This window comes from Pavona decussata, unplaced genomic scaffold, assembly GCF_977016875.1.
Source record: "Pavona decussata unplaced genomic scaffold, jaPavDecu1.1 SCAFFOLD_133, whole genome shotgun sequence".
NCBI classification, from domain to species: Eukaryota; Metazoa; Cnidaria; class Anthozoa; order Scleractinia; family Agariciidae; genus Pavona; species Pavona decussata.
The window spans coordinates 2,017,681-2,088,096 of record NW_028145546.1 but is presented as its reverse complement, the minus strand read 5'-3'; the positions used below and the strand labels follow the sequence as shown (position 1 = coordinate 2,088,096).

Sequence of the window (70,416 nt, the reverse complement as noted above, 5' to 3'; positions counted from 1 at the left end):
ACTTTTTTATGTCCCTAGGGTTCTTGGCGTGTCGTAAAACTCCCTTAGGAATTATTTTCAAGTGAAAAGAACGCCCTGGCAAAGAATTGAAAGAATTTTCTTTTTTGCCCTTATCCTGATTCCATCTTTTCTGGGCTATTTTTTTCTCCCTTGTCGCTTGGGAGACCTAAAACGTGTCTCAGGGGATGTTTTTGGATCTACTGATTTGATTGGAACCTTTTAAAAGAATATTTGTTTTTCGTCCAAAAATCGCCTTTTTGCAAAGGAGTAAGCCCACGGTTTTGAGTCAAAGATGACCAAATTTTCAAGTCAGCATTTTTCACTCCTTTATTTCCTTAGGGATGTCGGCGTGTCGTAAAACTCTTTTAAGAATCATTTTGAAGTGAAATTAACGCCCTGGCAAAGAACTGAAAGAATTTTCTTTTTTGTTTGCCCTTATCGTGATTCCATCTTTGCTGGGCTATTTTTTTGTCCCTTGTCCCTTGGGAGACCTAAAACGTGTCTAAGAGGACGTTTTGGGATCGACTAATTTGATTATAGCTTTAAAAAAAATATTTGTGTTTCGTCCAAAAATCGACTTTTTGCCAAGAATTACCCTTTGGTTTCTTTGATCGAAAATGACCAAATTTTCAAGTCGCCACTTTTCGCTCCTTCATGTTCCTAGGGATCACTGGATGTCGTAAAACTCCTTTGAGAATCATTTAAAATCGAAATAACGACTTGGCAAATTATTGAAACAATTTTCTATTTTGCCCTTATTCTGATTCCATCTTTTCTGGGCTATTTTTTTGTCGACGTGAAAACTGCAAAGGACCGCGAACGATAATGCTGTCAATGCAAAGTCAACTCTTTCACGTAGTATCAGCCTTGCAGTTTGTGTTACAGTTTATTTTTTTGTCCCTTTTCTTTTGGGAGACCTAAAACGTGTCTCAGGGGACGTTTTCGGATGTACTGATTCCATTGGAAACTTTTAAAAGAATATTCGTTTTTAGTCCAAAAATCGACTCTTTGCCAAAAGGTAAGCCCACAGTTTTAGGTCAGAAATGATCAAATTTTCAATTTGGCATTTTTCACTCCTTTATGTCCCTAGGGATCTCGGCGTTTCGTAAAAGACCCTTACGAATGATTTTAAAGTCAAAAAAACGCCCTGGAAAAGAATTGAAAGAATTTTCAATTTTGCCCTTATCGTGATTCCATCTTTTCTGGGCTATTTCTTTGTCCCTTGTCCCTTGGGAAACCTAAAACGTGTCTCAGGATACGTTTTCGGATCTACTGATTCGATTTGAAGCCTTTAAAAGAATATTTGTTTTTCGTCCAATAATTCACTTTTTGCCAAGGGGTAAGCCTACGGTTTTGGGTCAAGAATAACCAGATTTTCAAGTCGGCATTTTTCACTACTTTATGCCCTAGAGATCTCGGCGTGTCGCAAAACTCCCTTAGGAATCATTTTGAAGTGCAAATAATGCCCTGGCAAAGAATTGAAAGAATTTTCGTTTTTGCCGTTATCCTGATTCCATCTATTCTGGGCTAGTGCTTTGTCCCTTGTTCCTTGGGAGACCTAAAACGTTTCTGAGGACACGTTTCTGGATCTACTGATTCGATTGGAATCTTTTAAAAGAATATTTGTTTTTCGTTCAAAAATCGACTTTTTGCCAAGGGGTAAGCCCACGGTTTTGAGTCAAAAATGACCAATTTTTTAAGTCGTTATTTTTCACTCCTTTATGTCCCTAGAGATGTCGGCGTGTCGTAAAAGTTCCTTAGGAATTATTTTGAAGTCAAAATAACGCCTTGGCAAAGAATTGAAAGAATTTTCTTTTTTCCCCTTATCGTGATTCCATCTTTTCTGGGCTATTTTTTTGTCCCTTGTCCCTTGGGAGACCTAAAACGTGTCTTAAAGAACGTTTTCGGATCTACTGATTCGATTGGAAGCTTTTAAAAGAATATTTGTTCTTTGTCCAAAAATCAACTTTTTGCCAAGGGGTAAGCCCACGGTTTTGGGTCAAAAATGACGAAATTTTCAAGTCGGCATTTTTCACTCCCTTTTGTCCCTAGGGATCTCGGCGTGTCTTAAAACTCCCTTAGGAGTCATTTTGAAGTGCAAATAATGCCCTGGCAAACCATAGAAAGAATTTTCTTTTTTGCCCTTATCCTGATTCCATCTTTTCTGGGCTATTTATTTGACCCTTGTCGTTTGGGACACTTAAAGCGTTTCCTAGGGGCCGTTTTCGGATCTACTGATTCCATTGGAAGCTTTTAAAAAAATAGTTCCTTTTCGTCCAAAAATCGACTTTTTGCCAAGGGGTAAGCCCACAGTTTTGGGTCAAAAATGACCAAATTTTCAAGTCTGTATTTTCAGTTTTTTATGTCTCTAGAGATTTCGGCGTGTCGTAAAACTCCCTTAAGAATCATTTTGAAGTGAAATTAACGCCCTGGCAAAGAATAGAAACAATTATTTTTTTTGCCCTTATCCTGATTTCTGGGCTATTTATTTGTCCCGTGTCCCTTGGGAGACATAAAACGTGTCTCAGGGGAGGTTTTCGGATCTACTGATTCCATTGCAAGCTTTTCAAGAATATTTGTTTTTCGTCCAAAAATCAACATTTTGCCAACGGGTAAGCCCACGGTTTTGAGTCAAAAATAACCAAATTTTTACGTCGGTATTTTTCACTCCTTTATGTCCTTAGGGATCTCGGCGTGTCGTAAAACTCCCTTAGGAATCATTTTCAAGTGCTAATTTTGAATATTTGTTTTTCGTCCAAAAATCGACTTTTGCCAAGGGGTAAGCACACGGTTTTGAGTCAAAAATGACCAAATTTTTAAGTCGGCATTTTTCAGTAGTTTATGTCCCTAGGGATCTCGGCGTGTCAAAAAACTCCCTTAAGAATCATTTTGAAGTGAAATTAACGCCCTGGCAAAGAATAGAAAAAATTTTCTTTTTTGCCCTTATCCTGATTCCATCTTTTCTTGGCTATTTATTTGTCCCGTGTCCCTTGGGAGACATAAAACGTGTCTCAGGGGAGGTTTTCGGATCTACTGATTTAATTGGAAGCTTTTAAAAGAATATTTGTTTTGCCCACGGTTTTGGGTCAAAAATGACCAATTTTCAAGGCGGTATGTTTCACTCCTTTATGTTCCTAGTGATCTTGGCGTGTCGTAAAACTCTCTTAAAAATCATTTTGAAGTGCAAATAACGCTCTGGCAAAGAATTGAAAGCATTTTCTATTTTGCTTTATCCTGATTCCATCTTTTCTGGGTTATTTCTTTTTCGCTGGTCTCTTGGGAGACCTAAAACGTGTCTCAGGGCACGTTTTGGATCTACCTGATTTCATTGGAAGCTTTTAAAAGAATATTTGTTTTTTGTCCAAAAATATACTTTTTGAAGAGAGGTTTGCCCACGGTATTGGGTAGAAAATGACCAAATTTTCAAGTCGGGATTTTTCACTTCTTTATGTGTCTAAGGATTTCGGCGTGTCGTAAAACTCCCTTAAGAATCATTTTGAAGTGCAAATAACGTCCTGGCAAAGAATTGAAAGAATTTCCTTTTTTGTGGTTAGCCTGATTTCATCTTTTGTGGGCTATTTGTTTTTCCCTGGTCCCTTGGGAGACCTAAAACGTGTCTCAGGGGACGTTTTTGGATCTACTGATTCGATTGGAGGCTTTCAAGAAAATATTTTTTTTGTTTTAAAAATCGACTTTTTGCCAAGGGGTAAGCCCACGGTTTTGGGTCAAAAATGACCAAATTTTTAAGTCGCCATTTTTCTCTTCTTTGTGTCTTTAGGGATCGCGGCGTGTCGTGAAACTCCCTTAGGAGTCATTTTGAAGTGCAAATAACGCCCTGGCTAAAAATTGAAAGAATTTTCATTTTTGCCCTTATCCTGATTCTATCTTTTCTTAGCTATTTCTTTGTCCCCAGTCCCTTGGGAGACCTAAAACGTGTCTCAGGGGACGTTTTTGGATCTACTGATTCAATTGGAGGCTTTCAAGAAAATATTTTTTTTGTTTTAAAAATCGACTTTTTGCCAAGGGGTAAGCCCACGGTTTTGGGTCAAAAATGACCAAATTTTTAAGTCGCCATTTTTCTCTTCTTTGTGTCTTTAGGGATCGCGGCGTGTCGTGAAACTCCCTTAGGAGTCATTTTGAAGTGCAAATAACGCCCTGGCTAAAAATTGAAAGAATTTTCATTTTTGCCCTTATCCTGATTCTATCTTTTCTTAGCTATTTCTTTGTCCCCAGTCCCTTGGGAGACCTAAAACGTGTCTCAGGGGACGTTTTTGGATCTACTGATTCGATTGGAAGCTCTTAAAAGAATATTGGTTCTTCATCCAAAAATTGACTTTTTGCCGAAGGGTAAGCCCACGGTTTTGGGTCAAAAATGACCAAATTTTCAAGTCGGCATTTTTCACTCTTTATGTCCCTAGGGATCTCGGCGTGTCGTTAAGCTCCCTTAGGAATAATTTTAAAGTGCAAATAACGCCCTGGCAAAGAAGTGAAAGAATTTTCTTTTTTGCCCTTACTCTGACTCTATCTTTCTTTGTCCCCAGTCCCTTGGGAGACCTAAAACGTATCTCACGGGACGTTTTTGGATCTACTGATTCGATTGGAAGCTTTTAAAAGAATATTTGTTTTTCGTGCAAAAATCGACTTTTTACCCAGGGGTAAGCCCACGGTTTTGGGTCAAAAATGACCAAATTTTCAAGTCGGCATTTTTTACTTCTTTATGTCCCTAGCGATCTCGGCGTGTCTTAAAACTCCTTTAAGAATCATGTTGAAGTGCAAATAACGCCCTGGCAAAGGATTGAAAGAATTTTCTTTCTTGCCCTTATCCCTATTCTATCTTTTCTGGGCTATTTCTTCGTCACTGGTCCCTTGGGAGACCTAAAATATGTCTTAGGGGAAGTTTTTCGGTTTACTGATTTGATTGGAAGCTTTTTTAAAAGAATATTTGTGTTTTGTCCAAAAATTGACTTTTTCCCATGGGGTAAACCTACGGTTTTGGGTCAAAAAATGACCAAATTATCAAGTCGGCATTTTTTACTCTTTTATGTCCCTCGGGATCTGGGCGTGTCTTAAGACCTTTTTCAGAATCATTTTTTAAAGGGGCCAATAACGCCCTGCAAAGAATTGAAAGACTTTTCTATGTTGCCCTTATCGTGATTCCATCTTTTCGGGATTATTTCTTTGTCCCTGGTCCCTTGAGAGACCAAAAAAGTGTCTCAGGGTACGTTTTCGGATCTACTGATTTGATTGGAAGCTTTGAAAAGAATATTTGCTTTTTCGTCCAAAAATCGACTTCTTGCCATAGGGTAAGACTAAGCCCACGGTTTTGGGTCAAAAATGACAAAATTTTCAAGTCGGCATTTTTCACTCTTTTATGTCCCTAGGGATCTCAGCGTTTCGTAAAACTCCCTTCAGAATCCTTTTGAGGTACATATAACGCCCTGTCAAAGAATTAAAGGAATTTTCTTTTTTGTCCTTATCCTGATTTTATCTTTTCTGGGCTATTTCTTTGTCCCCAGTCCACTGGGAGACCTAAAACGTGTCTCACGGGATGTTTTCGGATCTACTGATTCGATTGAAAAGCTTTTAAAAGAATATTTGTGTTTCTTCGAAAAATCGACTATTTGCCCACGGTTTCTGGTCAAAAATCACCAAATTTTCAAGTCTTAATTTTTCACTCTTTTATGTCCCTAGGGACCTCGGCGTGTTGTAAAACTTTGTTAGGAATTATTTTGAAGTGCAAATAACGCCCTGGCAAAGAATTGAAAGAATTTTCTCTGTTGCCCTTATCTTCATTCCATCTTATCTTGGCTATTTCTTTCTACCTGGCCCCTTGGGAGACCTAAATCGTGTCTTAGGGGACGTTTTTGGATCTACTGATTCGATTGGAAGCTTTGAAAAGAACATTTGTTTCCGTCCAAAAATCGACTTTTTGCCAAGGGGTAAGCCCACGGTTTTGGGTCAAAAATGACCAATTTTGCAAGTTTGCATTTTTCACTCCTTTATGTCCCTAGGGATCTCGGCATGTCGTAAAATTCCCTTGGGAATCAGAGTCTCCCCAGTTAGTGCTTATTTAATCACAAGACTTAAAACATGCCCATCACATTTCTTTCATTGCACAGATGCCACTCATCGACATTCAAAGCCTACTACACGCAGGATGTTTTCAAGCCGGATAACGTTCTGAATGTTCTAACTCTCGTGAGTCTCCTGCAGCTCAGTGGTAGAGAATCCGGCCCGAGTAAACGGAAAGTCATAGGTTCGGTGATAAGATGCACCATCCACGCTATTCCGGATAAATTTAAAATGTATCTTTTTTTCACTGCCATAGTCTAAAAGTTAGTTTAAAAAAGTAGGTTTTAGTCCTCTTGAGTTAGCTTGGGGTTTGGAATCCAGGATGATTTCAAGTCACATTGGAGTCTTACCATCGATCATGTTGTGGATCTGTGAACTCGTGGTTTGTAAGAGAGTTCAATGAGGTTTAGTTCACCAAATCATTAATACTGCAGAAATCCAGAAGAAATGAACCACATTCAATCAACGCAATTTCAATGTAGCATTCTAGCGTGGGGGACATTTAAAGGTAGTTTATCATCATCATCATCGTCATTATCATCATTTATTTATATGCCTTAATAAAAATAGAAAAAATGATCAAATTTACAATAATGGCGAGGAGACCTCAAGAAACCACCAGGCTTTTAAGAGCGGCCACCTTGGTTATCATTAATAAATAGAAAATATGGTGCTGGGTAAGTGCGGGTTCGTCAATTCATGATTTTATAGATACAAACTGCAACATTTTCTTCGTAAAGGTCAAAAAAAAAAAAAAATAGATGAGGATTGATATTGGGAGAGAGTTCCAGATTTTCGGACCTTGGTAAATTTTCACGGGTTTTTTTATGGCTTGTTTTATTTCTTTGCTAATTTTGGTTTTTAGTTTCAAAGATATGTTTTCAAAACATTTTGTTTTTCTTTTAAAGTTTTGTTACCAAAGCTTTAGTATGCATCATCGTCGAATTGTGAATCATTAGTTTGCAATCAAATAAGCGTCTTTCAAGGCAACGTGTTACAATCTTGTTTCTGTATTGCACATAAAGATGGACATTGGCTGCGTCCCAGAAAAAAAATGTGTGCATTATATGATCACCTGTTTCTCCTGAATAGCATAACTTTTTTATCACCTCGAGATTCAGACTTGCAACCTCAAGATTCATATTTGTAATTTATACGAATGTTTGGTTCTATAAACAGATTTGATAACGTAATTTGCTGACGCACTGGAATCTCTTTACTATGGAGGTTGATGTGTGTCAAAATTAGTCTAGTAACATTTATTGAGGGGTTTCCTGTATTTTGACTGTTGTCTTGTATTTTAATAGCCGACTGCTTTGTCATTTTGAGTGTGTTGCCATTCTGAGGCCGTTCTCATTTTGCGTATGTGCGCTCATTTTGAATGCGTTCTCATTTTGAGTGTGCTCTCAGTCAGAGTGTACTCTCATTTTCAGCCAGCCAGTTCCCATTTTGAGTCCGTCCCCATTTCGAGAGTGCTCTCATTTCTAGAGTGCTCTCATTTTGAGTATGTTCTCATTTCGACAATATCCCAAGACCCCACGCGCACTTTTCTCGATCTCATTTCCCACTCGAAGCAGCACGGTTACCAAGCAGCACTCGAAGCTCGAAGCTGCAATGGCGGCCCCAAATATGAACTCGGAGGATGCTAGCGCCAAAGACGTTTTACAACAATGCGCAAGAAATCTTATAAATGTTGGGCAGCAAATGCAATCATGTGATAGAGTTACACAAACCTCGCAAATGAGTCCGACGGAGAACAGGCAAACTAATGTCTTACAGGAGCACAGAGCCCTCTTTGGCTTTGTGCCGCCATCTGGTGGCCAGACAAGGTCTTCGACGAATTCGCGGGCGAAGTACCCAAAGAAACGTGTTATTTCCACGCCATATGGCCGTATTGCTATCCCTATCAGGGACACGTTTACCAAACCATTTGTTTGCCTTACCTGAGAGAAATGCTAACTCTCATTCTCAAAGAATTCAATGGAAAGAACTACCTCCAAATCCATGTTACAGCCATGGGCACAAAAAATGGCCGTTGCTTTTGCAAACATTTTTATGGCCGATATTGAAACACAAATTGTTAGCCAAAGCGTCGTAAAACCCACAGTTTGGAAACGTTACATTGACGATATTTTTTCCTCTGTTTGACACTGGTAAACACGATATAGAACGGTTCATCGAACAAGCAAACCCATATCATCCAACAATCAAATTTACGGCTAAAATCTCAAATGCTGAGACTACATTTCTGGATACAGTTGTATACAAAGGTAATCGATTCCATAATCATTCCATACTGGATATTATATTTCAAGCCGACTGAAACCTTTCAATTCACGAATTTTTCCTCTAGCCACCCACCAGGAGTCAAAAAAAGGATTTCTCAAAGGCGAAGCCCTAAGACTCCTACGAACAAACTCCTCAAAAACAACATTTGAGGATAATATTAAAAAAATTTAAATCACGACTCCCTGCTAGAGGCTACCCAAATAATCTGATTGAAAAAATTTATCAGATGTCAAATTGAAAAATGGAAATGGAAATGGCTGGGAGAGGGGGGGGGGGGGAAGCAGGCGTTCATGGTCGTGCCAGCTTTCATTAAAGATCTGGCCGGTACTCGACGACCGTTGGTTGCGAACCCGGAAAAATAAAAAAAAAAAGATATGCGCATGTTAAGATCGCTTGCTTCTCGTTAATTACAAAACTCTAATTTCCGCCGCAAGTTAATTGCAACGCGCCCTCCTCTTTCATCAAAGCATAAAAAGCTCTCCTCGTTTAGTTACAAATCTGAAAATGCAGAACCTATCAGTCACCACTGAATCGAACAACACGACTTCGTCATCTTCTGTGGATCTCCCTTCCAAAGCAGAAGGACTCGCGTTCTGCACTGTTTTCGCGTTGGAAGCTGTCTTAATCGTCGCAGGAAACTTGGTCACAATTGTCCTCTTTGCTCGAAACAAGAACCTGCGAAAGAAAACTCCGTTTCTAGTCATCAATATGGCGTTTGCTGATCTAATGCTGGGAACTGTGGGCATTCCTTTGTATATTTACGACATCGGGGCTCATGGTCATTTTCTGTGGACAGCAAAGATGTCGACATCTTTCTATAATTCACTGAAAGTCGCTGACACCGTATTTGCTCAGGCGTCAATAATTTCTGCAACCTTCATATCGGTTGAGAGGTGTTACGCCATTTATTGGCCGCTAAAGCACCGAACACTGTCAATGCGAGCCTACCGCATTGTTATTTTCATGGTGTGGACACTAGCTGCTGTTGTTACCACAGTCTTCTTCCTCACATGCGTCTTAATTTTATGCGATCATGCGTTTTATGTTTGGATTATATACGCCACAACTCTTCTCTTCATCGTATGTGGGTGCAACATCGGTATTTGGAGAAAGTTTCGAAGTGGAAGGATGGCTTCACAACAACAAAATAGAGCGGTACAAAACCAACGCTTGACAAAAACTTTGCTTTTTGTATCGATTATAACTTTGATATCTTGGCTTCCTTTAATTATTGGGAACTTATTAGCCGTTAATGGTGTATCGGTGCTTGTTAACCCATATTTTTTCATTTTCGATATTCTAAATTATTCCAACTCTTTCGTCAACCCAGTCGTATATGCGTTACGAATTCCTGAGTATAAACAAGCGCTTGGTTTGTGCTGTTTTAGAAGGCAGGCAGCGATCAACCAAGAAGATAATGAAAGAAGATATAACAGGGCTGCCGCTTTGACGCCGGCGACACAGCTAAGAACATTTCCAACACATCCGTGTCATCTAAACATGGCGGACGAAAACGATATTCTGGATACAAAGCTGTGAGCAGTTTGTCTTCCTTTCTTACGTCGGTGGATTTTGAAACGTGGAAACAGAATTGTTCCCAATCTTCCTTTTTTTTACTACTCTAAGTTAATTGCATTTTTATATTTTAAAGTCTCATATTCTTCTCTTTTTCTTTTCTGTTGTTCTAGAGATTTCACTGACATTTCCATATTAAAACTACCAGACTGCGTATTCATGTTAACATGTCGCCTGAGGTTATATGACGCTCCAATAATCTGACAGGCGTTGCAATAGGAATATCATAAGCCAGTGCAAAGAACAAATATCAAAACAGGATGAGGAAGTTCATCCTCTCTTGCCAATATAGAATAGCGGTCCCTTGTTAAAATGATTTGTAAAAAGATTATGAAATTTCGGTAGCCTATCGGCTCGGATAAAAATGATGTGTAAAAATCGAAACATAAAAAAGTTTAAATATAGCGAATAGTACGCATTCAGAACTAGAAATACATGCTAAAAGAATGTTGACAAGACTGCTAAAAGAGATCACTTTTTTATGCTTTTTGGAAAGCAGCAATATAAGCTGTTTAATTTTTTTCTTCGCTTCAACTTCAGATGTGAAACACAGGTGTCGCTTATTAGGTCTATGAGAACTGATTTTGCAAGTTTAGTGCGGAAAGACAGCTAAAAGTATTTCAAATGTATAGTGGCAGATAGAAACAGGTAGTGATAAATGATTTTTGATAAATTTTAACGACGGTGCCTCCTGTTGCTACTGCGCATACTTTCTGCGCATCTCGGGATGATACGGGACATCCTCGTTCCCAGAGCCTACGATCTTTTGGTCAGCGGTTGGATCGTAGGCCCTGGTAACAGCCGTTACCGGATGTCGTGAATTTCACGACATCCGGTAGCGCACGCTCAGTGTGATAAATTACCATTGCGCTTGCTCAGTATTATTATTGCTCAGTACTCCTCAGTATTAGGAAGTAAAGACAAATGCGCAGAAGCGTAGCATTTTTCACCTTATAGCGCATCAGCTTTTCGACAGCCTATGAAAAAAAAGATATTTTTGGATGGACCCAGAGCCACTCGTTCATTAATTAAAAAAAAAAAACGTTGGGGCTCTGGGGACGAGAATGGGTACGGGATGGAAGAAATTCAAATTTCTTAAGGACGGTGCCTACTATTTCAAAGGTGACTTAAAAAAAAGTCTCGTACACAAATAAATGTCCGCCTTCCTTAAGAAGGTACCCTCATAGAAAGAACTGTGCAGAAACTCGGAAAAGGCATACTCGGAGTATGCCTGTGTCATTGACATATAAGATAGGGAAGCAAGGACGGCGAAGTTTTAAAAACACTCGCTTCTCACCAATGTGGCTCAGCTTCGATTCCTGGACTCGGCGTCATATTTACGTGGATTTAGTTTGTTGCCGGTTCTCGTCCTCGCTCCAAAAGGTTTTTTTTCCTCCAAGTACTCCGGTTTTCCTCTCTCGTCAAAAACCAACATGTCCAAATTTCGCCATTCAATCTGGAGAGTCTCCCCAGTTAGTGCTTATTTAATCACAAGGCTTAAAACATGCCCATCACATTTCTTTCATTGCACAGATGCCACTCATCGCAGTTAAAACCTACTACATGCAGGATGTTTTCAAGCCGGATAACGTTCTCAATGTTCTAACTCTCGTGAGTCTCCTGCAGCTCAGTGGTAGAGAATCCTGCCCGAGTAAACGGAAAGTCATAGGTTCGGTGATAAGAGGCACCATCCACGCTAATCTGGATAAATTTAAAATGTAGCTTTTTTTCACCGCCATGGTATAAAAGTTATTTCAAGAACTAGGTTTTTAGTCCTCTTGAGTTAGCTTGGGCTGTGGAATCTCAGGATGATTTCAAGTCACATTGAAGTCTTACCATCGATCGTGTTTTGGATCAGTGAACAAGTGGTTTGTAAGACAGTTCAATGAGGTTTAGTTCACCAAATCGTCAATACTGCAGAAATCCAAAAGAAATTAACCACATTCAACCGAAGCAATTTCAATGTAGCATTCCAGATTGGTTCCAGCGAGGGAGACATTTAAATTTTGCGAAAATAAGCATTAAACTTGGAGAACGATTCCGGAACAAAATACAATATCGGCTGGAGAGATTTTCGACTCGGTTGGGCATAAAGGGAAATGCACTGGTATGGCAGTTTCAATCATATCTTGAGAACCATGCCCAGTTCGTCAAAATTAATGATTTTTCATTCGCGGTGCGCCTGTTGGACTGTAGGGTTCCACAAGGGCGTGTAATGGGTCCCCTGTTACACTCTTTGTACACTGCGTCCCTCGGTGATATATTGCGCCAGCATGGATTGTCATTATACCTTTATGCAGACGACACACAAACATACTCTACCTTCACTTGACAAGAGGAAGAGGGGTTTGTAAAGAGATGTGTCTGATATCGACAAATAGATGACGATTAATAAGCTAAAACTCAACAAGGATAAAATCGAGTCTCTTTCAGTTTGCTTCATTCAAGATTTCGCCCTTTTAGTCTGCTGTCGTCACTTACTTCGGGAAATGAGACTATTTATAGCCATCTGAGCATGCTCGTAATATAAGTGTTATATTTGACTTTACGACGATGACTGTCTTTTCATGTACATGCTTAAGAAATATTGCTATACGTTAAGGAGGTACTTATTGCTAAAATCTTCGTTCTTGCTCTGGTTATCTCAACAACAGACAACTGTGATTCTTTATTGTATGGTTTGCCGAAATAATGATTTGTAAACCGCTTAGCACATAACTGTAGAAATTCTGTTATTATTAATACTGTTCCAAAATCGTGAATTCAGGATTTTGACTGTCCAAAATCTTGAAATTCAGGATTTTGGCGTTACAAATCTTGAATTCAAAATTTTCCAGTCTATAAATATAACTCTAGCAATAGCCGTACCCAGCGTCAGGTCAAACCTACCGCCGTTGCTTTCCATAAAAATAGGCCTTTAAAAAAATTAGCTCTGAAAGACAGACTCGTGCCAGCTAAAAGGCTAAAACACGCGCTAGGGAGCCGCACAGGTTTCTCATTCAAGATCCTGAATTCAAGATTTTTGGCGTTCCAAAATCTTAAATTGAAGATTTGGCTTTACTCAAACTCCACGGCATAACTCTATAAATATATAAACTATAGCAATAACTGTTCCCAGCGATAAAGGGTGGCTTACACCACGTCAATCTACCGACGTCTATGAAAATAGGGAAGATGACTGGGCGGAAAAAAAAAAAAGAAACTCAAAACTGTCTCAAACAGCAGCCTCGTGTTCGAAGGAAATTTTTAACTGAGTAAACTTGTTCTTCAGCAACACAACCAGGCAACAGATCACTGTTATCACGTCCTTTGACTTAGTCTTTTATTTATATCGTCATGGAACCGTGAAAAATTCTCGACTGTTCTTTGTTTACATACCCCGCAAGCTTGTCATGTTAGGCAAACCTTTCCGCGAAAATTGAAATGAACACCCTTAGGGCAAGACTAAAAAAAGTTAACCATTGACGGCAGGACCTTTTCCCCGGTTATATAATGTCTTTTCATTGCTCTTGAAGCTGTCACTAATCTTACAGCTTCCTACAAGTGGTTCCACGTGATGTATTTTGTCTTCCCCTTGACGTCAACGCTATACTGAGTCTCTCACGTGGAATGGAGCCTTTCACTTCATTTGCAATGCATGACTTGCATCGGACAAAACGACACAATAAATCAGAATGGTAAAAAGTCTGCCAAAGCGACGCGCTGGCCATCAAAATTTAACGCGAGTTGCATAGGATCGATCATCTAAAATTGACTTGTTTGTCGTTCGGACGCCCTACACAAAACGATTAAGCATCATAAACGCAGCAGGTGAGTACATGAATTGAAATAATAGGCGAGTAACTGAAAGAATTTCATCCTAAGTCACGCATTATGGTTATAAATCGTTTTCTTTTGCATGATATTGTTTCTAAAAACTCGATGTATTCAAGGGAATCATAGAATTCCTTACGAGTAGTGTGAACCGCTTGTCAAGGAGTTCTGGGTACCGGTTTTCTGTTTCTCGTGAAAACTGATCGTGCGATTCAATGGAAATGTGTTTACAAATGTGATGCGTAAGTATATGTGTGTTTATATTAATAACACTTGCTTCTCTCAGACTAGCGATCCTAGATACTAACACCATGAAGGATTCACACACATCGGATAGTTTAATTTAACATCAGTTACTGTGAGGACCTCTTCAACATAAACTTATTCAGCGACTTTTGTTTTTGAATCCTTGGCGTTCAGAATCACTTTTTATGCAATATGATTAAGCAATGACCCTCATAATATATTGAAAAGCCATCAATACTGTTTGACAAGTTTTCACGTTTGATCTATTAATTTACACTTCATGAAAATGATTTTTACTTTAATTTTCAGCGTGTTAAGACAAAATCCCGCAATTTTTGTCCGGCATATAAAACATTTTTCAGTATCGATCGTCTTACGCCTACGTCTAGGAAGTTATAAACCTGTTTTGAAATGTTCTTTATGAATAACGTTACTACTGTTTTCAACCAAACATACATACATATTACATACATACATATTGAATAGACACTCAGTTTACAAAAGAGAAATTGAACCTCTGTTTTTAAACGTATACTGGCAACATATCGTAAATATGACATTCTAAGATAAAAAAAAAAAAGGGAAAAACAATGAATGATATGTTGTAATAGTGATTTGTGATCCAGAGGAAACAAAGCAATAATTTATCTTATCTTCAAAAGCTTGGTGTAGAATAAATTACATATTGGCTTTTTAAATTTGAATCCGGTCGTATTTGTAACAGTTACAATATTAACTGCATGTGTTCCCACACTGCGTACGTTTCTATCTTGCAGTATTGTCACTTAACTAAGGCAACCACTTCGGGTTTTTTTATTTGAAAATGGATATTTTTTTGCCCTCTAAGGCCATCCGTGCACAGATATACTGACGAAAATTATTTAAAACGCTCCGAAAATGGCCGAGATTTTAAAATACCCTGTCCAAGTGGAAGTTTCTTGAAAAAGGAGATTTATTTACGTATGCATTTTAGAAATGAATGAAAACAGGGGTTTTGAAAACGATGACGAAACCGTAAGTCACTTCAAAGCATGTCCAATTATTTAGATGTGGGCAGCAAAACACGTGGGCCGGGATAAACCACTTGCGCTTTTAACGGCGGATCGAAAACGGGTCAGTGTGAACGGAACCTGTGGAGAAATACACGGCTGTCTATTCAAAATCAAATTAATTCCCCATATTTAATTATGGAGGAAAATCAAGCCACTATACAGCAAAATTTCAATAGTTTAAGTCAGATTAAGGGAAATTAACGCAACACTGTGGCATTGATGAAAGTTTGCCGAATTTATTGAGGCAGAGCGGAGCACTTTTGTTATGGAGTTATCGATTTATTGGGGTTCGAATTCTGGAGATTTTAATCGTTGTTGATATTCAGGGCCTGCATAAAATAACAGCATCCAAACTAACATATTCTGAAACACACTGAGTACACCAACATTTGTATTCCATTATGCCTTTCAAATGACTGAATTGACGCCAAAAAGAATGAGAATGAAAGAAATGGTGTGATTTATGTGGTCACTGATATCCATCAGGACAATCCAAGAAATTTTCTGTTTCAGTCACAGTATATCATTTTACGGTCTTACGAAAGTAAATTTGAATAAGCCAGCTATTTTGATGACCTTTTCGGATTCAATTAGCTGAGTGAATTTGTAAAACTAGAAGATTTACAATAAATGGGACTCCCATTCCCCATTTTATTGCATATCTTCTCTCTACGTCGCTGGCTTCTTGCAGACACATCTCTATTACGGATACCTCGGTGTCGCTTCGTTATTACGAGCAGAACTAAAGAACTGGGGGAGGGGATGGCGGCGAGAGATACAAGATCAGCACGGCCGAAAAACATCCGCTATCCGCTCGCGCACACCGTTATTACAGCCCACGGAACCTTTGTTTGTTCCAAAAGCAAGCATTATAAATTTCTATTGATTTTACTCCCATAAAGCGAACAACCAAGCAGTTTACAGCTCAGATCGTCATTTACCTCTGTGGCCCATACTTGTAGTAAATCAGTTGCGTTCCGATTTCATTCAGCTTATACGATTTATTTTAGCGCGCGCTTTTTCGTTCAATATTCGCGAAAATTTAATTAAAGAAGGAAGTTTTAAGATATTCCTCGCCTGTTTCGCTGGTAATTAACCTTTATATCCTAATGTTTGAAATTCCTATCGTGCCTATTATTAACAATTACGTTTTTCTCTAATCGAGAATCGAATTTCGCCCGCAAAAGCTATACTGGCAAATTTTGCACCTTTCTCACAAGTAATTTATTCTAAGGCTGTTTAAAATACCGAAAGACAAAACATAAAATTTACATTACAGACTGCACAGACGTACGCTTGTGTTTATCTTTATAGGTTTTTTTATTACTAAAACCTCAAAATTGCTCGAAATCTCATGTTTAAAGATGCTAAATTACCTTTGTATGGGTAGCCGTTATATATTAGAGTAATGAGCCCAATAGCATGAAGAATGGCCATTAGATACACAATAGGCCAGATGACTCAAACTTTTCACGGCCTCAAAGTTCTTCATTCTATTCACACATAGAACTCTAAATCATTCTGATAGCTCCGCCTTTTGTTAACGCAAAACGAAGAGTTTTGTTTCCTCTGATGGCTCAAGTAATCAGGTTTCTACTCTATTTATGCATACATCTCAGTCACGATGTTTAAGACGCAGAAAAAAATCAAGCTGTCACTGACATATTTGGAAATAAGCTAACATGAAAGGTTGAATGCTATCCAAATCGGAAAGACCGGACGCGGAAAAACGGAATGAAAACTGACAAAGAAAGAAAGTTCTGCTTTGTTTACACTGGGGTTATAATTAAATTTTTCTCATCTTGCAATTTCTCCTAGCAACAATCTCTTTGGCGGTTTTCTTCTGCCCGCTCTATTTTTCTGCTTCATAAGGCCGCCAGAAAACTTCACGGTTGCGCCACACCACAAATTCTGGAAAAAGTCGTTGTTGACCGTTCACAGAACAAGCAAAGTTTAATTTGTTCACCAAACACTATGTGTAGGAGATCCTCATTTGTTTTGAGTACAAACCAATTCGTCATTTTTTTTTTTTTTTACAAATTTCTCATTATTACCATCTTGGATGTAATTTATCATCTTGGTCAATTGCGTGCTTAAAAGCATAAAGTTTCTTGCCTCTATTGCTTTTTGAACTGCGGCGACTGTGATAAAATTCGGTTCATGGGATCCATTCTGGGAGAAACGTTCGCGGATAACAGAAACTCGGTTGGTGATCAAGACCATTCAGTTTGACGCAAAAGATTGAAGCTTGAAGGTAAAAAAAATTCTCATTTTTCACATCCTTTGGCAATATTTAATATTCAATGGTGGTGTGTCCTCAACCTTACACCTGGCAATGTCAACATAGCCGCCATTATACACAAACATCCTCAGGCAAAAAACTCTGGAAACACAACAAAGGTAATTCAAAATTTCTTCTTTAAACATAGACAAAACTATCAGCGTTATTAACATAGAGACACTAAGTCTGATCGGAATCAACGTAAAAGAACCACGGTGCATGTTGAAATTACAGCGATAAGATGATACGAGAATTCTAGTGGCATTCACTTCACAAATAATAACCATACGCCGGTAAATAAGATTTTTGAACCCTAAACATTTCTCTTTTTTTGGAGGGGGGGGGGGGGGGTAGATGCGCAGGAAGGCCTTTCCCTTACATTGACAGGTGACCACCCAAGGGGGAATACGGTTATTTATTTATTTTCCTTTGTGGCTTGAGATCTCAAGGTGGGAGTCCGTTAAGGGCCACCTCAAATCCCATTATCTCTGGAAAATTTGGGTTGTACGCAGCGAATTCTTAATTAGGAAAATGGTCACGTCTTTTAAACAATGTTGAGACCATAACAAAGCTTACTATATATTGTAAAAGAACGTTAAAACTACTTCTTTTAAGTTGTTACTGCTGCCAAGGCAAACATAAACCCACGACTATGCAGGTGCACATTCAAGCGACATTTTTTTTTTAGCTGGCGTAGCTTTTGTCAGACTTCCTGCCTTGTACGATGTCATTTTCATGCTTTATTTCGAGTCATTGTCATCCTACCCAAGTCCTACCAACAAATGGCTTTATTGTACGGATGTGCCGGTTTTTGTGATCTGATATAGACTATTCTATCCATGTACCGAGAAAGTAAGTCCTTTGTCAGCGAACTTAAGGGAAAAGAGCGGGAAATCATGAAACCGGAGGACGATTTTTACCGACAGTCGCCTTCAACCGCGTGTACAGTGTCTACTGATCTACTGATTGGAGGTTTCGCAGTCAAATGATGGTAACCATGGCAATACTCTCATCGATTTAACATTAACATCCCTCAGGCAAAAACACTCTAGAATACAACACAGGAAATTCAAGTTTCTTCTTTAAACTTGGACAAAACTAACAGCGCTATTTAACATAGATACTGAATCTGATCGGCGTCAACGCAAAAGAACCTCCGTCGGTGCGTGTTGGAATTACAGCGATAAGATGATACGGGAATCCTAGCGGCATTAACTTCACAAATAATAACCATAAGCCGGTAAATATGATTTTTGAATCCTAAACATTTCTTTGAGGTGGAGGGTGAGGAGATACAGAGAAAGGCCTTTCTCCTAGAATGATAGGTGACCACACAAGGGGGAATACGGTTATTTATTTATTTTGCTTAGTGGCTTGAGATGTCAAGGTGGGAGCCTGTTAAGGGCCACCTCAAATGCCATTATCGTTGGAAAATTTGGGTTGTACGCAGCGAATTGTAAATAGTCGACTCGTACGCCTTATTGTACATTTTATAAGGATTTTAAAGATTTGATGGTTTTATTGTTAGTCATTTTTTTGACAGAGTATTAGTAATATATTTATTTTATATGTTTTTTGTCTCAATGAGGAAAGACAATAAAGTATGAATTCTTAATTAGGAAAAATGTCACGTCCTTTAAAAAGCCTAATTTCATTGTTTTTGAGACTACAACAAAGCTTATTATACATTACCAAAGAACGTTACAATCACTACTTTTAAGTGGTCAGTGCTGCCAAAGCAAACATGAAGTCATCACACAAATTGGCAGGTGCACAATGAAGCGACACAGTTCTTTCAGATGTCGTGGCTTCTTGTCAGATCCCACACATCATACGATGTCATTTTCATGATTCATTTCAAGTCATTGTCATCCTACTCAAGTTCTACCAACAATTGGCCATTTTATTTTGCACTAATTTTGTTCGGGTTATATCTGATTATTGCTTTGTTTTCACTTTACCGTTTCAACAGATTTTTCAGCGGGACGATGTCAATTACGAGCCCACGTTTCAAACAATTTCCCGCCAAGACAGCGGTGTCTTCCTACTGGAGCCCAACAGGCCCGGCGCCATATTCTTTCACATACGACAACTTGCTCAAGTGCCTGTACCTACGTAACGAATCACGGGCCATGCGCACACCAGAAAACATTAGCGACAGTGCTTTGCGAAAAGGTAACAATAAATTGTTTGTAGTTATAAGAGGATATAAATGCGAGGTTAATCAGTGAAAACAATATATTAGTACGTATAAAAGCGTTTTAGGTCCTTTTCGGACAACCTCGAGTACATTTTCGTTGTAATGATATATTACGCGGCAGGGGATACCGTACCCTGAGATTTTGTCTTTCTAATTGAAAATTGATTCAGACGCCCCTCCACTGCCAAAGAGCTGCGTATTACTTGGTACGGCGCACACGAGTCACGTTGTCTGAACCACGCCTTAGGCCCGGTTCAGACGCCGAACTTATCATGAGCCGAACCTAATACCTTGAATTAAGTACATGAAAAGTTCGGCGTCTGAATCAGTTGAGAACGGCTGCTTCAATTCGGAACGGCTCAGCCGGGAATTTCGGCTTTGGAACGGCTTTGATTCAGACGTCGAACTTTTCATGAGCCGAACCTAACGCATAAATTCTTAAAACCCGCCATGTTTACACTTTACCTGAAAACCGCTGGCATTTCGATTTGTTTTGCTTCAAGGAAACAGTTTAAATCAAAGGCGCGAGAAAGCGGATCACGGATCTATGAATTAAATACCTGTTCAAATGTAACCGTTATGCTAAGTTCCAAAGCAGATAATCAAAGCTGTCACTCGGATTTTCAATGTAAGAAATCAAACACCGGTGTCTTCACGGTGTTTTCTATGAATGTTTGACAACTATCAGCTTTCCTTCCGGAGTCTTTAATACATTTGAGACCAGTTGAACGGAAACGCATTTAAACTCTGTCAAGTGATCACATGGTAAGATGCATCGTACTGACCGGCTTAAAAGAATTCTAACTTAAATTTTGCCTCAGGAGGTCCATTACTCTCAACTTCAAAAACTGCTGAAAAGAATGGCAACAGACTCAGCAACGCCATGAAATCCTGCCCGGATGAGCTTGAGCTCTGCCCTTCATTTACTTCCAGCTTCAAATGCGGCGTGCGCACAAAACAGGTTATTCCGGAAGGAACTTGGATGGGTCCTTATCAAGGAACAATTTTAGCGCTCAGTGACGTCACAGATGAAATGGACACGTCATATATGTGGGAGGTAAGGCAATGAACATGTCGACAAGCCACATATGCTAGAAAACAATAAAGGTGAATTATGTGACGAAAACTAAGAAGACACTAAGGCATGAATGGCATATGTTAATGGAGTGTTTAGGAGGGAGCTCATAAAATTCCCCTGCTGACTTATTTCTCAAAGGCAGAGTCAAACACGAAAATGTTTCCAAATTCCACGGTCATTAAATTGGAACTTAAAAAAACTAAAATAATTGATGTCGACAAGGAACTAACGGTACTTGTTGATAACAAAACGTTTATATTTAACTCTTTTGAGTCCCAAACAAAAGGAAAATGTCGCACCCAGGGTCGCACTGTACCATGGAGAGGTACTGGGGTACAGATCGTTATCTGAACTGAACGGTAGCACTCTAGGTTTTTATTCATAGATCCAAGCATTAAAACCAGATTGAAAACCACAAAACGTGACGCTAATACAGAAAGTTTAAAACCGACAAATAAGAAACAACACAAAGAAAACTCTAGCTAGAACAGCGAGTGAAAAAAAAGTTGGAAAAGGAAAGGAAAGGAAAGGAAAGAAGGAAAACTGCGCAATAAACGCAAAAGAGACAAAGGTAGGGTCTCAGGGAAGGGGTGGGGGGAATGCTGAAATGTTTGGCGTTCATATTTTGTCATCTTGAAGCTGTCGTATCTATTTACCTTCACCGAACATTACAAGGATATTTCGAACACATTTTTTCCCACTGAGATGTATTCCGTTTCTGCCTTGTTTTCCCGTTTTTGCGTGAGATCTCTGCTTCCTTTTTTCTCTAACTTTAGGGTCGCGCGTCCGTTTTCCCGCTCTTTCTCACCCAGTTTTAATGGCGCCTGAGAACAAGAAAGACGAAATCTAAAAAAAATTCTGTTCCTTCCAACTGTACTGTTTAACTGATGTCTTCCGTTTAATTTACCCCTCAGATTTACGAAAACGGTAATTTGCTGCATTATATTGATGGAAGTGACGAGAATACCGCCAGCTGGATGCGTTTTATTCGCTGCGCCCGTCACATGGGAGAACAGAATCTTTACGCTTTTCAATACAATAAAGAGATCTACTATAGAGCGTTCGCCACCATTCCGGCTGGAGAAGAACTACTGGTATGGTACGAGGACACTTATCCACAGTACATGGGAATACCGCTAAATATCACCGACATCGGAAGGCAGCTGGATCAGAATGGAAGTAAGCAGCACGAGGCACAAGCCTTGTCAGCCTGCCCCTATCTAGCGTTTACTATTATACCGTCTAAACCTTTCAAACATTTTATCATATAACTGGGTGGTCTAAATTTTGTGTCTGAGAATAGCATTCCAAACTGCATGCAATCAGTGGACAGAACATTCCTGTGATGCTGATTGTAATGCTGTGAAAGGTGGTTCCAGCGTCTGATGAAAAATAAAAGAAATCCTAAATTTAAGTTGATAAATTGAGCAGTCTTTTTAGTGGTACTGTTTATTTTGCTGTACTCCAAGTAAAAGGTGATTCTAACTTTTGAGTCTGTGGACGAAATCCTCAAGTATGACCATTAAAGCGAAAGCTACTGAGCAGTACTTTCCTGTGTGCAGTTTATTATGCTGCACAAGGTGATTCTAACTTTTGAATCTGTGGATGAAATCCTCAAATGTGACCATTTAAATGAAAGCTACTGAGCAATACTTTCCTGTGGTGCAGTTTATTATGTTGTACAAGGTGGTTCTAACTTTTGAGTCTGTGGACGAAATCCTTAAGTGTGACTATTAAAGCGAAAGCTACTGAGCAGTACTTTCCTGTGGTACTAGTTGTTTCATTTCTGAACGTCATGGCCAGGATCCAAACTTAATAAGTGTCAGCTCACAGGAGATGCCAAGTTACAGGGGATTCGTAGCTGTTCTGACCATTCAGATGAAGTTTATACTGAACAGTAATTTCTTATTTATGTAGTAGCATTCGTCTTAACCTGATTATTGTTTTCCTCTCATATTCCGCAGACTGTCCAGTCCATGCTGAGTCACTTACTCGGGTTAACACGTCCAAGCAAAGCGCTGACTGGCCAAACAATGAAGAATTACGATTTTCCAACAATCCAACAGCCACAAAAGGCTTTAGTTCAGCGGTTTTCGCACCATCTGCCAGGCACGCGCCCTATCGCACTCCAAATCGCTTCAATTCCAATGAGTATCAAGTTGCGCATGTGCGGAGGGAAAAGAAAACTTCTCAGTATGGACTATTGGCCCCAGCCCCCACGCGGAGGGCAATTGTGATTCAGAAATGCGATGACGCACCAGATCCATTTTGTATTTTAACAAGGGAAAGATAAACAGGGACTTGTGTTACTTTTGCGTGACAGCTCAAAAAGTAATTTGAAAGAGTCACGCCATTCTGGATGGGGATTCTTGTCGAGCTTGGTTTACTACAGAAAACTGCGCTGAAAATTTCCAGTGATTAAATCTCTGAGGTGCTACAAAAGCTGCATGATAAAAACACAAATTCTACTACATTGCTCGAAGTGAAACAAAAAAAAACTTTTACACTGCAGATATGGGGAGACTAAAGGAACTACGTTAACTTGCATTCATACATTACATTCTAGTGAAAACACTTTGACTGTTTATTGTACTTATATTCTCTAGTTATTCTATCTTTGTAAAAAATGAATAGCTCGATCAGCAAACTTGTGTTCCTTTAGCTTGCAGACTTCAAAAACGCCTGTCGCCGAAGTTTTGAGGATAATCAGGTCATCTTCGAACTCTTTTTCGTACTCGGCTGTTTTTTTTTTTTTTTTTTTTTTTTTGTTGGTGTGTGTTTTCACCGAGATGACCTTAGCCTAAAATCCACGTGCAGGCGACTGTATGAGAAATCTAGTGCACCTCAACCTCCATATATACTCCATGGTTTTTTCGGATTTTAATCATATGATTTGGAGATTAACGGGAAAAGTTTACTGCCCAAAACTATTTTCCTCAGAAATCTACTTCGACCACCGCACTGACATCAATTCCACATTTTTGCGATTAAAAAATTTGCTTGCAGAATTTATATGCGGTTGAGGTAGTTTTTTCGAAATTTGAACCCCCCAAAAACAACAAATAATGACCAGTAAAGGTATCCTTAACACGGTATTATCTGTTCAAATTTGATTAGACATTTTATGTTCTCTTGTGTACGACGTTATTTGTAAGTTGTTTTAAGTTCGCTTCCAGAAAATACGACCAGTCACTCCGCTCTTGCACCAGTTCAACTGTTTGCCTGTCGAACAGCTTTTATACCTTAAGACTTAGCCGTGGTATGCAAGTGCGCAAATAATCTTGCCCCTTGTTATCTTTGCGATTAACTTCGCAAACGGTCCACCATCCATAGCCGTTGTACTCGCAAGCGTGACACTTTACAAATACCATTGTATACATCGGCTGCTGGTCAGCGAATACTTGCTTACAGAGCGGTTAACACCAGTAACAATTTAGACAACAATTTAAAACGACGTTCCTCTTTTAAAGCTTTCAAAAAGTCGATGAGGGAACATTTACTCGCCCAGCTGCAATATTCTAATTTTAACCGTATAGTTTTCTGTAATTTATATTGGATAGTTTGTACATTTTATCTCGAGACTTTACTTAGTTCACTAATGATGTAAATAGTTACTGAAAAGCCTTTAGAGGAGTTACGAATTTTTTAATTGAAACTTTCAGTTTATTTTCTTGGGTGTACGACAAAATTTGTAAACATTTTACTTGAGAAATCTTCTTGCTCAAAAATGGGTGTGCACATTTTTAAACCACAAAATTTGACTAAGAAAAAAACGTGGTGGTGCGTGAAAGGCTATGTTGTTCTCACCAAGGCAAACTTGTCGAACAAACATGTCAGTAGTTTCAGACATTAGAAAAGATAACATGTCGTGGATAACTCACCGAGAAATACTTGTTAGTCACGCAGGTGACTCAAGAGCAAGGAAAATACATGCTCCTTTGTAACAACGGAGTAAAATCAAGCAATAAATCTTACAAAGAATAAAGGAAAATATTTGCATTATATTTTTATTCACGTAAAAGACGTTTCGCAAGTAAATTGATGCACTATAATTCTTGTAGTGATATGATATGACTCTCTTCGAGGAGGACACCTCCCTTAGCCGGACATGACAGATAAAACTGGTATCCAGCCTTGGAGAGAGTTTTATATACTGTATTGAAACAAAGATAAATGACTATCTTTCTGAGATGTTTTTGATTGAGTTTAAAAGTTGTAATAAAAAGGTAATTATCAATTCAGTGAACTGGAAATTTGCTCTTTCTGTAAAAAACATGATTTAGTCGTTGCCCTTCGGAGTGGAAACAATCTTGTATTTTAGGCTCTTTGGCCAGCAGTTGATCGCCTGGAGAGACTCTGGGGTATTGGAATTTTTTTACCGCAGGATTTCTGCAGTAAAACAATTCAGAGCCGTTGCGAGGCAGGTAATCAAAAAAACAAATTTTTCAATTACCCCAGAGTCTCTTCTGGCCACCACCCACTGGCCAAAGAGCCTGAGGACTCTGTGTGCGAGATTGGAGCAGAAATCAAGGAAATATGTCTTGCGAGATCATTGCTCATGATAATTTAACATTTTACACTGCCATTTTATTCCTTGGAAAACTTATGCAATCTTCCAAGCCGAAATTCAGACTCTGAAGCTAATGCTTTCCAAACTATTTGTGCCACAGCAATGGTCCTACAAACATTCCCCTGGAACTCGCTGATGTCTCGCTAAATGGCTGGCTTGTGAAAAAGTTCTGGTACATCTCTCACAGGTGAACGGTTTCTCACCCGTATGTGTACGTATGTGATTGTTTAAAGTTGTCGCCCCCGAAAACGTGCGGGAACAAAATCCGCACTTGAACAGCTTGTCATTTGTATGTAACTCCACGTGACTTCTTAAGTCAGACGGAGTAGCGAAAGAGAGCGTACACTGACCGCACTGATATGGCCTCCGAGGAGTCTGGGAACACTCGTGCATTTGAAGCGACACCCGCTGAGTAAATGTCTTTAAGCACTGCCGGCACCTCCACATGCCAAACTCCTCCAGGGACATCTCCGATGCTTGAGTTCTCATTGGTTCATAGTAGAACTGGTTCATGTTTCGTTGAAGAGGTGGTGCTTGGGGTAAGTGAGCATGAAGGGCAGGTATGGGACGCTCTGATGTATTTCCAGACTGGAGTACTTTTCCTTCGCTTGTGCGAGGAGAAATTTGTTGATCATCTGGAAAAGTTATGGTGTGTTTTTCTTCAGCTTTAAAAACCGTAAGTAATTTCAATTAACTTAGCTTGTTTTTAGGCTTCCTCAGAGGTTCAAAAACGACCATTTCGCATACTAAATAAACATCAGATTCATTGAATACGAAATATCGGTCTAGAAGTATTAAATGGTATTACGTTCTAACAACGAAACGTTTCATCTTCATTTTCCTTCTGAAAGAATCTTAGCTAACTAAAGTAAGTGAGGTAACTTAGAGAGCCAAATCAGCTTAACCTTCTCTTAAAGGTACAGTATCTTTGTTCATCAACCTTTTTCACTATTAAATGATTAATTATGATGATATGGGGATAATGATGACGATGACAATGTTGTTGGTGGTAATGATGGTGGCAATGGCGATGACGATGATGAATATGAGGATCTGGGGGATGACTGTTGCAATCTGTACCTCATCATGTGTTGCTGAGTATCATTTAGTCTGGCGGAAGTCCATCTATCTAAAATCTCTTATGTTTAAAATGTTCCCTTTTAATAAGTGATGATACAGAGTACTCACTATTTATTAACTGTGATGACGTCACTTCCGGTGTGCTAGTTGTTCTCTGTGGAAGTTCTCTGTTGTTTGTATAGAACGATTCTTTCCTTTCCGGCAAGCCTGCCTGATTGCTTGAAGCATACTCTGGGCCTTTGCTCAGTAAGTTTTTTGTGCCTATCTTTTGTTCAGTTTTTGACACTGAGTCTTTGCTTCTGATTTGTGAAGGGTGAAAATTGCTATCATTCACTAAAGATCTTTGAGTAAAGTCCCTGAGTGACTGTGCGTCATATCCACTGGTTGGTATCATATTTATCTCAGTTCGTTTCATCTCTCCTCGCAAAGCCCCTGCAAATCTAGGTCCACCCCTAATACCAGGTAGACCAAACTGTTCTCGGCCAAACGAGCTACCCACACTGCATGTCGGGCGTACAAAGCGAGGCTGCAGAGGGCGCGTTGAAGGGACTCCGAAGGTTCCCATAGGAGCATTTTCCCGTAATTCCACGAGGCCGTATTTTTTAGGATCTTGTCCTGAGGAACTGACTTGTGTGCTAGTTGAACTGAGTTTTGGAGGTGCTCGAGAATATGAAGATGTTACTAAAAGGAGAAATTAGAGCAAAAACGAAACATCACATTATTGAACAAGATATTTTTAAAGGTTTTATGAAAAGCAGACTGGTGACAAAGAAAGCAATAATAGACCAAATTCTCAAAACACACCTCAACATAAATCTTTATCTGTTTATTCAGTAACGAAGGAGAGAGAAATTGTATGTTTAAAGCTAAACTTCTTACCAGATTCTCTAAAGAATTCATAATCCTGCATTCCCAAAGGAATTCCATAAAACTGAGGGTATTTGTCATCGTACCAAACCAACAGCTCTCTCCCCGGTGGAATTTCCTTGAATGCTCGATAAAAGATGTTTCCACAGTACTGGAAAGCATACAGGTTTTGCTCCTTGACGTGGCGTGCGCAGCGAATAAACCGCATCCAGCTGGAATTTTCTTCGTCGCTTCCATCGAGGAAATGACTCAATTTACCGTCTTTGAAGATCTATAAATCAAGAAATGTGTATGTAGGTTATGTCTGCTTAGATCTAGAGAAGATTAAAGGTTTTAAACGCATACTTCATGCATCCGGCCAGTGTTTATTTTCGCAGTAGTGGTGGTCTCGCCCTCAGCCTAGTTGTTTAAAAGCCGCTTAACACTAACTCGGGGGGCGCTTGTCATTTACACAAGCCACTCAGTTGTAAATTTTAGACGACGCGTTCCATTTGGTTTTACAACCGGAATTTCCGGATTTTCTGTGTAAATGGTAAGTCCTCTTGATCTGTTGTCTGGGATTAATAGTTTAATAAGGTTTCTGTTTTGTTTTCTCTTTCCTTTTAAAAAATGCTCAGACTCCCATGTTGGTTCCTCTGTTATTTATAGTAAATAGCGTAACAATTCCAATGTTATTTCATTGATAGCTTTGATTGAAAGAGTAGGACGTAAAAAAATTTTATTCGGCTAAATCGATTAAAGCTAAATCTGTCTCGCCGAGTTAAAACTAAAAGCACTCATTAGTCTACTCTCATTCATTTTGTTAACTAACCTTGTTTCACAAACAAATCTTTCTAACAAGACTTCCCATTTTGTAAATTACAGACTATAGAATCAGCTCTTTAAACAATAACAATATAACATGAATGATGATGATGATTATTGCTTCTATCATCATCATCATCATCATCATCATCATCATCATCATCATCAATAATCATCATCACCAACATCTTCAAGAAATGTAAAAGGTAGTAGCTATCTTTTACTATTTTTCATTCGTGATGCGTGGTAAATTTTCTTTTTGGATCTTGAGTGATCTTCAATTTGGAAAATGTATTATGGGGCTTCAGTTAATTTTCGATGAATCCTACCTCCCAAATGTATGCGGAATCAATATCTGGTGAGAGTCTCTGTGGTGTAATTCGTCTTCCTTCATATGGTCCAATCCATGTCCCCAGGGGAATGTGTTCCTTTGCACAAACACCGTAACTTGCCCCAGGAATACTCGACATACAGAGCTGCACTTCATCTGGGAATGATCTTATGGCGTTTGTGAGCTGGGGTTGTTCGTAGTCAGCAGCAGTCTTCTGTTTCTTTGAAGATGGAGGTTCTGAGATATCATTGAACAACTTATCAATGGTTGCGTAAAAAAAGAATCATAGCTTGCTTTCAAAATCCGAATAAAAAATCTCCTCAAAAGACTAAATAATGATTTTTGGGACACTTGAAGGTTATAACATATGTCAACATCGATTCTGGACGATGTCGGAAAATCCATTCTCACCATAAATCATTCTAATACCCAACATCCAGCATTTAATTTACCACTTCGATCACAGTCCCTTGCTGAATGACACATCAATGACGTCATCAACAAGAGGTCCTCAAATAGCCGGCACGTGCAAAAGGCAACGTCTCCCGCACAAATGTATGAATTCTTTTAAAATTGACCATGGTGTTAAATAACTGCAACGTATCAATTGCCGAGCAGAGTTGGCAAGAGTTGAAACTGTCCGCTGGTTGATTTGACATGGGTAGGTCAAGGAAGGTCGCTTTGCACCCACAGTCCGGCCCTTCGTGACAGTGTATTTACAAGTAGAAGACAATATGTTCCTTCAGCATGTTTGCTGAAGGGTGACCGATTGACTGTACCTAGATAAATATTTGCGTTAAGGTAAAGATGTAGTAGATATCAAGTACATTTAAGCCCTCGAATTAGTCGGCCATTAACCATAGTTGAAATACTTTGAAAATTTATAAAAAATATTCAATGGACAAGCAAGACGTGTTGAAAATAGTATTGAAAATAGGACAACTATTGGGATTATTAGTCAGTACACTTTCTGTGCAAGCGCAAATTTTCTGCCGTGAAAAGAAAACATTATATTGATTCAAAATAGAGCAATGCAAATTCAGTGTGCTCCTTCGTTTTCAAGACGTCACATCTTGGTTCGTAAACACTGCAGCGAAAGCGGAACTTCAGGGAACAATAAGGTTAAGTGAATAAATCATGAAAAGGCGACAAAACAATAACAATGATATTAACGCTACACCCATTCTTATTCTTGCCTATTCATGATTACGAGATACAATCTGCAAAAAACATCCAGAGAAACTTAGCAACTGTCGGTAACAAACTTGTCTTATATTGCATGTCATCCAGTATTGATCCAGTGGAAATGATGTTTGAGAGGTGGTGAACGGATCTATAACCTGTTGAATAGGCCTTAATCACTCTATGAGAGATAAAGGGGTCTTTGGAAAGCAAACTTTCCGCTTTTAGGAGATTTATGTTTTTGCAATTGATTTTGCTTCTTTAAGAACCCGACATTTCTTACACTTCTTTTTTTACTGTCTAATTTTGGTGCTTTTAGGTTTCCGTTACTCCACAAAAAAACTCCATGAATTCACGATCCCGCTGCTCGTGGTTCACAAATTTCTTACCTTGCTCATTTTCATCCTTTCTCTTTAGCTTGTTCACGTCTATAACCCTGACTTCCTTGTTGCCATACAGGAAAAAATTTATCGTTTTCTCGTCAAACAAGACGTATTTGTTTGCCGTGCTCTTTCCTCTGGTCTGCTCTTGTCTTGGGCTATCGTTGTTTTCCATATGCAATATGGCGGTTATGCCCTAAGGGTGAAATGGAGAGGCGTTTTATTAGGAAATCATGAAACTAAGCTTCCATCTGTTCCAACATTCAAGCCAAGTCTCCATTGCTGTAACAATGAAATAAAACGGTCTGGAAAGGATCCAAGTTTTTAAAGACGACGACATCAGTATAAGGAACCAATGAAGGTCAGAGCAAATTTGGCCAGCAGATGTAGGCAAAATTTTTATTTGATCAAACTAACAGTTTAAAGAAAGTCTCTTTTCGTTGCAACAAAAAGAACCCATTATTTTTTATTCCCGCTTCCAAGGTCTCAGGTCTCTGACGTGTATGAAGCGATGCAGTGTTCATGGAGTTAGTGTTGCTTTAAGGTAAACTTATAATCGACTACGGCGCACCTCTTTGACTTGCAAAACTACTGCTGCTCACCATCAACTTCTACTTATATTACTAAATTTTAGCTCCAAAATTTGTCCTCCTTTATATTGAGCTCAATTTAGCCAAGCAGGTTTAGGTCAGCGACAGCAGACTAAACCGCCACAACTAAACTGGCAAAATATCACAGACGAAAATAAACGGACCGCTGCGCTGAATAACAACTTACAAATTTTCTACTTTCTTGGAACCGCCGGTTCAGCAAGGGATTATTCTCAGCTATGACGTAACCTTTGCAATATGTAGTTTTTCCCATCCGAACTACACTCGTTTAGGCCAACGCAGCCAATAAATTAATAAGCGGTTTGTTCAAGTATCACTGCCGGCGTGTCTAAATAAACTGCTGAATATTTATCAGTTACGATTCCGTTTGTAAAAAATCTTTCGAAAAAGCGAACATTTAAGCAAAATTCCCTACACTCAAAGCTTTTTCTGTGATTTTCCGCCTCTTTTTGTTCCTGTCAAACAGATTTCACGACCAATCCCCGCGCAGTTACAAATAAAATAACTCGGAATTTTTTCCTCCTTCGTGCAGTCATGTCAAACTCGCTGTCGGGTTATTTCCCGTTTGCTGCCGGCCTTACAAACAAACGATCTATACAGCTGTTGTGCAATAACCGTCTACATAGCAGAAACGAAAAATTAATCATACGTTGGAGAGAGAAGCAGTTCAGGTTGGAGATGGATTAGAAACTTGTTGAAATTAATTAATTTATCAAGATATCGAGATGTGCTTTTTTTTTTATTATTTCGGATCAGCTTGTTATAAATCTGGAACGATTTTGATATATGCCTCCAGTTTTCTTTCGAATTCTTTGTGCCGTCCATATTTTCAATTTCGACAAGCAAAACATAAGCTCGCGTCTGTTAATAAAAATGAGGCAGTGTGATCATATTCCTAACAATTTTACTAGAATTGGGAGGCGATAAGAACACGTCAAGTCAAAAAGGTCACCCGCAGAAAAAAGTTCCAGTTGTGGTAGCAATATTTCATCGTAAAACAAAAGGATCCCAGCGAAGCCCAAATCCCAAGGTGTACGTGTTGTTTTGTCGCTGCTATATTTCACAATGATTATTCAATTTAATATCAGTCTGCTCGCAGATTACTTATAATTTATCTCTATCTAAATATGCCAACTTACCAATAAGGGCTATCTTTTAAACGCAATCGGATATTTCCTTGTTGGTCCTTGGAGTCAGCCGGCGCGAAAGCAGTCGTTTTCTCTGCTAGTTTCAGTTTGGATGCTCACAAAATAGTCTCTTGTTCCACTCTTACAGGGCATAAAAAGGAAAGCTCACTTGCTTGTATAGTCATGCGGCCTTGCTTTGTTAAAAAATTCCGCATTCCAGAGGACCACTCGTGACCTGTCTCCAGTGTCTGTGAAGTACAACTATTGTGGGCATCATGTTTACAGTCTCCTTCATTGGCAAACCAACGCGCTTTCCACGAAAAATCTAGAAGAAAGCTTTGTGCTTGTTTCAAGGATTCGATGCCTCTTTTTTCGACAAAAACAAACGTTCAAAAATTAGCCGCGCAAGATGACAATGCAAGATGACTCATGCCCGAAGGTGATTTCAAGGATATGTAAAGCAGATCTAATTTACTAATTACGTCAGGACGGCGTGTATTAGCACTGCTCTGAAATATATTTGATGAAATCGCCGGTTGTAAAATACTAGGCATGTATTTATTTGTTTACTTGGAAACATGGTTACCTCAGGAAGTTTTGAAGCATTATTCAGGGAGGCCATTCGCGTACAGATCTAATTATAGATTGAACAAGTAACAAGTACATTTCAGAGTCAAGTTTTTCTACTTCAGCCGACTCGCTCCATACGGGATAGAACTGTAAAAATTATACTTTCAGCGAATCAGCTTTCGTTGACATAAGCTAAAAGATTAAACTCGAGAGCATTTTCGTTTGGACAACTGTGATTTTATAAGCCTACAAGGAAAATACAAATATATGTACTTGTTTTTATGAAAGCGTTACCGCAATTCAGAACAATACTATGCTTTAGGGAAACGGAAAACTTCAAAAAACCTACGTGACAATATTAGGAGCGGAAACACTCGTTGGCAAAGCTGTAGCCGTGAGGCCAGTATTTGTTTTCATTAACAATATCTATGCGGAACTTTGGACTCTCGGCAAAGCAATTTAATCTGCACCATAGAAATGATTGTTTTATCTTATATTATTCTCCTCCAAGCCATTATCTCATTAATAATGCCTCTAGTCACCCGCAAAACGGAAAATTTTTTCTCGAAATCTTAAAATAGCTTCTGGGCATTTGTGTTAAGTCACGTAAATAATTTTTGTTTTTCTCGGGCTCATATGGGAACGAATTCATTCCAAAACTTTAAAAACATTCGTAGCAAAAGCAGGAAATGTGAAGTATAAACCTCCTGCTTTTAGACCGCTGGCAAGGTGATCTTACCTTGTAAGTGAAACTGATTTATATGACGCTGGAGGTACTGGTGGAATCTGTGACTTTTTCATTTTATTTAGTTAACCTTTAGGACTTTTTCTGACAATTAATACTGCAGACACACAGAATGTCGAATATTGAAGATCATGTACCGGTATTGGTATCTTGAATTGTAAGTTTTAGCAGTAAATGTATTTGAAACTTCACAGCAGTGGGTCAGAAAAGAGAGAGACCTTTTGTCGGCTAGCTGAATACACCATAACCTCAAACTTGTGCCACCATATTTTTATCACCAGTGAACAAGTTAAGTTCTCAACAGTTTGAGCCAACTTTTTCAATGTTCAGCTTGTTTTGAATGACAGCATGTAAGATACAAATTTGACTCGAGAAATAATGAGAATGCCAGTTGACTATATTAAAAACTGGATCAATGTTGTAGAGACTAAAACAGGTCGAAAAGAATTGAAAACACTGAAATGAGGTGAAAGCTGGCAGTCATATAGGGAATGTAAAGAGCGCCAACTCAGTGATTCATCAGGCACTAATCAGCGCCAAAATATAAATTCCAAAATAATATGGTAATGGAGCGTTTCTTCGACATCATAAAATTGACTAAATGAACATTGATTTCCTTCGTTGCCGTTTTTAAAGGGGCTACGATTGCTAAATTTATTAAAATTGTCATGTTTTACTACTGTTTTACCTACGTTACTTTTCAACTAAAGTACTCCCCCATGGAAGGGCTAAAGGGGCATCTGCACATGCGCAAGAAAATGGCGGGAAAAATTCACGAACAAGTGACAGAACACGAGAAAAGAAGGAGTTTTTTCTTTTAAAAATGAAGTATTAGAGGAATCACGATGGATTTCATCGAATTTAGATTGTTACTTTTGAAGGCAAAAGCGATCAGTGTTGAACTGAATATTGCGGTTTGTGTATTTTAGCCGCCTAAATAAAACTGATGAAGTCTCTTTGAATCAAATTTATTTAGTCTTATTGGTGAGTTGTAATTCAAGATTCCTTTCCAGCCGAGAACTTACATCTAGCAAGTCCGTCCGTGACGAAACAACGGTAGTAAGAGCCATAATTTGTTATTAAACTTTGTTTTCAGAGCTATGAGAAGAAACAATTTCAAACAGCTAGAAAGCTTAGACTTGAAGCACTTTTGTTCTTGGTTGCCCAACGTGCAAAATAAGTGTAAAACTGTTGGCCATGTGTGACAAATTTCAGACATGTTCGTTATAGTTCCAAGCGAAACAGCTGGCAAAGATCTGTACAACATCGCGGGGGATAAAAGCTCATTAGCGACGAAGGAATTTGTAGCTAAAAGCTGCAAGAAACAGACACTTTAAGTAAAATTCAGCACGCTTTTAAGTGGTTTGTGATCTGCCTCGGTTTTCAGCTTCAGCTGGCTGCCTAAGGCTTTAACAAGTTCGGGCAATCGGCACAGACTTTAGGCTTCAGACGTTAATGGGTTTTGTTGCAAAATTAAAGTATCATGTTTGTAATAAATTATTTATAATTTAGTGCTGCAATGTTGAAACAAGTCGAAATAACAATAGGCAGTGATAGACTATCTTGAGAATATTTTCAAGATACTTACTAGAGACAACTGCAGCGCTAGGCAACGCGCCTAAACTCGCCAGCCTTTAGAAACCATTACATTGTAACTGAGTAGTCTTAAAAGCAGTTCAAAGTAAACCTGTCCTGTTTAAGGTTACACGGGCGGAATATCTAGTGAAAACATTATATTTTTAGCTGGTCTCCGTAACGTCAAATATCTAGACAATCCCTCAGTTTCCAGATCCGCAGCGTGTCGATTCTCGTAGGAATTCATTAATGGCAAACTTTCCGTGGTCGGTCGTTTGCAATAAAATTAAAAATTATACAGTCATAGCCGTGTGGTGATTCATCCCTTAGTGAGATCTGACTTTAGCAACAGAAAAGTTAACAACTAAAGGTGTTAGTTTAGCCACTTGAGTCTGAAAACTCCTGATGGAATTGCAGCACTTAGAGAATGCCACATGGCTTGGAAAGAAACAGTCAATTTAATCAGTAAAAATGTCAAACAAATTAATGGATCTTGAACAGAGCAAAGTAGAGCTGGGAACGTTGAAATGCTGGTGGCGTTAATGGAATCCTGAAATGATCCGAAGTCGGCTCAAGTTCGTTGAAACACAGGGTAAGCTTGTGCTATTTATGTTGAAATGTCACTGAAATTTGTAAGATTTTCTACCACTTTGCATTAACTTAAAGATTTTGTTTAGATTTTTAGATCGGATTTCGCTCTACACATGCAATTGCGTTGTGTTTGATTTAAACTCCTGATTCCTCTTCAGAGAGCTTTTGGTGCATAATTGTCTATTTAATCCTTTAAAGAACGTTTAAAAACTAAAGCAAATATTTGCTCAAGTTTGGCTTTTGATTAAGAATAATATTATAATCCAGTTAGCTTGTCTAAAAGCTGTTTCTATTGACTTGGCTTTGTTATACAGGACATAAAACAAGCAACAAGTCACAAGTGGGAAATGAACCCCACCCTACTCCTGTCAAAAGTAAAAACAGACACATGTGTTTGATCGCTACTTATTCTTCGTGGCTCTCAAAACACAAAAATAAGGATTTCTAAAACTACTCTTTCATCAGTAAAGAAAACTATCTTCGACCCTTCGTTTCATTTCTTGAAGAATCTCGTTACGCTTTGGTAAATTTAGTTTGTTTTTGTCGTCAAGTTGTGACATTGTTCATTGTCAGTGACGTTCAAAAACTGCAAATCACTGTCGACACTAGGTATCATCTAAAGGAAAGGTTTCGTCCAACTTTGCATTCTTTTTACCGAAAAGATTACTTTTCTTTCCTGTTCTTTGGCATGATTAAGCTTAAACACATTTCCACTTCGAACGGAAACTTCTTTTACTTGTTGGGAGGTTCATCGTCAAAGCATTGATAACACTCCAGAAAGTTCCGGTAAAGAAGCATTGGCTGCGGTCGTTTATCTCGTTTTGTTGGTGAACCAGAAACTTCGAATAGTCGGTGAAAACTAAGCTATTATTTTTATGTTTTGAAATTTGGGTATCCCCTCTTTCGAGGTATTATATCGAAAATTATTTTTCGCTCGTTTTTGAAGTATATCCTTCAGTTGATCTTCCGCTCATTAAATATTAATCATACAGTTCGCGGTCACCTAATTGTGCGGCCTGACTACTTTTAACTGTGGTAATGCAGAAAGGATTTGTATTATTTCTCTTCAAATAAGAGCTGGCGTTTTCCTTAAATATGAGGATGCCATGTGCATAAAATGCTTTAATTATTCAGTATATAGAGTCACTGGTAAGACAGTATTGGGGGCATTTATTTGTACAGACAACAAGGTTGGGCATTCTAGAACCCAAAACAGTTCTAAGGAAAAAGCAAATTTCTGAAGGTAAGATATATTCAGCCATTTTCTACTCGTATTGATACGGAAATCATTTTGTCTAGGTTTTTGTAGAATATTCTTTCAAATAGTTGGGTTTACCTGCGCTCAATCTTGTCAGGTCGAGTAATCTGCACCTCGTCATCCACAGTCATTGTTTCTGTGTAGAGTTAGCTGCTCCTTGTCATCGTTTTGCTGTAAAAATCCTTTTGAAACTGCCTTTCAATCAACAAAGCTTTTTTTCTTTAGACCTCTTTGTTTGGCAATGTTTTTTTTTTCTTTTTTCCGTAACCATTTAAGGTGGGTCTGTTCATCATTTCCACGAATGACCTCTCTTCGTCTATCTACAGCCTCTGAGGTTTTGCTTGCTTGTCTTGTCATTGTGCTGCCATGAAAATAGTTTCAAAGCAGTCAAAACATGTTTGCTTGTAATATTTCATTTGTTTGACCATTTTAAGGTGGTCCTGCTAAAGCCGGAAATAGTCTCCACGCTTCGCCTTTGTCTGGAGCCTTTGTTCAACCCGTTGAATAATAGTTTGTTTGTTCATCTCGCATCGTGCTGAAAAAAGAAAAAAAAAACTCTTTTCAATCAGTCTTGCGATTAGCAAAGCACATTTTCTTGTAATATTTCATTAGTTTGACCGACTAAATCCTTTTCCCCTTGCTCATTTTGGTACGGAACTGTCGCCTTGATGTCAATGGCCTCTTTTCAGTTTTACCGCGACTCCGCTTGTTCATTTTGTCGTCACGTTTCTAAAAGAAAACCTTTTCTAATGGTCTTGCGACTGAGAAAAGCTTGTTTACTCTTCCTCGTTTGTTTCAAGATGCTTTTTGCATCACCACTTGGAGGTGGCTACATCGTTTTTTTAATGAGTCTGTTCCCATCTCCTTTGTTCACCTGAAGTAGCGCCAATTAAACAAGAACAAACCAATTCGCTCAAATTTAGATTAAAAAACTCAAGTTATTTGCTTAGAAGATACAAACACAGCACAAATGTCCCAGTATTTTTTTTTTTTCAAAAGTCGCATAACAGCCCGCATAGTTAACATGGAACCGGATAACTTGAGCGTGTTCAAGTGAGCTAAACCTGAGTTGAAACACTCTCCTCCACTGACTTATCGAGCTACCAGTTTCTGAGCACTGCTTCTGTTCTTATTTATACAGAAACTACATAATTTCGGTAACGTTGGGCATAATCAGCGGGCAACATTTGTGATCCTTGACATTGCCGTACAGTTTTCAACTGCTTGAATATTGGAACTTGATTTTCTTGCGCATGAAAAGTTTGTCCGACGTGAATAACCTAATATTTAGTCAGCTAAGCAACGGAAGTAAATTTTTTAGTTTATTCCTAACACACACTAACTTCCTATGTCGTTTGCTTGGCGTGAAGTTTTAAATTGTTTTCTTTACCGGTTTTGCTGTCGGGAGCAAAAGATCACAAAATGGCAACCGCTGGGGGTTTCCTTCAAGGTGTGGCAAAAATTGACCAATCAGTAAGCTCGGCTGCCAATTAAAAATAACACTGTTATTAGCTGGATCTAATTAATCACTTTGGTTTTAATATTCTACATGTCAAGTTAAAACCATCAGTTAAAAAGTTAATTAAGGGCCAGAAAAACGAACTAATTTCAACTGAATTTCCAAATAATTTTGGTGAAAAAAATCTGAGAAATAAAGATTATGCAACAAAGCAAAAGCGAATATTATTGGTGACAGTCATAAAGTGGCTGAAACCGAGCCAATGAACTGCTTCGTCTCTAACGATGTATTTTAGGTAGCCAATGATTGCGCAAGTTTTGAGACCGCTCATTGGTCCGCTCGATTTCTTCCTGTTCCGCCCCTCAAAAAAACAAAAGCACAGACTCTTGGATAACGATTGTCTGAATGTCGAAAGAAGATCATCAACCGGAACTTTTCGTTACTGGTAAGTTCGATATGCTGTCCTGCTGAAAAACGGTTTACTTAGCCGGGATGTAAACTCGAAATTTTTAAACGTATTTTCTGTGGAGATTAAGCGGATTGCTGGTATTTCTTTTTACTCAGTGGTAAAAATGCGATCAAAAGACACGGCAGTGTTTTCCAGTCTACCTAGATAGGAGGCTTTTACTCTTTGCGCGAGATTACAACGCGTAAAAAACTTTGCGCGTTTTTACCAAGGTTAATGACAAGGAAAATTATTCTTGAATGATTAACTTGCCAAATGCAAACCGTTTTATTACAACCAAGAAGTCCTTATACAGAGGCTCTTAAAAATTCCACTGGGTTATGCCGCGAGGTTCTGTCGATAATCTATAGGCATAAGGCTGGTTATTCAGTTGAGAAAGATTTTTAGCAGATGACAACAGCCTATTTGTCAAAGAAATGAGATGTTGCTATGTGAATAAATGACAGATGAATTTTTTACTCAGTGACACAGGCATACTTGTCTATTTGTGTTTGGATGTCGCTATAAAGGAAGATCATTAAACCAGACAACAGGCCACCAAACGGTCCGTTTCGATAGAAGAGATGAAGAGTGTTCAGATGGCCTTAATCGCCTCAGAAATTCGGACTACGTTCTGATGGAAAACTGGAATTTTCTTCGGAAAAATGCCACCTCAAATTTTCACAGCACTGGAAAAAAATTCTCCGCTTTGTATTCGAAGGGACAAAAATGAAAAAAGACCGGCTAGCATTTTCGGAAAGCCAACAGCAGTTCGGAATTTCCAAGAATAAGATGTTCTTCCCTATAAAACATTTTTCGAATTAAATTTTCAGCCAAAGAACTGTATTACCTTGCACAAATATGCCTTAAAATAAGAAACAAACATTTCAAGTATATTTTCTCTCGCTGGTGACCCTGAGAAAACTCGTTAATGAAATTAATATTGGGTTCTTCGGTATATTCTGAGAGCTTTTTACATTTAAAAGTTCACTGCAACACATAATTAATTTTTTTTCTGCCAATAATCATTAAAGAATTACATTTAGAGATCGATTAAAATTTTCAATTCTTACAGGAGCCCAGCAGTGAAGAGTGAAATATTGATCACACACACAAAATGTTTAAACTGTTTAACTTGCAATCAAGTTATGTCATCTTCGTCTTCAACGGAAATCTTCGACAGTCTTCGGCAATTGATGAAAATTTCCGAAAATTATCGGAAGCGTTCGTAAGCTGCTCGACATGAAATTTACTTTCTTGTGTTTTCATGTCTGTGTGTGCCAAATATATACATATTTTTTTGGTATTTCGATTCTATCGGCGGTTGTTTTGACTGACGAAAAGGGAAACTGAAGATTACTTTACGTATTAATAAGTACATAAATTCGTACAAGTCATTGTTCACTACTAGACAGAGCAACCACATTAGACTACCGAGAGTTAAATTAGAGTCAACAAAAAAGTCATTTTTCTATCATGGCGGTATGGTTTTTAATCAAAATTTGTAGTTTTGTAGATTTTTATAATAGTTTTATATTTCTATCATTTTGATGTGTGTGATCTTTTAAGTATTTCTAGAATTTTTAACATTGTAATAAGGGCTTCCGTTGATAACAGTAATTTTGTTTTTATAATTACTGAAGGAACTACCCTGTTTTAAATAAAAGTATCTTTTTCTTCTTCTTTGTTATGGGCGCTCCCTGGGAAATTATTTTGAGTTTTAATTTCCTTTTGCACGTGAGGTCGAGCGAATTTTCAACCAATAACAAGGTCGCTTTTTCTTTTAGCAATACGTAGTTAAGCCGCCGTTACACGTTGAAACTTTTAGCTGAAACTTGTGTGCAACGGCGCTGCGAAACAAGTTTCAGCAAGCGTTGCGCCGTGTAACATGGTCGGTTTCGTGAAACTTTTTCGAACTTCCGTTGCGAGACAAGTTTCACGAAAAGTAGAACCGCTTTCTACTTCTGCAACGGCTTGCAACGGTCTCAGCGGTGAAAAAACAAGAGTTTCACCGTGTAACACCACTTCGTGAAACTGGTCTCGTTCGCCGTTGCACACAAGTTTCAGCTAAAAGTTTCAACGTGTAACGGCGGCTTTACAGTGACATAATTCAAGAATCGTGCTCTCTGTGTGTCCAGAATGTCTGTTATGTGGGAAGCATGATTTGATCGAACACCATCATGACCACCACATAAAATGTTTTATCATTCACATTAGATGGAAGACACGACACAGCAGTACTTAGAGGCACAAAATCCTTCGCCAACGGTGGTCAAGAAATCACCTTCATCTCAACGGGAACAAATTACTTCCCAAGTTTTGCAGTATGTTCTGTTTGGCTCAAACCCAGTCAAGATAGTGAACATTAAAGGTTCAGGTATAGTAACAGTTTTCGTAACATGTTTCTGTAATAATATTTACTCTATTTACCCAAGTATTCTTCCTTAAACTTCGGGAAGAAAAACCATCACTTTTCGCTTTTCCTCTTCCCCCCCCCCCCCCCCCCCTTCTCCAAACCCACGTCACCCTCATTCATTGGAACGCGAAGGAAACTGAGCACGATATAAAATTTTAACCCCTTGTGCGCATGCTTGACATTATCACGTGTCGCATTCGTTCTTACACCCTCCACCCTCATCTACTGGTCAGCGGGAACAAGGACGACCGGGATATCTTTGTTGACCGTGACCGTGTGCTCTTGCGAATGCGTTGGGTTCGTGCTCGGTGACTTAGTAAAAGGATAATATTTTTCCGCCTTTTGTCTCGAAAATGTTAAATAAGCTAATATTTTTATCTGTGAATACCCAGGGTGCTAGAAGTTATATTTTCCTTTTTTTTTGCGGGGGGGGGGGGGGGGGGGGGAGAGAAGGCAAGCCACAGTAATGAGGAACGAAGCGATGCATTCGTTTAATTCAACAAGTTCCTGTAGGCCTTAGTAACCCTTGACTCGCTAGTAACCTTCAAAATAAAGGCAAAATAACCTGATTTCGAGGATTTAAGATTCTAAAGATTAATCTATTTATTTACAATCTAGCTAATGAACGGGAACCAGAGTTTCCAGCGGTAACGCCAGATGAAGACGAAACAGTTATAGAAACAGATAACAGGCAATCCGTGCAAGCAAATGTAAAGCTCAGTTACGCTGTAGCCTCATTCCCGGATGAGGTGACACTGTGTCTCTCCAGCATCCCTGGGACAAATTTCGGAGTCTGCGCCAAGCAACATATTCCTGTAGGGACGTGGATTGGTCCATATGAAGGGAAGCGTGTTACCATTGATGACGTCACGGCTGATATGAATACGTCGCACATGTGGGAGGTAAGATGCCAGCAAGGGGTACATTACATTAATTCTAAGCTTCATGGTTTGTTGGCGTTATCTGGCAGCAGCTGCGCATGTTCCATTTAGCCCTACATATACCGATATTGATATTGGTTGGAGAAACCTGACAAAATGCTGGATGCTCGAGAAAACCATACGCTGCTTCCTTTCTCACCACTGCGTCCTAATTAAAACCCGGCGCCAGAGGTGGGTTGAGTTTGTTATTAGTTTCAAAGGTGATTTTTCCCAGGGTCCTCCCGCTTGTCCATTGCGTCGAAAACCAACATCTCGAAATTCCAACTTATATATGGATAGTCTATTTATGTACTCCTTGCTAAATACCGTTGTCTCTCAAGGAAAGTGAACTTATTCACAATATTTATTCATTTTTTTTTTATTAACATAGTTAAGTGGTAAATCGTAAATTCCCCTATGGCTATTCCTGAAAGGTACTCCATTAAGGCCGGTTACTATTGTAGATTGAAAGCCTTCCAATTTCACCCCAACCCTAGTAACTAAGCAACATAATTATGCCACTTGAATTGCTTCCCTGCAACATCTGAATCCTTGTCCTTTCAGAATAAATGTTAGGAAATTTTGCCCAACAATTATTGAATGCTATTACAGGAATGATATTCCTATATCTACTCGTCAAAAATCAACAAAACAACATTTAAACGAGCTCTCTTCCAGTATTATTTTGCTCAGTATTAATCACTGCCACACGACCTTGTAAAACGTTTTCTGTCTTTCTTCTGCTCTATTTATAATTAGTTTTCCTTTTTCTTTTCTTTTTTTTTCTATCTTGACAAATATTGTAACGTAATTTTAAAGGGCATACATTTAGCTAACTATATTATGCCCTTCTCCACTCCTTTCCTACGTACTGCAACCTTTTGTAATATGATCATGTGGAGTAAATAAAAAATACAAATGCAATTACAAATATTACAGGTGATTAACATTAGAGTTCTGTTATTTTCTGTAGATTTATGATGACAACCAACTGGACTACTTCTTAGACGGGAGTGATAAACACACTTCAAGCTGGATGCGGTTCATACGTTGCGCGCGTCACAAGCAAGAGCAAAACCTGTTTGCATTCCAGCATAACAAGAATATATTCTATCGAGCATTCCGTGACATTCCACGTGGATGTGAGCTTTTGGTTTGGTATGAGGACAGTTACACGCAACATATAGGCATACCAGTGGGGATTGGGAACAAGAGTTCTTTTCTTCACTTACCTGGTATTATGTTAATTTGCTGCAAATGTTTTACATAAGATCAAGAGGGGGCCACGATAACTGGCTGTAGTGCATCCCCAGCTTTTTTTATTTCACTTTCTATCCGTGTAATTTGTTTTCGCATGGAAAAAAATTGTGATATCCTACGGGTACTTTTTTCTACGCTTCATTTCCGTCGAACGTCCGCTAAACAGGGCACTTCTTTCAGTTCTCCAAGATTGGCCAATCACAGCGTGTTTCCATATAGGAGCTTAAAATGTTGGGCGGGACAACATGACTTGATTTTCGCATGATTCATATCTCCTCTGCGCTGACCTCCAAGTCATCGTAAAGGATTAAATTTTAAAAGGATTAGTTTCAAAACCAGATATTTGGCCTAAAAAATACTTCATGTAGACTAGAGGGTACCTTTTCAAGACATCTTCGTTTTAAGGCACCCCAGGGGGACAAGGTACTCAAAATAGTTTCATGCGTGGAAGCTTGGTTCGGAGGTTCAGCCCCTCACCCTCTCACATACCATACTTTTACCGAAATGTCTGAGCCCTACATCTCGCTTTTTTAAAACGCAGTTTCAGCTACAGTGGGGCGCTGTTAATACCCGGCTTGGATCTAACGTATGTTTTACCTTGTCAAAATAAAAGTACGATAGAACGAAAGTGGAGAGGGCAAGGGCATTATATGGCGTACAAAACCTAATCGTTAACTAATTGTATTTTCTTATAGAAAAAAGATCAAGTGAGAAACATCCCATTGCAGCTCGTTTGTCGCGTGACAGCATATCATCAGAGGAACATGAAATCCCTGAGAATGCTGAGAATGGGTCCAGCCAAGACTCGTCTAAGCTGAGCCGAGGACCGAAAAGAAAATCGTCAACACAAACCTTGTTCAGTTTGCTGCATCAAGAAACATCTGAGGAACCCTCAACTCTTGAATCACAACGACACAACAAGAGATTTCGACTGGAGCAAGAAATTAGCAACAACAACTCACTGGATTACAACGAGACAGCAGTGCAACTATCTCGCGCAGGCGTGGATCACAACAAAAAGCCCAGTACAAGTGAACATGGGGGGACACACCACCGGAGGGCGATTGACGATGTGCTGGACAACGCTGGGGAGGGTGGTGAGTTCAAATGTGGCCAATGCAAAACAACTTTTACTCAGCGGTCTCTACTAAACAACCATCTGTGTTCGCGCATGCCCTGTAAACCATATAGATGTGGCCATTGCCAAGAGGCTTTTGCGCAATCGAAAGAACTGCGCATGCACGCAGTGGTCCACGTTAGCGAGAAGCCATTCAAGTGCGGGTACTGCTTGCGGGCATTCTCAGGAGCCACTACTTTGAACAATCATGTGCGCACGCACACCGGTGAGAAGCCATTTCTGTGTGACGGGTGCGGCAAGTCATTCTCCCAAGCTTTCCAGCTCAGCCGCCACCGCAGGATTTGCGCGCAACATACAGACTAAAACTACAGATAAAACTACTTGAAACGTGGAATCAGAAAGTGAACTGTATTGTGTTGAAGAAAATGTTTTGTTAACAGATGATATATGTTATTTTCCAAAGGTTCTTAATTTGGTAAGAAGGATATTTTTTCCAATTTGCAATATTTAAAAAAAATGAGTTGATATTTGATTTTATCAACTATTCAGAACAGCTGAAAGAACAGGGATAAAGATCTCCCGTCAAAAAGTCTAAAAAAAAGAGACTTTATTCTTTTCCTGTTCGTTGTCTCAAACTTTGCCTCTGGTTTCTGACGGTGCGTTTTTCATCCGGTGTGCAAACAAACACGGATTACACTTTTTGAAGGTTTTTTCTTAGCTTAGGCAAAAATCCAAATAATCATAATTAGTTAAAGCTTACAATGAATTGAATTAACTGAAATAAACGCTACAAATTGCCATTCATACCGTTATTTTTTTACCGAGGGAACTGATTTAGTTACCAGAAATGGCATCAGTATGTGATAAATGCACAGCCCCTTTAAGAAAACGTTTTGAATGGAGTTCAAAACCACGTCATGCTTATATCATGACACGACCAGACCCAGTTGCTAGAATGCTTGGCTTTCTCAACAGACATTGTGAAGAGATCGAGTGCTGACGTTTTGAGCGTTAGCAAATTCGCTCTGATGAAGGGCTAACGCTCCAAACGTCAGCACTCGTATTTCTTAATGGTGGCCAAATTACCTTTCCATTCATTCATTATCTAAGAAGTGCATTATGTGATGCCCTCACAATATACAGTATATACAAACAGAAAAAAAAACATTTAACACAATATTAATTGATCTGTCAACTGTCACAGTAAAACAGAAATGGTTGCCTTTACGCACATGGATTCTATCCCCTAGCCCAGAGTCCTCCTTTTTCGTGCAGGAGAGAATGAAGTGATTCTTTATTTTTGTCAGCAATTTTTGCGACAGTGTTAAACGCAATTTACTCAACTCAACCAAATCGTCTGTGAGGACTAGCGATGATTTTCGCTGTTATTTTAAGGCTATTTATCGTATTATAAGAGCAGAGCGCAAGCGATGTGAGCATAAAATCCAGCACAGTTCTGATCCTATGGGATTACCTCAAAGCTGCAGACAATTGACAATTTGACAACAAGGCTGACAAGGCCAACATCCTATACACTCTGCTCTCACCCCCACGAGGGCGCGCAGCGAAAACGCCACTGGAATCGCATCACAAAGTGATCTCCTGTGTAAACGAGTCTTAAAACAAATTAGCCTGCCACGTGCGTATGTCGATCCGCGTCAAGAAAAAGATGTTACAGTCAACCCAAGTCACGCGTGAACGATATTTTTGAAATTTGAGCGGAGTTTTGAAATTTACATGTCAGTTTTGAAAATCGCCAACGAGATTTCAGAGTTCCCGTATAAATTTCCCTAGCTCAATCATTGACGGTATAAAGCTAAGAATTTTTCTTTACATTGCAAAATTGAATATTTCAAGAATAACAATTGTTTCTCAAGTATTTTGAATCTTTTTTTTTTTCAGTTAATGCGTCTTTTTCGGAACGATTTCCAGAGAAATGTCCAACATTCCATTCACACGTCGGACATTACAAAGAGAAATTCGAATGTTCATTTCATTCTTGGAAATACTGTTCACGCGTGACCTGGGTTGACTGTAAAATATTTCTCCAAAACTTCCTCGTCAAGTCAAACAATTAAGATAAAAAGGGATCGATTCTTTATTGTAGACACTTTAGTTCTGTGCTCTCCACAAAGCTAGTTCCGATACTCTTTTACACAGGAGCGAATTCAATATGAAATACTGCTAACACTCATTGGTCCGTGACTTTACACCCATATATTTAATAGGAAAGTCGTTAACAGTATGGAAGGCTTTGTTTCAAGTGAAACTTGGTGGACTATTTTCTGTTCTTATTTTATTTTATATATTCCGGTTTTTTTTTTTTGGCATAGCAACTATCATGAAAAAAAAAAAAAAAAATGGCGTGAAGACCCAGCATGTCAATTCAGTTCTGTGCGTTTTTTCACACTGTACAAATAAATTAGTGATTGTATTGCTACTATATGAAACAGAAAACGCCGACTGCACTGGGGCGGTAAAAATTTCCACCTGAATTTCACAAATGGCCAACATTAAGCGTGAATTTATGCAATTCAACTTGCTTTGAAAAGTAGTCACTCAAAGTTAAACACGCCGGCATAACCTCAAGAGCTAAGGATATGACGTATTTTTCCTGATTAAACCAGTAATTACGAATAGATTGTTCCTTTTCTCAGAAAACATTAGACACAATTTCTTATTTGAAAGTCGTATTTACTTTTTTTTAATTCTCCAGTCTCAGACAGTTTTCTCTAAGTGTTTTTCTAGTTTAATGAAGCATAATTAAAACTGGCGAACTGCAGCCGCTTGACTTCTGTCTTGGAATATTCGACAGATATTGCTTACAAAAGTGCCACACAAATAAAGCACTTAGTTTGATTTGTTTGATTTGCTTTGCATGCTTGAAAAATTCTAAGCTATTTTGTTCACATTAGGGTCACCCTGTAGTGGCCGCAGTTGCTCTTTCTCACACAAGATTTTGCAAATTGAAAATTAGTATTTATGCAGAAGTCAAGCTTTTTTGTATATTGCCTCTAATTAATTTCGATTATAGATATTAAACATTTTGAAAGTATTCAATAAATGTAAGAGGGAACTTGAACTTTACTCAGGCAGCTTTCTTTACTCGTTTTGTGATGCGAGTGATACTTATTTTTAACCTAAGTTGTTGACCAAGGCCTAAGAATATCACAGGAAAGTATTCAGATTTCCCTTTGCATATGCAACAGACAGCGGAACATCTTTGTTTTCAAGATCCCACCTTCAACCGCAAACAGGAAAAAGTTGCACAGCTTGGGTAATTTGGACGCCTGCGGAGCAACAATTTACCATTAATGGCTCTGACGTCAATCAAAGCGGAAAAAGTGGTAGCGTTGCAAGTGGGTTCTGCACAATCAAGTGCGACAAACTGTAAACAACAAACAGTTTGCGGTGAAGATAATGGATTCTTGCTGATACTGACGAACAACAAGAATTCATAACGTTGATATCCTTGAAGTGTTACACAAAGGTTTCATCTGGCGCTACACAGGCGTTCTACTTGAAAAACTGAGTTGAAATGGAATGAAAAACTCAGGAATAGTTTTCCCTGATAGAATTCAGTAGTTCTGGAAGAGTGGAGTTTTTATTATACGACGGTTAAATGACTGCAGGTTTCCCCTGAGGGGGAAAACGAGCCTGGAGAGGGCCAGGGTAGGGGACTGGGGCAGTAAGTTAAGCACGATGCATCTATGGAAGCCCAACATAATATTCAACAAAATAAAGGATCTGTCCACTTTGATTAGACACCAACTCAAATCTTTCTTAAGAACTGAGAAAAATGACATCAAATAATCAAAAGCTACATAATTTAGATAGACCTATCTAGTTGACGTAAAGCTTTGTCAATGTTATTGTGTTCAGTAGGCTCGGTTGGGCGATGTGTCAGTGACTCAGTTTCTCTGTGTGTTTCAAGGTGTTGAGGTAATATGTTTTGAACAAAAACAAAAAAAGAAAGAAAAAAGAGGTGAAAACCGAAACACAAATCTCTGCAACACCAGTATCATTTTAGTAAACTTTAATACCAGTACGGGCGTTTGCCTTGATCTAACAGTTGCCTGGCGCTAAATATATTGCCGTGGTGTAGAACTTGTCTTTGCTCGTTTCAAAAATTCTTTACCAGTGAAAAATAATTCAGTGAGCTTGCCGTGACAGAAGCACGATTTGATTCAAAGCTTCCAAATTCTTTTTAAACGACTCGAACCCAGGAGAGGCGTGCGGTGATGACGGTTTCCATCACCGAGTAGTAAGTTTCAATACATACATGACTTATTAACTGAAACCAACCTGTTTTCATATCTACATTCATCACTATGCATTGATACCCCCAGAGTATCTTGCTTGTAACGCCTACGTTTTTGCGAATTTTTCCAAATCAGTTGGCTCACCAATACAGCTAAACCGCATTGATAATATGGATTGACCCAGTGGAATATTTTGCAAAAGCATTTATTCACAGTATATCGACCTTGTCGACAGGCTCTGTGACTATTTTAAACTTTTATGACAGAAGAAAACATTAACAATACAAAAAAATAAACCATGATTTGATAGTAGCAGGTCAAGATTTTAAAAAACATTACCTTAAGTCTATTACAAAAATGTTACTGGCATCTCTCCGGCTGGCCTGCATGACAATTTCACTCAGTAGAATTTGTCAACATTCCTCACATGAAATATTACAGTATAGACCATGATAGATAACGATTAATTTACATTTACAACTGAAACTTCTTAGCGGAACTGTCTTTCGTTTGTCCGCACAAATGGAAAGGAAGCTGAAAAGGGCAGGAAGTTTTTTAAAGAATTGTTGCCATATTCGTCATCAATAGCGTATTAGGCAGCAAGATTGGAGTCACGATTATAGAAAAAAGGTCCATACGTAACTGATTATTATGCAGCGTTTGTCATTTTTTATTCCCTTGTATCCACCCCTACTGTGTCCAATCATCCGTTCATAAACTGAATACTGAAGGAATGAATCCACTTTGATATGCTGCTGATGTTTTATTTTCGTGTTGTCTCACACAGGTTGATATCATGAAGATTGTTCAATATATCAGTGGCTACATGTATTTTATCTTCGGGGAAGGCAAATGTGACTAGGCGATATGTTCTGAAAGATTGAGAATTAATTGTCGTCATAACAAAGAAATGATCAAAAATAACCTTTCGCTATTTACATTGCACCATGACACTTATTACCACTACAACTATAAAATGGAAAAGCGGATTTTTACTCCTTTAAGAGAAAAATGCTTGTGCTTGAGGACTTGGGTGTGTTCCGACGGTTTTCGGGCTTATATCTGCTGATTTAACGACCAGAACTTTCTAGCAAGTAATTGTAATAATTAGGTTTTGCAATGCGGAACTTTCTGATACGCCGCTAGCTAACTAAGGCAAATAAAGAAAAATTAACTAAGAAAACAAAAGAAGGTATATTGGATTCCAAGGGGCATGCTGTTTTGTGATATTGCCAACGTAACATGCCAAAGCATTGCCCTTTATATATCGACTTTTTATCACATCCGTCGACTGTTATTGACGGCAAATGCCGCGTTATTTTGTCTTCCTTGATGTCTCATGTAATAGTGCAGGTTTCTTTTTTGATCAGTAAATCCTTTATTGAATAATTGGAGCTCCATGACAGAAGAAAAATATGGTCCTTTTTTACGGTTAGCTGAAAACAACACAACGTGGGCGGCATAAATTCTTCCATAATGCCGGGGCATAACTTATTCACTGCATGGACTTTTTCGCTTTTGCTCGCATATTTTAATAGCTAGGGTATATCTGAAATAAATAAGGTTACTTTAACCACCAAACACATCGGAGCCAGAAGTTTCACTGACGAGAAGAAAGCTGTACATTAACTGTTCGTGATCTTGAGATCCCGGATTTTGTGGCTGACGGACATGAGATAACCTGTCCGCTTCAGCATTGGAAGAAGACGAATTAGCAATGCGTGATCGATTCTTGCTTGAGTAACTTTAGTTTTGACATTTAGAAAACGTAAAAGGATTAATTAAAATGACGCTAAAGCGTTTCGCTTAAGTCTCGTATACATGTTAATTAATTTTAATTTTCAGTGAGTCTGAGTCAAATCAGCCAAATCAAACTCTTGATGAACACGGATAAAATCTTTGACAGAACCATTCCGACGTAACTTTTGCTCTGCGAATGGAATCCTAAATAAAAGCTAAGCAGTACTGTCTTGAACGATATTCTTGCAAGCGGTTTTTTGCGATTCTTTTAACCACTTGTGAACTTGGCTCTTGTTTCAGCAGTTGTAAATTTGCCAAAGAAAATTAACTCACGTTGCCATCGATATTGAACCCTTAAAAACCATTCCCTTACAGTAAAAAAACATTCATGTTCATTACAAAAAAGCTCGGCGAAATATAAAGTGGTTAATGTCAGGAAGAAGAGGCATGATATATTTACTAAAAGCACGGTAATTAAACCAAGAATTTGCTATAGCGAATGGTATTGTGCAACGTGGCTGCACGTTTTTGTATAAAGTAAACGGTAAATTTGAGGGTTGTATCGAAAGTTAAAATTGTTTAGAAGTTGTTACTATGATGACTATGGTGACTATGGTGTAGAAATGCTAAGAAGATACAAAGCACATTCAAGTTTGCAAATACAGCATCATCAACCGTTTTACCTCCTTTGTTACGAAAGAATCTTTCGGTGGCTATCAATTCAGTAAAACAGGAAAAAGTTAGTAGCAGCTGGGGTTAAATGAACCATGAAAGATAGCACACTACACCGACAAAGCCACGCGATATTAAATTGTCTTTTCCTAACAAAGACCTTCATCAGTTGATGCTAAACTTTTGAGACTGGAAACGTGTTAGGACAAAAGCCTTAATGTTTTACAGTTAGTCCTTGAGCGAACAAGTCAAGAGCTATTTTCGTCCAACAACGACAAAGTTTCCTTTCAGGTGAAGATATTGCCACTACAACTAGTTTTAGTTTCAGCGATTGCAACATTTCCTTCCTTCCAACGAGTTTTTGGAAAAGATCAAATATATCTAAAAGTTCGGTAATTAATCTCAAAGAGATGTTTTTTTCGCTCTCATTGTCTGCATGAATTTCTAAAGAGCTTTGTTCCATGAACCGTGATAGGCCATTATAATAACAAGTGGCAATGCCCAAAACAAGAGAGCCGATCTACAGTTTTGACATCATAATAGCCTTTATCCGCACTACGCACGCCAGTTGAAGGGCAAGGAGCGCTGAACGTTTAGGAGAGACAAGACCGTGTTACTTTTGCTACCAGCTGTTACAAATCGAACTACGAAGTCAGATATATCCATCCCTTAAAGTCACCAAGTGTAATTCGAAGACTTTCCAAGAGATCTGAGAAAAAACTGAGCATAACTCAGTTTCGCAGCACACAGAAGAACAAAAGAGATGATGGTAAGTTTTTCGCGCCGAAACTAGCATCATAATGTACGCAGGTTTCCGTCCATGACAAAACTTTGACTTTAATGTGCTCAGTAAGCAGACAAACTTGTTTGTGAAGCCTTAACCAGGTTTCCTGTTTCTTGCCAGAACTGCGCAAAACGTACCAAAAGCCCTCCATTTTGCTGAAAGTTCCTTGATAAATATTCCGCTCATAGCTGTAGCTTTTTTTGTGTGTGTGTGGGATCTAAAGGCGGAATACCTGATGCGTTAAGTATTTTTTCCTGTTTTGTTCAGTTTGATTACTCACACCGGTACGGAGAAAAACCTTGCATTAAGACACTTGCAGTACAACGCAGACAAGTATTTTAGACTTTGAGTTAACTACACAAGCGCCAACAAAGTGAAATTATTTGATATCAGGAGCTGATGTTGGTCAGACGTGGTAAACGTGTTTATATGCTTGACTTAGGAATTCACGCATGGACGCTTATGAGCCTATTCATTAAACATGTGGGATTATTCAAGTGTGAAATTAATTACAAGCACACCAAAATTAGCACAAATAGACCGTTAATTCACTTGAAAACCTCGTCTGAACTTTATAAGGCCCATAATCCCTTTTTTTAGAGACATCAAGAATTTTCAGCAATCGGGTCAAGCATATCACAACAAATGCTCCTTCGCTCACCAATCGTCAACTAAGCTCGCCTAAAGTTGGTTGTTATCTGTTCACAGTTCTTCTTGTTTATGATTCAATTATATTTTTTTATTCCTTTTTTTTAACAATTTATAGCCTGCTTAACAAAATACGTAGACAATATCACAAAAAAAGCTGGAGATTTGAAGGTATCACAAGCGGCTTAAACAAAGGAACCCCTTTTCCCTCGCTATTTGAGAAAAAAAAAGGTTAGGCCATGCAAGAAATTACTCGATTTGAAAAATTTCGTTACCTGCATATCACAAATTAATTTATTTGTAGAGGATTTTGTATGGATCTTGTTCTTTTGTTATTGCCAAACTTAAAATGCGTATCTCTAATAATATTGGGCCCAGATAATAGATTTCAAATTCGCAATGTATGACGTAATATAATCTTTTAACATTGCAAGAAATTGTGATAGTTGTTTATTGCTAAGAACGGTAAATGCGAGCTCCTTATTGCCTAAACCAATAAAGTACATAAAAGGGATATCAAAGGCCACAGTTTAAGCAAGAAAAAGGAAAGAAGTGCTGTTTTTTTTGGTTCTGTTCTTTTTTTGGTTGCTTAGAAACCAATGTAAATACCAATGTGTAAACACATTTATAGATACCCATCACAAAGTACTTCCATCGAGTTAATCATTCAATATACCGTCTAATGGGCAGTGATATTAGAAGTACAGCAACTATTGCAGGTAGCTTCCATTCGTTCCGCGGTGCAATGTTACAAGCACTTATATTACTGCGTTATGCCGTTGAAATCTATTTTAGAACAATATAGTAAACTCGTTTCCTGTTATACTGCGTGTTCCACACATAAAGATTAATTTCTATTTTTACAATTTTTGTACCAAAAGTAGCGGTCGAAATTACAAACTAAACAAAAGGGTGTAAAGTGTCATTTCGCACAATGCTGTTAAGAAAAAACAGAACGCAGCAAACACTGCACAGCAGCTTTCATTTGAATGGTCATAGCTAATTCAGGCTTCATCTTGGCACAGACTCAAAAGTTAAAACTTCCTTGAATAGCATAATTAAAAAAAGAAAAAAACATCACTTGTAAATACTGCTCGACAGCTAGCATTTCATCTCCATGCTCAACAGCTAGAACCACTTTGTACAGCATCAAAATCAACACCATAGGAAAGTAACGCTTGGTAGCTGTCATTTGAATGGTCACACTAGGATTTCACTGTCTACTGACTCAAAAGGTAAAACCACCTTGTACAGAATAATAAACAGCACTACAGGGAAGTACTTCTCAGTAGCTTTCATTTGAATGGTCACACTTTAGGATTTCATCTACTGACTCAAAAGCTAAACCCACCTTGTACAACATAATAAACAGCACTACAGGGAAGTACTGCTTAGTAGCTGTCATTTGAATGGTCACACTTTAGGATTTCATCTACTGACTGAAAAGTTAAAACCACCTTGTAAAGCATAATAAACAGCACCACAGGAAAGTACTGCTCAGTAGCTGTCACTTGAATAGTCAAACTTTAGGATCTCATCTACTTACTCAAAAGTTAAAACCACATTGTACAGCATAATAAACTGCACCACAGGAAAGTACTGGTCAGTAACTTTTATTTGAAAGTTCACACAATAGGATTACATCCAAATTTTAAAAATTTTGACTGAACCACATCCTACAGCATAATGGAAGGTGTCGTAAGGTATTCCTCCTAGTATAGGTTTTACTGTTTTAGGAGTACCTCTATTAAAGATTAAAGATTCAAGATTGCTCTGTAGCTTTTATTCGAAAGTTCACACAGAATTTCATTAACGCCTAAAATGTAGAACTACATCGTACATCATAATAGAAAGTGCAAAGTATTGCTCATTAGCTTTTATTCCACAGTTTCCACAATAGAATTTCGTCTACACATAATAGTTAGAACCACAATGTACACCGTAACACAAAGTACCACAAGAAAGCACTTCTCAGTGGGTTTTGTTTGGTTGTCACACTCAAGGATTTCATCCGCAGACTCATAACATTGAACCTCATCACCTGACTCAAAATTGTGGGCTTGAAGTGACAAGACTTAATACATGGAATCAGTTTGCCACTATGCTTAAACCCACGAACAAAGCCAACAAGCTATATTTATCGTGATAGGCTAATACTAGAGGAGTTATATTATTTGTCTTGAAATATTGAACGAAAAATAAATGTCAATATTTATCGTTTTGCTTTAATCTCATTCCATAACTAACAGCGATCCTGTTTCACGTTGCCGCCTTTAAAAAGCTGTGTCTTCTAGAAGCTTTCACATTCTTACCAGATGCGTACGCTTGAAACGGACATTATTCGTATTGTACATTGAAATATGAACAAATCAAACCGATAACTGAATGTTTAGCAGAAACCTTTTTGTTTATATAGCTTCCCAAATGGTTGGGACTGTGTACTCCTATTTGGGATTTGTATATTCTAAGTACAAAACGACACGACGCATGCCGACCCGTTGTTGCCACAAACGGCGCTGGAAAATTTTATGAGGGCAAAGCAACTAAATATTCAAACAACAAAAAATTGTTGTTTTTCCCCGAGCCTTAAATTCTTCATCAACATCGATACTTCTCGCGCGTAGTGTTGCAATAGGGTGCGAGCGACCATTAACTTCTACCAGTTTAACGAATTGATAGAGAAAACATTGTGGACACAAATCTGCAACAAAATGACTTTGATGTTTTTCTTTCCAGAAAACTAGTCTACATTTTTCTCATACTGTTTCGGTTCCAAGATATAACATCACTTATCACAATACTGAATATTGGTCCACTTTATAATATTTTGCTCAAAATATTGAGGAGGTATTGCAATGACCTTTTACTTATATCGATTCATCTAATACAAGAGTGGCTTGAAAGTAACAACAAAAATGATGAAACGAGAAAGAAGTATATGGGGCATTCATACCAAGTATATTGGCAGTTTTCAGTTTACTATTTTTTGTTGAAAACAAATAATATCAACAAAATATCTCTACGCACTAGAATACACTGAGGTTTGTAATATTGAAATCGTGTTAAATGTTGCTCTTTGAGAGATCTCTGTTCTAAGTTTATCAGTTTGCTTCATTTTCTAATTTTAAGAATGACTCCATGAACATTTTACCCTCGTGTTAAAAGGTTAATGTCTTAACGTCTTAATGTCTGATTTTGTAAATATATAAATAGATTTGCAGTTAATTAAAAATTTATTATTAGTAATTTTACGTCAATGTTTTAACGTAACATGATCGGAGCAAAACTGCCGCTAATCAGAGCTGCTATGCTTAACAGACATCGTTTGATTAGCAAAGGTTCATATCTTGTGTTTATAAAGTTTCCATGGCAAGTTACCAGATTAGCCCAAGTGTAGCTTTAAACAATGTCACAACATGACAACAAGTATTGCCCTTGATAATTAAGGCTAAGCTTTTTAGTATTTTGACAAGGATCAAATTCTGCATAAACTTGAAGAGGAGTGTTCGCTAATTTGCGGCGAGAAGGAATTCTTGTGATACCGAAAAACTTGGGTACAAAAAGAATACGTCATTCAGCTTGCACGATAAAAAGAGAATTTGCTTTTTACAGTATGGTAAGTGTGGGTTTCCTTTGTGGTAATATTGTGTACAAAACGTACTTTTTACTATTTTAGTTAGAAATATAAGTCTGTCACTTTTATTACTTGAATTTAAAAATTACACAACTTATTTACGAAAGGATAAAAAATGCAAACAGTTGGAATGAAAATGAAGTTTTCGTTTTTGCAAAACCAGTGAAGGCAAGTTCTCTTCAAAAGCGTTTCCTGATATATTGGTTAATATTATCTTAATAATGGTCGCGCGTATGAAATGTATCTGGTCGATTGTGAGTAAAGGAATGCTGAAATTTTATTAAATAAATTGCTACTTCGATGCAAATTAAATAGCTTTATTTGAAAGAAAGCCCCGTAACGCTAAAAAGCATAATCGGCACTAAGATCGCAAGGTGACAGCGTTTCGAATAGAGGATATATTTAAGACGACAGCGTGGAAAATTTGAAGAGAATGGAAACTTACTAAGCAACGTCTGATCTGTTGTTTTGAGGCTCCACTTTAAATTACTTTATCTCACCTGAAACTTGGGAACGAATAAATATTTTTGTAAAAGAAGGAATTATTTAAAAGCAAAACTAACATAGATGATATAGCAATCGCGCTATTCCGCTCGATCTAATATCACATTAATCAATTTTATTCTCGAATATTTCAAGGATTGCGTCAAAGGTTGTGCGGTGCTACTAGTTGCAAACAAACCTTTAACGATTTTGCTATTGTTCAATAAGATTTTCATTGGATTTCCTTATTTTATGATTGTCTGCATGTATTTTACAGTTTTAGTCTGAGCAAAATATAGTAGCATTTGGGCTCAAGTACTGATTTTTCAGACGTAGGAGCCAAGTTTTAAGTCTGAGCTCAACCTTTAGTAGCTTTTAGTGGTTAAGGTCAAGCACTGATTTTGATATTTAAGCCAAAGTATTTATCAAGGTATTGTTAAGAGTATAGAACGATTTCAAAACTGAATTGGTTTACAGTTCAAAATTCTCAGGTACTTTCTCCTTCTTCTTCTTCTTCTTGTTTGGGAAATTGAATACTTAATTCGGACGTGAACCCACACGAACTCAATATCCTCTTTTTTATTATTATTTATATTTTATAATAAGCCCAGCTGATGCTAAGTCCACAAAAACGACTCTATTACGTTTTATTCTACTCTAATATCATTCAGTATTTAGTTTATAACTTGCGTCTTATTTAATTAAGAGTCTGAAACCGACGGACGAAAAAAAACTCACCATTTAGATGATAAGGACATTATCCTGCTTATGTCGTGGTTAATGTTTTGGTGATATTTTGTAAATGAACACAAGTTAAAAAGACAAGTTAAGGCGACAGGATTCCACGACTTTTGAAACTTAGGGCAAAAATCTCGACGACAAATTCAACGAAACTGTTGAGTAGTGCTTTTAAAACGTTCCTGAAGCGCTGCTTGTTTCACAGGAAACTTTAAACGTTTCGAGCTTAAACGTTCATGAGGCCGAAATGGTTTATTCTTCCATGTAATCAAACAACTTGAAAGAGGCAAACTGAGAAATTGTGTTTATTTCTTGCCTGCAACTTTTATTGACAACTCGTTAGTTTTAATTGTTACCGTATTTTATATTTTCAAGTTACGTAACGTTTCTCAGCCAATCAGCGATGGCCGCGTATTTGTTGGTTACTGTTGTTTTCCGACTTTTGTTTCATTTCACGTCTCATTAACAGTATAAAAATATACAGAATTAATCTTCTTTGTTTACAAGTAGACTTTAAACGTAATCGCCATTAGTGATATTTCAACACTTGAGTCAGAACTAATAATTGATCACAAACATTCTAAAGAAAAACCAATATACAACACCGCCTGTATATTTGCCGCGTTCCTATTTTTATCGCTTGTTCTACGTTGCAGAAAGATTATGTGAAATATCTCAGTTTTATTGTATCAGTAATTTAAAACTGACGTATGTTGCACTGCCGATATAGCTGCCCTACGCGCTCACTTAAGTTTATCAATATACATTTACCACACTCAGAGTTCGTATTGTCGAGTAACAAAGCTGAAACATCTCTTTAGTTTTTCCTCTTGAGTGAAATAGCACAGATTTGTTAACTTTTCTGATTTTTCTACTAAAAAACAGCTGAAAAACAATTATAAATTACACCAACAACACAATTTTGAAGATTCTTCACAGTCATCATCATCATCGTTTATCTACTTTGTCTAAAATGCAGGCTTCCACAATTGCAAAGCCGCCTTTGAGGCCCCAGTTGAACAGCTTTGTAAAAGCACAACCACAAAGAGAAGCCGCGATGAAATCATCAAGATATTATACGTTCACGGCGGAGGATTTGTACAACTGTCTACACCAGAAAAGTGGAAATGTTGAAGTGATTAACCTTGAAGACTCAAGACCCAAGAAAATGACAGAGAACGGAACGGACAGGGAAATGCGCCCTTCTTGTAAGTTAGAGATTTTATACTGTTTATTTGTTTAAAGGATGGTTGGTTGGTTGCTAGTGTTTGTTTGCATTCATCATTTTCATATATCCATCGTTTCAAAATTGAAACACCCAACAAATTCTATTTCACAGACATGAAAAAAAATTGATCACTTACAAAAGGCTTCTGATTTGCTTTCACTTGGAAGTATTTTATTTTCATTGAAATTTAAACTCCATTCCGCGGCTTTTAACAATCCTGAAAGAAACAGAGGGTGACTGAATGGGGGTCACACACGATGTAAGTGGACTTTGATCAAGCCGCTATCAGACAATACTTCCTTCAGTAAAGTGACACTCGAGAGCTTTCATGTGAATGGTCACACTTTAAAGGTGCTTTCACAAGGTAAACAAAAGTTGAAAAACTCTAATAATAAAGCAAAAAATGCCAACATGGCGCCTCATGCGAGCATCTTGGCGCAGCTTCAGATAGCGCGACATTTTGATTGGTTAAAAGTGAACAAGTCCCGTTTGACAGTCTTTCTTTTGACACGTGAAATATGCGTTTGCTAACAGAAAAAAATGGTGAAAAAGTTGGATAAGTTGGCCAGAATAGAGACAAGTTCTATTAGTGTTACCAACAGTTTGCCAACCTGTTTGCCAGCCGTTGTTGCAAAGTTCACACGTGCCAACTCCAGTTGTCAACTTTTGTTTGGCGTGTTAAGGCGCCTTAACATTTCCAATCCTTGTAACACAGAAGGCAAAATTACTGAAAGCTGATTGGTCAAAACAGAGGGCATTTTTTTCTTAATTTTCCTTTCACCGAGGGCAAAACTACTCACTCCTGATTCGTCGAGGGGCGAAGATGCTTGCTCCTGATTGGCTGAGCGCGCCATCTCTACATTTAGTTGGTTTCTTTATTTTGTGCCGCAACAACAAGACTTCTTTCAGGTTCTTTAGATTTTGACTTTTTAAGCCGGAGTGTTTGTGCCACAAATACCTGGAAATCAATTGCTACAGGAAATTCCTAAAGGTGAACTTTCGTTTCTTTCAAGAAACAGCAAGAGATAATTTGTGTCAAAAGCTAAAAACTTGATCGGATTTGTTTGGTAGAGAAAAACTGAAATCATTCATGGCCGCGACCAAGTGCTTTCACCTCGCTACGGCTTCTTCCAACGAACGATAACCGAACTTAATAACAGTGCCCTTTTGATGGGGGGATGGAGCAGATCAAATTTAATGGAAGAAATTACTCTGCAATTTCATTTTTTTGGACCCATTGTTTATTATTTTTATCGATCTGTGTTCGTGTAATTTTCAAGCGGTAGAAAGGTCCACAGGGCAGGTGAATCAATTAATTGAGGCCTAACGTTTGATTTTAATTGTTGTTAGTTTTTTAATTACATACATATGACAGTCAACTTTTCTCGTTTTGTCTGTTTTGTACGCTAAGAAACAAGCGAATTGTTTGTTTGTTTTGCTTACGGGTGAGTGTTTTTACTCAAAGCCGGGACTGACTGTTTTACGAAGTGCCTCCGTCGATAGTTTTAAGAAAATTTTCCCCTCTATGTTATAAACACGTAATCGCTATGAGTCCTTGTAGAATTAAGGATTAATTTTCACTTGTATTTTCAAAATTTTCGCGAATTGCCCTCGTGGCGGCAGCGACTCGGCTTAATGCGATTACATATACAAAGACTCAAACAATATAAAAAAAAAACAGCACCACAAAAAGTAACACCTACTGCTCAGTAGCTTTCACTTTAACGGTCACACTTTAGGATTTCACCCACAGTACCACGCAAAAAGGTGTTTCTCTGGGTGGTCAAGCTTTGGAAATTCTTCCTCAAATTGAAATAGGATATGATACAAACATCACGCGACAGTGACTTGCATTTCATTTCAATTTTTGTCGTTATTTAGTTTGCAGAAGCTGTAACAAGCTATATGCGATCTGCTGCCCAATCCACTCGACCTACAACACGACGGCTGAATCTGACAGTCAGGTGGATTGGAACAGCTATGCCATCAAGTCATTCCCGGATGTTGTCCAGCTATGCAAGTCCAGCATTCCAGGGAAGAAGTATGGTGTGGCTGCTAGGCAACACATCCCTGTCGGAACATGGATCGGACCTTACGAGGGAAGACGGATAGCCCCTGATGCTATCAACCCAAACATGGACTCTTCTTACTTGTGGGAGGTGAGACAGGAACGATATCTATGTTCCCTTTTCTCGTGAAGTATACCTTGATGCATTAAAACATGGCAGAAATGCTTAAGTGTAACATTTCAAATAAAAGCTACTGAGCATTCCTTTCCTGTGGTGCTGTTTATTATGCTGTACAAGGTGATTCTAACATTTGACTCTGTGCATGAAACCCTAAAGTGTGACCATTTAAATGAAAGCCACTGAGCAGTACTTTCCTGTGGTGCTGTTTATTATGCTGTACAAGGTGGTTCTAACTTTTTAGTCTGTGGATGAAATCATAAAGAGTGACCATTCAAATGAAAGCTACCGAGCAGTACTTTCCTTTAGCTTCTATGATAAGTTATTGTGTGCATGATAATAACTAGTATTAACTATTAATTTCTGGGCAAAATGATCAGTTGCGGTTTACATTTGAAAAGGTTTTAGTGTATCCGCTCATATGAAAATTGTCGTACATTCCTTTCCTTTTTGTTTATTTCTCTATTCTCTCCAAGAATACATTTCGCCAAATTCGCCCAAGCTTACTGAGTTGGGTGCTCTAAGGATGCGAAAGCGAAACTAAAGAGAGAAAAGGACAAGACTCTTTATCTACTGCTATTGAGGATTGATTCAACTTTGAATAATCTAATATCAATGGTACCGAATATTTGGCTTTATCAACTAAGTTGATAAAGTCATTTCGCCACTCTAGAGAGATTGACAGCTGATCCTTCGAGAGTTAACCGTTCAGTCGACGAAGACGTCATCTCTCGAACGTCCTTATGGTGGCGAAATGACCTTACTAACTCTGTTGATAAAACCAAACATTCGCTTTCACTCCCCCACCAACGCAGCGAGATATGTCCAGAAATGTACGCTAATGAGATGCATGAACTGTATGATAGACATCACAAAGTGTCCCCTACCCTAAAATCTTACTAAAACACAAATAATTCTGTCAAACATTAAGTCATATGAAAACGACAAAAAGGTCGCACCACAGTTTCTTTAGAAACTAACCCCTTATCTATTTAATATTAATGTCGACCCTGTTTTATGTTAGATCTACAAAGAAGGAAGACTGTTGTACTATCTCGATGCCACAGACGAGGAATCTTCCAGCTGGATGCGATTCATAAAGTGCGCACGTCACATAAACGAGCAAAACCTGTTTGCGTTCCAGTACTGTGGTAACATCTATTACCGAGCTTTCAAGGACATCCCCGTGGGCACAGAGCTTCTGGTGTGGTACGAAGATGTGTACCCGCAATACTTTGGGATCCCTTTAAGCATCCACGACTTGAACTCGACGGGTGAGTCTAACTTGATGCTCTCTTTCCTCCTGCGCTCTCATAGTGACACCATTATTGTGGTTCCATTCTTTTGATTCAGTGAATGGCAGTGAGACTCAGCATCATTTGAAACAGCAGCGATTTCTTCTACTGCTGTTAATGGTGTGTCCTGCCTATGATCGTATCGCTTCTTTGGACATTTCTTTTACGTCAACAATTTTTTAGAATACATTACACATAGTTCCCCCGGTGTTTATTATTCCTTATATCTGAAAACATTCTCCACAACTGTAGACATTTCATTTTCTGTTATTCTTGTGGTGAACCAAAACATTCAATGCATATTACTTCATTTCTTTAGGACCAAGGCCTTATCCACCTGCAGCAACTTCGTACACAGATGGACAGAAGGTCGCCTCAGTTTCCGCTCCAATTTCCGTCGCTGTAACACCGGCATCTTTGCATGCGCAAGCACCAAGCCAGAGAAAGTCACCTTATCACACACCACTCTCTCCACAAACCAGAGCTCGAAAATCACCCGGCGCAACAGAAAGGGAAAACACAAGCAAACAGATGCAAAAGGATGCTGTCAAACGGAAACATGAAGAAAACGACCGCAACTCCAAGAAGCTCAAAACACAGCAAATAACCCAGAAGAAAGACGGTTCTAAAGAAATGCTACAAAAGTTAGAAGAGGCACGCCTTAAGGACAAGACAGAACTGCCTTGCGAATGGCCTCGAGTTGCAGACGGTGAATTCATCTTGGAGAACGGCGAACCCAAAATATGGCACTGTGGTCAATGTAACAAATCTTTTGCGCAGCGAAGCCTCCTTCAAGTGCACAGCTGCCCAAGAAATACAAACAGGCCTTACCAGTGTGGTCACTGCGCCCAGGAATTCGCTCATCCTAATGAGCTGCGCACGCATGCTGTCATTCACTCAGGGAAAAAGCCATTCAAGTGCGGATATTGCTCGCGCACATTTGCTGGAGCGACGACTCTGAATAATCACGTGCGCACGCACACTGGAGAGCGGCCCTTCTCCTGTAACAAGTGCTACAAGACATTTTCCCAAGCATCTCAACTCAGCAAGCATAAGAGGTCGCTTTATGACTGTTACGCCTGAAAACTGTTTGTTGCCTCAAATTTCACATGAAAACAATCTTTACTAAAGTGTGCACACGTTTCCACGAACATACATGTATATACGATAAAACATTCATTAGACTCAGTCATATCTTAAAAGAAAAGCTTACATAACGGTAATACCAGGTGTTACTAAGAGGACGGTGTGTTATTTTATGATAACTGATACCAGTTTAGTTAACGTTTGACAAAGTATCTAATCATCTTTACTCATTCAGTCAGTCATTACAACTTTATATTTTCATTCTGTGTAAAGTTAGTTTTATATAAAGTGTTTGCGTGCAAATGTTAGGCTGAAGTGGAGGGTCGGTAACGGCCATTGGCTTCGGTTTGCCTTAGATAGTGAAATACGAGTGCGTAAAATAGCAATTTGTAACATATCTAGTCTACTCCTAGACGTTTTTCCCGCGCAAAATCTTCGCATAAGTCGTAACGGTGGTTACGAAGTTGCGCCATAGCTAAGCTAACGAAAACGAACCATTAGTATTGCAGTCACGCTGCCTGATGTATTTTATTTATCGCCATGAAACGTTCCGTTATAGGAAAGGAGGGTATAGATTGAACAGCAGTCTTATTTTTTGACTTTAAACCGATTAACACTGAATGCACTTTACAAACTCGTTTAGACCAAGTCTCGACAGTGAAATACCACTGATACATATGTACTAAGTATACTAAGTTGCCAAGGTGTGAACTACATTTACAGACGTGTATATAATCGATTTTTTAGACTTATATCGCTATAAAATACCTTTTATAAAGGTTAATTTTTCATTACTTTTCTTTTAGTAATGTGCATTAAGCTGGGAATCAGCATTTTGCGATTACGTGTAACAAAAAATTCCAACTGTGTTTCATTAAAAAACTTTAAAACACTCAGTGTTAACACAAACCTTTGACTGTATGGTTGTATTCGATATACGGACCAAGCACCAATTATCAAGCCTAGCTAGCCGGGCAGTGGCATGTAGTAAGATGCAAGCCTTCCCCATGTGAACTTACCAGGCCCAGTTTTCACTGAGGACACAAAGACAACGGCACTCATGAGTACAAACACATTGCCGCTATTTCTCGGGCATGATACAATGGCTGATATCCCATGGCCGCTAAGCCAATCAAATCCCTGGAATTGCGTTATCCAATGTTCCAGTTTTTAATAACATAAGATATCCTGCAGACTCCGCTGGGGGAATAAGGCTCTGCTTTCCCCGTCCAACCGCACCCCTCGCCCGAAGGTTTCTCAACAAAGTCAGTATCTCCCTGTTGCGCGTTTTGTCTTCGTCCTAATAAAGTAGCGCAGTCTTAATTCCTAAAGAATTGAACAGCGGGGTCTCATTAACCGGGACAATGTTTGCATCGTTTAAGCACCGACAGCCTAAAAGGTCCTGCTTTGTTGGATAATGAAATTCTATAAAATTGGTTAAAGTTTAAAGTTCGGAAACAAATTTTTAAAGTTCTCACTAAAGTTTTTTGTTGTAATAATAAATGAAGCAATTTTAAAGTTGTGTACGTGACTCGCATTATCATGCAATGTATTATTCTTTTTGAAATCTGCAGTGCATATCTGTTTTGGTTCTAGAAGGATTTACTCACAAAACAAAACATCCAGGTATGTAGGCATTGTCGCGAAACACAATTGGCTGACCAAGAATGTGCAAATTGCAACTATGTAGGGTTTACCGACGCCAATTGCTTTACTGTAACCCTAAGTTTGGCCAATAAAATACAAGCACGATTCTAGTGAAATAGTCAGCCTTTATTGTAAGATATTTCGTTGCGATTTATACCTTAATTTGTCTACAACTTGACAACAACTGCCAGTGAAAGCGCCATTGCCGGATTAAAAGAACAAAGACGAGTTGTTTTCACCGACTGAAGCCATTTTTTCAGCGAAGTCGGTTGATAAATTTGATCGTGTAAACAGCTTCCACTGAAGACTTTGAATAGTTTGGTTAAGTTTAGTGACGTACTTTTAAGTACATTCAAGTCAATGTTTCCCATTCCGGTTGTATATAATTAATTGCTGAGTTTAATGAGTCAACCCGGCTGGTCAATATGCAAATGACTTCCATAAAGTAGAAACCATTCCCTTAGGTCACCGCAGGAAGGTAACTGCACTATTTCAAAAAGCTTTAACCAACGCCTTCCTTTTTTTATCGAAGAAGCACTTTAGCACAACATGTTTGATGAAATGAATCGAAAAGCTCTGCTCCAAACTACCTTTCATTGCCTGTATCAGCCCGGCCTTGGTTTTTCAATAACACTCTCTACGCATGAACGCCCTTAGAAATTCTAGAACAATAAGCCTGCCAAAGTTAAATATGCTGTTTTCGTCGAAACGCAAACAGTGAAAAGTTGACAAACATACAAACAGAGATACGTTATTTGGTCTGTTAAGCACCGGTACGTGGGTTGATACAAACTTTGTTCCACAGAGGTACAGGATCCATATTTTTCATGTCTGACTATTGACTACTAAGTTTTATTCTTTACAATGAAAGACGGTCACAGAAGTGATGCAAAATTAACCAATCGCGTTGTTCTAAACAGCTTATTTTGGAAGCCAAGCGTGGATAAATGACAGCTTTCTGAAAAGAACATTTTGGAACTTTAAATCAACGCCCCTCATTTCCACTTGTTCAATGCTTTCGCATAGCTTTCAAGTTCATTCAAATACTTCAGCCAGTTGCGTGGGATTAACTTAGCTCCCGACTTCACTAAACACAAGGTTACTGGCAAAATGTCATCTTTATTTAGCGAAGAAACTAAAAGAAGATTGGAGTCGAATTTGGTAAGTGCTTTAGGCGAGAATGAAACTTGACTGATTATAGATGGAGTATTTTCCGCGTCAAGAAGACGACTTCATTAGGGTTCTGAGATGTATGGAAGAATGTTCAAAAGGGTGGAATAGAATATTATGGCTACGTCACGTTCTATTTACAAATTTACAAGTTCATTTTTACCTTGTAATCGATTTACACGACTAAATCTTTAGATGTTAACAGTCCTCATCTGGCTTGCAATTATTAAATAGCCAGGGTGCCATTTTCATTTGCATCTTAAAGTATGACCAGTTGCAAGAAAATGTGTGTAAACGCCGGCTTTAGTTGTGTGTGATGACTGAATTGGGAAGAACCTTTCGCAACTCTTTTGAGCTGAGAATACGGTTTGTTTCAACAGATAAATCAGCTCGCTATGCCGCCTGTCAACCTAGAGTCTGATCTGCCACATCAAAACCGCACACGATTATTTAGCTCTGGGGAATTGTTCTCAGTTCTTTACGGTAAAACACGACTACAGCAAGCCAGCAAGGAAGTTCTTAGTAATCAAGGAACAACTCAGCTCGTGGAGGCAGCGGGACTCAACACAGGTAAGCCGTGTATCAACTTATCACTCTCTTGACCAAAAAGCTTGTTCAATCACGCGCGACTGCGTGGAGGTCGTGTCAACGCGTGACACGCGCGTCATACTGCGCGCAACTGACCTGGGCATGTTCGTATATTGCGATTGATCGCTACTTATCCAAATTTGTGACAATGCACTCTTCTAGAATTCACCGATTAGTTAATGCAGTTATCATATGAACGCGTGGGCCACATCTATCGAACTAAGAGCTAAGTGCCCTTGAGAATGAACCAAGTTCCTTGCACTGAAATCATTTTGTCGGCATTTGATTCAGTACAAACTAAAGCCCTGGTCAAACGATGAAGATTGTTGATGATTGTTGGAACGCGCGCTCTCGTTTGACCACCAACTATCACGCGCAATGATCGACAATCACGCAGTTTGAGCGTGTTCAAATTCTTCATGATTGTTGATGATAGTTTTCCTCGTTTGACCACCCGCATGATTGTTGATGATAGTTTGATAGTTTAGTGAGCTCACCAAAAAGATAATTAAGAAACAGCATAGAGTGACAAAAGCAAAATAAAGCTCAATCTCGAAACAGCTGACCGAAAAACTATCATCAACAATCATGCGGGTGGTCAAACGAGGAAAACTATCATCAACAATCATGAAGAATTTGAACACGCTCAAACTGCGTGATTGTCGATCATTGCGCGTGATAGTTGGTGGTCAAACGACAGCGCGCGTTTCAACAATCATCATCGTTTGACCATGGCTTAAGACTCGTCAAAAGATGCACATTGAGGCATAAGAATTTTATAGCTCGTTTTGGCTTAGTAGACTTAAACGCCTTAAGCTTTTTTGAAGGTAATTTCCGCTGCTTAAATTCAAATAGCACTCAGACGAAACAGGGCGGAGAAGGATGAAGGTGTTGCTTAATTCTACATGCCTATTAAAATAACAACTGGTTGTTAAAATAACCGCAAAACACCCCCGTTCGACGAGAGCTGATACGATAGCATAAGAAATGAAACTGACATCCGGTTGTTTACGGAATAACAATGAAACATCACTCAGACGTAGAACTTTTGATCGATGATTGGCTGCATGATTATTGAATCACTAATCATTACAGACTACATTTGAAGCATATCATTGAATTGAAATTCATGGAATTACGTGTGGTCATTCAGATGAGTTACTGTTTTTTTTTTTCCTCTCTTTATTTTTCTCTTTTTTTTTTTGAAACTGAAACAACTTACCCAACTGGACGTTTGCCATGTGTGTATTCTTTAGGTATCATTTAGTTTGCTTTATCATAGTTTTACACAATGGTACACCTCTAAATTAAAATATAGGATCCTAAGTCACTAGAGATGTGGTAATCTAAATTAATGGAGTGGATGACTTGTCTTTGTGCAGACATTTTGCGACATTCAACTAATTAACTGACTGGAAGGAAGTTTTGATTGAAAAGCTTTATTTAGCTGCCGGTAGTGAGGCTCTTTATTCTGCATTCGTAATGATATTATTCGAAAAACAAAGCAATTGAATTATTTACAAAGCATGAAAGACACCCATCAAGAGGGGGTGTACTCTTGAAGTTTTGGGTGGAGGTCTAAAAACCCAAAAGTCGAGCTTTTGATTCTGTACGGATCAACCTGCCAAGTGTACCAATTTTTCATACCTATTTGCAGCCTACTCTTGACTACCACAGTCACGCAATTTGAAGATCTGAAAAGTTTGCTCAATTGTAAGGTAGCTGAGTAACTTTCCCAGACTTCTCATGATTACTGTTTTGGATGCAGTTTCAGAAAATAACTTAACAGACTGACTACTAGGGATTCCCTCGAGAACCTCAAAGGAATGCCATTAAAGGTCTTTCAAATTAAAATGAATGTAATTCAGAGATCTTTAAAATTATCCGTGAAGGCGAACAAAGACATCTCACGGGGTGTGAAAATTTAATTTTAACTTTTTTAATTATACACGAGTAGTCACCTAAACTAGATTGTTGTGCATGTAAACTAATTTGGTTTAAAATTCTGTAGTTTCAAATGCCTTTGCTGAATCACTGTCAGGAGATAAATCAATGCTGGCTTTCCGAAACATTTCTTTGAGTGCGCACGCAAGCATACCATCCTTGTTCCATAGCGTGTATTCTGGTAAACAGGATCGGCACATGGGCACTAAACCTTAATTTTTTTTCAGTTCCGGGCAAACAATAGTGGCTGGCAGCCCCCGCAGTATGCTCTTCAACAGACATCTGATTTTTTTTCCGATTTTGTTTGCGTAGTAACAGCGGCACAGCTTGGGATACGACATACAAAATTACAAAGGATAAAATGTATTGATTGTTTTAAAGGCTGGTGGTTAGAAATCACTCCAACTCAAAGATTTCACGAAAAAAAATGTCAAAACGTTTCAAATTTTCGCTAGTGTTCGGTTTGCAGGAATTGATTTCCAGACTTTGAAATCAGGACTAAAACCAGCATAAGAGAAAAACAGAAGGGTGATTTTCCACTGGCTGAGTGAAACGAAAAAAGTGGAAAATGTTTTTCTCACACACTGCTGGGGGCCTGGGGATGGGTTTAGGTCATGTGACATGTAAGGGCGGGCAGTTGTTTTTTGTTGACCGCCATTGCTGACCTTCCCACCCACCCACCCTAGAGTTTTTTCAGTTGTTCAATTCACTCCTAAACGAGCTAAGATTTTGTTTGATTTTTAGCGAGTTCATGCTTTAACCTTCCATGTATACTTGTATATTTTGTCAAGCTGTTATTGTCATTGTGTGAATAAAGGTCAGGCTTGCGGTGGTCAGCTTGACATTGCTCCCAGCGGTGTGTGAGAAGAATTACTTTCCTCAGTCTTGTGTTAAACTTTCTGTTCTCAACAGAAATGTTTTCTCCATAAATTAAGATGATCAAGCAAAGTTTCCTCGATATTTCTGATAACATGATCAACGTTTTCCTGTCCTTGAATACTGTTAAATAATTCATATTACACTGTACTAAGGTCTTTTACAGCACAGTATGAAACAATAAATACACCTAGTAGAAAGCTACAATTAAAAAAACGAACGAACCTTCTGAGTGCAGGACCACATAATGCACAAATAAACTGTTCCGCATACTTTTTGCTGGCGATCGTTTGTTCAAGAGAAGCACGTAACAGGCCCCTCTTAAGGTGTAAAGAAACTATACTGAGTTGTAAGGCTGACAGTAAGGCAAAGGATAATTTAAATAACGCCAACATTTCAACTACAACCAGTCTTCTTCAGAAGAACACTAGATGTACTGGTTAGAATATTTGCCTCATTTTCCTATGCCTTGGCGTTAGCCTTTCAATAAGTTTGATTTCTATTCAAAACAGAAATTATACCAAGAGTCTACCTAAAAAAAGCCAATCCATTTAGTTTCAGCTTGCGAGTTTTGTCATAGGATGCCTCAAGGAAGATGTTCTATGCACAGGCAACCCACTAAGACGCAGAGCAACAAAGAGATTTCTTACGCTATGAAGTCATTGCCTCCAGCATGTAAGCTGTGCCCCTCGAGCGCGGCAGGGGAAGGGTATGGTGTTTACACCAATCAAGACATCCCCAAAGGAACATGGATTGGTCCATATGAAGGCAGACGAATTCGCCCTTGTGACGTCACACCCAACATGGATACGTCACACATGTGGGAGGTGAGATACAAAGTTTACTGTTTTAAAACAGCAAGTATCGTGTGATATGACTTGGTAGCTTGCCCTGGGTGAGGCCAATCAGGTACAAATACGTTTTCCCTGCCTAGTACCAGCTGAAAGTCCTAAAACGATCGCTTCGCGGATAACTCGTTTACGCGTGATTAGTACGATTTTGTGTTACCATTTCCATTATCTGAAAATAGTCTAATTTTCCCTCGTCTTAAGAATACCTTCTTAACAATTCAACAGATCTATGAAGGCACAGCTTTGTCTCATTACATCGACGGAAGCGATGAAAACACGGCCAGCTGGATGCGTTTTATTCGCTGCGCAAGGCACAAAGACGAGCAGAACCTCTTTGCATTTCAGTACAATGGAGACATTTACTACCGAGCATTTAAAGACATTCCTTATAGCACCGAGCTGCTGGTGTGGTATGATGAAAATTATCCAATGTATATGGGTATTCCTTTGGGAAATCAAGTCGACGCCGTTTACACATCCAGCACATCTACAACTACTCAGAGTAAGTAATTTAGCATTTGGTGGCAGCATTAGTCAGTCAGCCAGTCAGCACGCCAGTCGGTCAGTCGGTCAGTCGGTCGGTTGGTCAATCACTACAGTCAGTCAGTCAGTCAGTCAGTCAGTCAGTCAGTCAGTAAGCCAGTAAGTCGGTCAGTCGGTCAGTCCGTCAGTCGGTCAGTCGGTCAGTCGGTCGGTTGGTCAATCAGTC

The 70,416-nt window shown here is 38.6% G+C and overlaps 5 protein-coding genes across 15 annotated transcripts in view; 4 read left to right on the top strand and 1 right to left on the bottom strand.

Annotated features, from left to right (window-relative positions):
• The first annotated feature begins 13,455 nt into the window (after positions 1-13,455).
• LOC146468170 (putative histone-lysine N-methyltransferase PRDM6) lies at positions 13,456-23,245 on the top strand. 7 transcript variants are annotated; one of them, XM_085124893.1, is made up of 6 exons: positions 13,456-13,746; positions 18,017-18,180; positions 19,301-19,503; positions 20,350-20,585; positions 21,521-21,785; positions 22,571-23,245. In XM_085124893.1, exons 3-6 carry the CDS (start codon positions 19,317-19,319, stop codon positions 22,897-22,899), a joined length of 1,017 nt encoding a protein of 338 aa, XP_084981019.1. In that variant the 5' UTR covers positions 13,456-13,746; positions 18,017-18,180; positions 19,301-19,316; the 3' UTR covers positions 22,900-23,245. The 7 variants fall into 7 exon arrangements, with proteins under 7 accessions (XP_084981019.1, XP_084981016.1, XP_084981023.1 ...); XM_085124892.1 differs by lacking the exon at positions 13,456-13,746 and adding an exon at positions 16,364-17,301; XM_085124890.1 differs by lacking the exon at positions 18,017-18,180 and having other exon boundaries at positions 13,457-13,746.
• Positions 23,246-23,921: 676 nt separating this feature from the next.
• On the bottom strand, positions 23,922-36,515 carry LOC146468169 (uncharacterized). 2 transcript variants are annotated; one of them, XM_085124877.1, is made up of 7 exons: positions 36,376-36,474; positions 31,571-31,883; positions 29,830-30,016; positions 28,257-28,495; positions 27,136-27,394; positions 26,365-26,937; positions 23,922-25,811 (listed from the first exon to the last, which is right to left on the bottom strand). In XM_085124877.1, exons 3-7 carry the CDS (start codon positions 29,993-29,995, stop codon positions 25,285-25,287), a joined length of 1,764 nt encoding a protein of 587 aa, XP_084981003.1. In that variant the 5' UTR covers positions 29,996-30,016; positions 31,571-31,883; positions 36,376-36,474; the 3' UTR covers positions 23,922-25,284. The 2 variants fall into 2 exon arrangements, with proteins under 2 accessions (XP_084981003.1, XP_084981004.1); XM_085124878.1 differs by lacking the exon at positions 31,571-31,883 and having other exon boundaries at positions 36,376-36,515.
• LOC146468168 (putative histone-lysine N-methyltransferase PRDM6) lies at positions 33,864-44,668 on the top strand. Of its 3 annotated transcripts, none has more exons than XM_085124882.1 (5): positions 33,864-35,040; positions 40,419-40,578; positions 41,236-41,519; positions 42,511-42,772; positions 43,493-44,668. In XM_085124882.1, exons 2-5 carry the CDS (start codon positions 40,419-40,421, stop codon positions 44,236-44,238), a joined length of 1,452 nt encoding a protein of 483 aa, XP_084981008.1. In that variant the 5' UTR covers positions 33,864-35,040; the 3' UTR covers positions 44,239-44,668. The 3 variants fall into 3 exon arrangements, with proteins under 3 accessions (XP_084981008.1, XP_084981010.1, XP_084981011.1); XM_085124884.1 differs by lacking the exon at positions 33,864-35,040 and adding an exon at positions 35,566-36,282; XM_085124885.1 differs by lacking the exon at positions 33,864-35,040 and adding an exon at positions 36,441-36,573.
• Positions 44,669-50,708: 6,040 nt separating this feature from the next.
• On the top strand, positions 50,709-63,541 carry LOC146468167 (putative histone-lysine N-methyltransferase PRDM6). 2 transcript variants are annotated; one of them, XM_085124880.1, is made up of 5 exons: positions 50,709-51,318; positions 57,816-58,044; positions 59,946-60,223; positions 61,275-61,524; positions 61,865-63,541. In XM_085124880.1, the coding sequence occupies exons 1-5, from the start codon at positions 51,313-51,315 to the stop codon at positions 62,626-62,628; spliced, it is 1,527 nt and encodes a 508-aa protein (XP_084981006.1). In that variant the 5' UTR covers positions 50,709-51,312; the 3' UTR covers positions 62,629-63,541. The 2 variants fall into 2 exon arrangements, with proteins under 2 accessions (XP_084981006.1, XP_084981007.1); XM_085124881.1 differs by lacking the exon at positions 50,709-51,318 and adding an exon at positions 55,357-55,597.
• Positions 63,542-65,059: 1,518 nt separating this feature from the next.
• The window catches only part of LOC146468166 (putative histone-lysine N-methyltransferase PRDM6), a 7,904-nt gene continuing 2,547 nt past the window's right edge, over positions 65,060-70,416 (top strand). The window contains exons 1-4 of the mRNA XM_085124879.1: positions 65,060-65,439; positions 65,829-66,018; positions 69,412-69,683; positions 69,933-70,209. Coding sequence (XP_084981005.1) covers positions 65,389-65,439; positions 65,829-66,018; positions 69,412-69,683; positions 69,933-70,209 — 790 coding nt within the window. The 5' untranslated portion in view covers positions 65,060-65,388. The remainder of the gene's footprint in view (positions 65,440-65,828; positions 66,019-69,411; positions 69,684-69,932; positions 70,210-70,416) is intronic.

Excerpts from the sequence above, each read along its gene's own strand:
- LOC146468169 (XM_085124878.1), bottom strand. The coding sequence starts at position 29,995 with ATGGAAAACAACGATAGCCCAAGACAAGAGCAGACCAGAGGAAAGAGC. Across the intron at positions 28,496-29,829 it reads AAAGGATGAAAATGAGCAAG|AACCTCCATCTTCAAAGAAA; the intron begins GTAAGAAATTTG and ends ATGATATCTCAG. Across the intron at positions 27,395-28,256 it reads ATTCCGCATACATTTGGGAG|ATCTTCAAAGACGGTAAATT; the intron begins GTAGGATTCATC and ends CTTGATTTATAG.
- LOC146468170 (XM_085124893.1), top strand. The coding sequence starts at position 19,317 with ATGTCAATTACGAGCCCACGTTTCAAACAATTTCCCGCCAAGACAGCG. Across the intron at positions 19,504-20,349 it reads CGACAGTGCTTTGCGAAAAG|GAGGTCCATTACTCTCAACT; the intron begins GTAACAATAAAT and ends ATTTTGCCTCAG. Across the intron at positions 20,586-21,520 it reads ACACGTCATATATGTGGGAG|ATTTACGAAAACGGTAATTT; the intron begins GTAAGGCAATGA and ends TTTACCCCTCAG.
- LOC146468168 (XM_085124882.1), top strand. The coding sequence starts at position 40,419 with ATGGAAGACACGACACAGCAGTACTTAGAGGCACAAAATCCTTCGCCA. Across the intron at positions 41,520-42,510 it reads ATACGTCGCACATGTGGGAG|ATTTATGATGACAACCAACT; the intron begins GTAAGATGCCAG and ends TATTTTCTGTAG. Across the intron at positions 42,773-43,492 it reads TTCTTTTCTTCACTTACCTG|AAAAAAGATCAAGTGAGAAA; the intron begins GTATTATGTTAA and ends ATTTTCTTATAG.
- LOC146468167 (XM_085124880.1), top strand. Across the intron at positions 58,045-59,945 it reads CAGGGAAATGCGCCCTTCTT|TTTGCAGAAGCTGTAACAAG; the intron begins GTAAGTTAGAGA and ends GTCGTTATTTAG. Across the intron at positions 61,525-61,864 it reads CCACGACTTGAACTCGACGG|GACCAAGGCCTTATCCACCT; the intron begins GTGAGTCTAACT and ends TCATTTCTTTAG.